The sequence below is a fragment of the Crassostrea angulata genome, chromosome 2 (assembly GCF_025612915.1).
Source record: "Crassostrea angulata isolate pt1a10 chromosome 2, ASM2561291v2, whole genome shotgun sequence".
Classification (NCBI taxonomy): Eukaryota; Metazoa; Mollusca; class Bivalvia; order Ostreida; family Ostreidae; genus Magallana; species Magallana angulata.
Window position 1 is genome coordinate 63,598,279 of NC_069112.1, and position 60,948 is coordinate 63,659,226.

The following is a 60,948-nucleotide window of genomic DNA, read 5'->3' on the forward strand; positions in this document are numbered from 1 at the left end:
ATAATGAGCATATGATGTGGGCTAACACAACATATATTGTACTTGTGTATATACGTATTGTATACCGATTTAAAGTACTTGTGTCATATTTTATTTTCTTAACAAACTACTTGTAAGTAGGAATTTTTAATATACAGCAGAAATACAATGACTGATTTTGTTTCATAACTACATTTATAATACATATATCTAATGTTTCTGTGTAAAATTATTCAGTAAGGCTGACATCATCAACCGAGTTAATTATTTGGTCACGTGTATAAAAGCGGTGTTTAATAATTGAGCATGCGTCACACCACAAGTGCATACACCCTGACCTATATCGACCAGGAAATAGTTCAGGTCGGGTCCTTTGCGCAGGTATTGGACAACCGGGCGGTATTTTCAAACGTGACTAAAAAGGGGTGCAGATGATGAATCTGATCAATGTGGACACTTCTCGGTCATTACTCAGTCCATCAATTAGTGTTACGAAACTCTAAACACCCAATCATCACCAACAACGTCCACCCGAAAGTATGTATAAATGGGGTGTTTGCAAACAGAAATTATCATTGACAAGAAATCTGATCATGGCAGAAAAATTCCTTGACTTTCTGTAAGTTAAAATATTCCTTTTTTTTATAATTACTTAATTTTTTCTTAACTTGTTTCATTTTTACAAGTACATTAATTGTTAAGCTTAAGAGTTTAAGAATACAATTTTTTTCACAATTTTAAAACTCCTAAATTGGTTGTGATTAGTGACCGAAACATAATAAAGTAAAGGGTATTTCACAAGTTATAAACTGAGTAGGCAAGGATTCGTTAATTTTATTATTAAAAATATAAAGGCTATTTTATGCATTATTATTTAAATGCCTAACATTTTGTACGAAAGTAATATAAAACATGGTTAGATGTAATTCCTTTGTTCATTTTCTCTATTTCTGAATTTTCATACTGACAGTGACGCCACAAACTCGGCAAACTCGTTCGAAGAAGTTTGAAGAAATGTCGTTGAAGATGGGGGAGAAGTTGGAAATGGAAGGCTTGCCAAAGATGTGAGTTTAACAGATTTTGTAAGCGTTATCGTTCTTTGGCTTGATTTAATATTATTTTAGTCCTAATAAATAACGAAGTATGATGACATCTGTTCTTAAAATTAATAACATGATAATAATAATAATAATAAAAAATTAAAAAAACATGAAAGAAAAAAAACGTAAGTGCTTTATGTATTTTTTTAAACATTTTCTCTCACTCTTTTATTGAAGTTATATTCCACCCCTTCCCTCTCCAAACTACCATTCGACATTAAGTACAATTGGCAAAGAAAATGAGTCATTAAAAAGGTAGATTGGATTCTTGTGTAACGTAATGTACCAGAATGTGTTATATGTATATTTAATAACTTTAAAAAAAATAATCTTTAGTCATTACATTTTCATAAGAGCCAGAGTACCTTTACGCCAGTTGCCAGTTACTCGCCGGCACTCGATTCGAACTGGCCAACAGTAAAATCACCAAGTTCTGACGAAGGCAGATTTAGTCACGTGGAAGACTCCATTCTGACTAATCTGAGGTGATGAATAATTGCAAAACTTTTTAAGTAATAATAACAATCTATGTTCATTATTTAACATTTAATGTATAATCACTTTATTTGCTCATATGCTTATGTTCTTTTTTACAAAAGGGTAAACATAAGTTCTTAAAACAAAACTGCTAATCATCAGTTTGTAAGATGTAGATTAAATTCTAATGTGGTATCTGACACCCTGTATGGTTTTCATAAACAGGAGAAAAACCCTGAGAAGACTGAACAACTTAAAAAGAGAATGCGTACGCCAGAAAAAGCGCTCCCAGACTTTAAAGAACAGTTCAAAACTGTAAGGAGCTTGATGACGAGGATTGAAGAAGATTGCACACAAATAAAGATTATTGTTAACTTTCCAGAGGACAACTGTCAACTTCATTTTCGATAATAATTAAGTATAGCTTTCTTAAGTTTTGAATTAATTATAAACTCCAATCTTTTGTCTCTCTTACAAACTTTCTCTGTTTCGGCATGAAATCATTTTAAAAAAATTCCCAGATCTCCTTCTACCGTCTCATCGCAATCTAACATTTCCCCCTAAGAAATATTTTAATCTTATAATATTTCCCGCTTTTATTTAAACAATCGTTGTTTTTTTTTACCGCATATTTTGATTTTATGAACTTCTTTTTTCCAGTCATTCTTTTACGCAGAGGAACGATGATGAATTTTGTAATGTAGATCTCGGACCTACCAATATCATTTTATATCATATGAAAAACGAAATAAAGCGACTGACCACATAGCTTCTATCAAACCAAGATGCCAATGAAACCTTAGAAAAACAAATAAGGGACCTAAAAAACAAATGGATGCTCTGAATAAGGAAATATATATATTGTCGAACTATTTACAAGTCTTGAAAGGAGACATCTTTGTTAAATGTTTAGAACTGTATGTTCAATCTTGTTAGATAACAAAATGAAATGCGACTTACTTTTCAATCGTTTATCCAATGAATCTTGCCTGCTAGATCTGGTCTTTTTTTTCGTTTATACAGTGAAGGATAATTTATGTAACTAATTACTGACAAATACATTCATTTTCTCGACTCATCACACAAGCTGAATTTATCTTTATTTGATTTATTTTTCTTAGCACGGTGAAACTTTTATACGTAATATATTAAAATTAGGTCAAGATTTCAATTTACTGAAAGTTGATTGAATTTCGGATCAAGTGTTATACGTAATATAGTCAACCAGCTCAAAGCAGGATTTTTTTTCCTTCAAGATTATGCTATAGAATTAGCGTATAAAGCTTGTTTTATACCAGACTTTCATGGAAAAGGAATTCCTAATTGATACTCTGAATGATTGTGCAGTTAAAAGTTTTATTGGTTAAGCTGCATTTATTTTAATTGTTTTATTTTTTAGCACGGCACTATAGTACAAAAGAATATTGAAAACTGAATTATGCAACCTACTTCCACGAATTGGTGTCATGTCGTCTTCAAAGCTATCGTTTGAGAATTTTTTTTCTAAAGCAGATAAGGATGTGCTACAGTTTGTATTGAAAGATAATGGGAGTTACCAGGATAGGCAGTTTTCAGTGCAACTGTCATATTTTAGAGAAAAGGTTTACTGCCACCTTTAAAATTAGTAAAATGGCGTAATCATGTATTTTGATGAAAGTCAGTATTTCCAAATTTTGGTTAAATGCATCATAAAGCTTATTATTAACATTAATTAACATCTACAGGGAGTGTCATTTTAAAGCTGCAAGGTTTCTTCTTTATAGTACATGACATATCAAAAACACTGAAGAAAGAAATATATAATATATATATGGCAATATAGAATGTAATGATAATATTGAAATCAAAGACACGGACAAAAATAAATATATACCAAATATATATCAACCAATACATCGTCGAGTATTACCTAAACGCGCATTGCAAATAACTAACATTTATTTTTCTATTTTTTACAAAGAAACCATCATAAGGGAAGTTTTCCTACCAATTGAAGTCTTTGATGCATTTTGGATCATTAGAGAAAACATAAAGCACCTGAAAGGTTAGGCATCTCCACATTGGTAGGTAAATAATAACTTCCTTACTTCAGAGAATTTGAAGATGACGATCGGCAAGTAATGATACCAGTTAACCATCAATATGGTTCGCTGAAAACGCAACAAAAACAAGAAGGGGGAGCGAAATTAATTATATGCAATTTTTAGGAGACGAATTTATCTTCAAGTACATTTACCATTTCGATTCATTGGTATTCAATGATAAGGGGCGACAGGTTTCTTTGTCAATTTACGTCTTTGATTCCTTTAAGATCATTAGAGAAGGTATAGAGGTCGGCTTGGACCACCTGAATAGTTTAGCACCTCGAGCAAGGCTGCTTCTGGTAAGTAATTACTTACTTTATAACTTCCTTTTTTATTTTTTTTCAGGGTTTTTACAATATGGGGGATTTTTTAGTTGTTGCAAATTCATCTGTGTAATTTCAGATACATTTCAAAAGGCAAAAACTTCTTGGACGAACAGACTGATTTTAATAATATGTTTACAAAGCTGGCCCTAATAAAAAAAGAATTATGTACCTAAGTAATTTTGTTTGATTTAGAATACACATATAACGACAACCTTTCATTATGTGCACGACACACCGATGTTTAAAACCAGTAAAGCAACGGACCCGTTTTCGATGTCATCAAATTGTCCCTGTGGAAAAATTTGAACACGAATTCATTTTAGTTATCGTCCACAGTGACACAATGAATGATAACGACCGCAGCACATATTTATCTTGGTATCATCATGAAGTAAGGTAATAAAATAATTGAATCGGTAAAAACTAAACGTTGATATGATGAAATATTCTGCAATATTCATGTAAGGGGTTGGTAAATGATCAGATCTTAAAAATGATTGACTTTGTTATCAATCTGGAGTTTGTAGTTAGCCCTATTGCTCAGGACTCGTCCAATGGCTATCACAGTGATCAGGGGATCTATTCACAAAAAATCGTATGTTTAATCTTAGACGTAAGTTTGACGTACGATTTTTTCGTAGGATTTTGGCTATTCACAAAATGTCGTACGTGTGACGTTACGTCAAAAAAAACAGTCGTAAGTTTACGTCTACTATTGGGTTGACGTAAGTCTATAATTGATATGTTTATAGTTGAGTTATGGCAGTTCTACCTTCTTTTTGTCATAAGCAAAATTAAGAGAAGAAACTCCTCTTTGATAACGCGCTGTGGTTTGCCATGAAAAAACAATGCCGGAGATCCTTTTGTATCCCGTATTGCAAAATATGTTAATGGTGGTTGAAGTTTATATTTCTTAATCTTATTTGAAGCTCAATTATAATCATTTAAGTATATAATCCAAAATCACCATTAAAAACCTTACACATTGGAAAAGATATATGTTACGCGACAGCAATGCCGGTGTAACGACGAAAAGTGACCCCCATAGAATATTGACCGGGGGTCATATTTCTACGTAGAAAAATGACCCACTTCGTTGTAGAATACTTTGATTACATCATAGGAATTATGGCCTGTGGGTCATTATTCTCCGTAAGAGTTGTAGAAAAATGATCGTGTAGAATATCGACTTTATATTTATATTGTCATTAGGGTGGATGCAGGGGTGGTGCTGGTGCTGGGCCGGGGGGGGGGGGGGGTTGCCTGTTTGATACTAAATTGTTCGAAAAACCAGCTTGAGTACGCTTTTCCGATCACCTGTTATTGCTTATCTGCATCGTTATCTTAGTCTGTTATTTAATTTTTCAAATAAAAAATGAAAGATATAGTCACGTTTAGTTAATTAAAGTACATTGATTAAAAAATGTTTCCCTCATATTAAATCAAGGCAACAGAAGAAAAAGACGTACATTAGAGAAATAGATAGTTAAAACAGGCGCAAATCTAGGAGAAAAAAATTAAAAGGTTAGGGAAGTTGGGGGGGGGGGGGGAGGAATGACATATGTTTACATTGTCAAACCATGACTGAAAAGGTTTAATATCAATCTGAATGAATAAAAAAGACGCCCTTATTGTATGCAGAAAAAAAAGACAGAAAGGAAAAATTGGTTGAGGAGGCTGGATCCGAGGGATAATTATATTTGCCAAAGGGGGGGGGGGGGGGGGGGGGGGGGGGCTCTAGGCCTATTATCGGTCAATTTGATGAGTAAATTTAAAAAGTTTGAATTCTTCCACTCCTTTAATCCACGATTGCATGCATCATCCCATTTTGATTTTTCTAAGAACAATTATTTTTTTTGTTACAACAGGTTTGCTAAGAAGAATATATGTTAGACAAATACAATTTTTGATTTAATATAATAATCAGTCAATATAAACGTCACCAATCCCAAAACTTCGAATTTAGAATTGAACAAAAGAAACAAAATACTTTACAGATGATTCTGTGTGAGTTTGAAATCGATCACTATCGTAATCAAAATTAAAATGTACTTGCAAACTTCGGTATATAACAGTGATAGCAAATCGCAAAGTAACAATGACACTAAAAAGGGCTTTACATGTAGCATTGACATTGACTCCTAATGAATACAATCACGGTACTTACATGTATAAACGACATCTGAATCTAGCAATTAATATCGGCATATTCTGACTTAACATTAAACTCTCCTTTGATTTAGCACAAACATGTAAGTGTTCCAGGCATTTATACTCAATCTAGAATATCTAGAAGAAAAGAAACAGCGGTTATTTTATTAATATTCTTGAAAAAGTGAACTCTTAACTGAGTGTTAATAAAGTATATCATCTATTGAGATACGTTTGCCGATAAGTAAAAAATCAAGTCATCGTCAACATGTTGCATACAGGAAGTCCGGAAGGGAAGTCCTTTACAGTTTATTTGAGGCAAAATGTATGATCTGTCAGGTAAAAAAGCATTCGGTCTAATACATACATGTATAATGTTTAATAATTTAAACAATATTTTATTATGTGAAATATTACATGTAAATACTGTAAACGTATTACATTTGGCTGTGTATTCTATTTAGCGTTTTTGGCGGAATGCGGCTTCCGCTAAATCAAGTACATCGCTAAATCTCATAAATATATGTAAAATAATAGCCACATTCAGGAATACGCTAATTCAAAATCTACACCGACTTGTTCATAAACTAATTTCCGCCAAATATCGTACACGCCAAATATAATACGTTTACAGTAGCATAATATAATGTCATTTGTGAATCACTGCAAAATTGCATCCTCCAATAACTTGTTTCAGCTATGCGTTAATCGTTACCTTATGACTAGAATTAAGTTTCTTGCACGTGTTGTTTGTATATTAAGGAAACAAGTTTTCTCCTATCGGGGAAAATTTGATATAAGAATTTGAACAAAGCAAACCAGTTTGCGACCTTTCGTGTTTGTTGGAATACACTAACTGGTCTCTACAATTATGTTTTTCTCAAGTAGAAACTTTTTGATGTTGTTTTTAAGCGAGGTCAGAATTTGATAGGGACAGTTTTCAACATGCGGGGGTTGTAGATCTACAGGTCTGGAATGGTTTTCTACTGTAGAAAAAGGACGCTACTTGTCATAGAATACTGACCCTGGATCAGTTTTCTCCGTAGAAATTTGACCCCCGTGTCAGTATTCTACAGGGTCACTTTTCGTCGTTGCACCGGGTATATCGAATCAGTATTACTTAAAACTACGATTATGATTTGATACTATAGGCTTATTTTTATTCCTACAAATGCATTAAATCAATTAAACAGTAGTCATATGCATACACACTAATTAGATATCAGTATGTAATGTAATCAGCGTACTACATATCATGCATGGATCGGGGGGGGGGGGGGGGTCCCTCTGGTCCCCCTAAAAAAATTAATTATTTAAGGTAGACCCAGCCTTTAAGAAATTTGTGTCAAACCTTTTTTTTTTAAACAACTTTTAAACTTATTAAAAAGACCGAAATATTTATACCTTTGCAAGTTGGTTTTCCTATTGTGAGCTTCAGCTCACGACAAGATCCAAATATTCAACCGCCAAATATTAATACAATGAAGCGTGATCTCAAGAGTTATTAAATTATGCACAAAAATGCATCATGTTAGGTCATGTTTTTAATCAAAATCTAATGATAGTCATGAACTAAATAACTTCTTATTCACTTTTCTACAGAAAAAATATGAAAGAAATATTACATTTATTCTTCAGACGACCTTTAAAAAATTCACAATAGCGAAAGGAAAATTATCAATGGACACGCCGACCTGGGTAATAACACTCAATAACTTTATTATCGCCGAAACAGACAAAATAAACCGGCATATTTAAAATGTACATGTAGCGATAAACTCAAAGTGTTTTTGACAGTATTTTAAAAATGCCACGTTTTATTACAAATTCTGCAGTAGATTTTTGGAAAGTTAAAACATGACTTAAATTTCATACAGAACTAAGATTTTCTCACATGCGTCTGACGTTAAAAATTTTTCCTTTCAAAACAAAATTATTCCCAGGAATATAATAACATAATTATAAAACAGGGAAATATTTTATTATAATAAAATAAACAAGAAATATTTTTAACGTCAGGCACATGTAGATTTTCTTTCTGTCGATAATTGTAAACATACATACATTTAAATAGGCGTATGGGAAGAAAAGAAGTGACTTCGTTATATACGTCTGTGCTCAAAGGCGCTATAAAAGTTCCGCGAATGTAAATGAGCGAAAATACAGCCTGACGTCATTTTTCCACAATGCCCACTGCGCATGAGCATTGTCGGTAACTAAGAACTTTGACGCACTTACGACTGTAACAGACGTACGACAACGTTGTTATCTTACGACAGCTTTTGTGAATAGCACCATAAACGTAAACGTACGTTTGTTGTAAGTTTAAGGTGTAATCGTAGACGTATGATTTTTTGTGAATAGATCCCCAGTATTGTAAAGCGTCATTCGCGGGGTGTAAATGGTAAATGGAAAAAAAAGTGATGAAACACGCTCTAAATCAGGAAGAGTATCGAGTCCAGACTCCAATTCCAATTAGATGGACAGTGTACAGAAACAAACATTGCATGAGGATTTACGGAAGTCTGGCCATATTGTTACTCTGATTAACGTAGACTCCTCGTTCCTAGCACAAAAAAGACCTTAGATAATTAGTATACTTAAACAAGTTTAGAAAAAAAAAACCCAAATACTAGTATACAAAAAAAACTCTCGGCATAAGATAAAATCTTAAATAATTGAAAATAATATAAAGGAGTTATTCATCAAATAACGCAAAAAAAAAACAAAAAAATAAATAGTCCAAACTTCATTACACTCCTTTTTTGGTATTGTTTCCATAAAACATGTTTCTTTTAAAATAAGTTTATCAGCTGAAAATACAACCACTTTGTCATTTAATCTAATAATTAATATTTAAATAACTATCTACAGCTTGTTTTACATAAAAAAGGAATGGTAAAATCCAAAACGGCTGAGGCTGAGAAGTGTTGTGAAAAAGGAATAATGCCATAATAATAAGATAATTTTTGTGAAACAAGTTAATAGGTATGAGATGATTAAATTTTTTTAACATAGTAATGACTCATAGTTTGAAAATTATATTTCAAGAGAGAAAACATCATTTTTACCAAAAGAACAAGTGAAAAGCTGTCATTGTGTCAGCAAACCGGGTTTTCTTTTATGTGAACTGCATCTTTAATCCATGTCAACCCGTATCCAGTGAAATGGAGTACCCTATATGCAACATTTTGCCAAAAATGACTAAGTTTAAAGGCTAGTATTTTTTCATAAATTATCAGAAATCAAAATCCTAACAATATGCACACCTCTGATATATATACAATTGATCTGCGAAACAACAACTTCCTATCTTGAAAACTGTAGGAGGAGTTATCCGTACAAGGAGGGTACCCTATATGCAATATTTTGCCAAAAAATGATTAAGTTCAAAAGCTGGTTTCTTTTCATAAATAATCAGAAATTAAAATCCTAGCAATATGCACACCTCTGATATATGTACAATAGATCTGCAAAAGAACAACTTCCTATCTTGAAAACTGTAGGAGGAGTTATCCGTACAATGAGGGTACCCTTTTGGCAGCCGCCCGCCCGCCATTTTCACCATTTTAATAACCGGATTTTTCCGTTGGAAATCCCCTGAGCATTGACACACAGTTAGGAATGCAGCGTTTCGTTGTTATGAATATTCAAAAGTAAAGGGTTTGTAAAATTCGAAAAATTGGTTTACAAGAAGATGTGTTCTCCATTTGTTTTTGTACTTGACACAATACCTTACATATTCGTTCAGGTAAACACAATACTATTACTCCTCAGCAGGTGTACTTACTATCGATAAATGTTATTGGTATATTAAAGTACATGTTAAAAACACATTAACCTTTGTATTTATTTATCTATTCTTGTGTTTAAAACATTCATTTACACACTAGATCAAACATATTCGTTCAGGTTCAATACTGTTACTCTTCAACAGTTGTATTTAATATCTATAAATGTTATTGTCTAAAGGTCAATGTTGAAAAACAAATTAACCTATGTATTTATTTTTTCAATCTTGTTTTTTAAACATTAATTTATACACTAGGTAAAAATAAAATGAGATATAACTTGTTGAAGACATGTAATGGTTGGAAACAGCTCTCTCTCACTGTTAGTCTGTCATTCCCTGTCGACGTGGCTTAAAATAGTGAACAAACAACAGGTAATCTCATTAACATAGGACAGTCATTGACATTGGTAATTATTCATCAACGGAGGCTCACTAAAGGTGAAATACATTCAATTGCACGCATTGATAGTTATATATATGCTTTCAAAAATTAATAGATTATTCATATTATTTTTATTATTATTATTTTTTTAATATTAGATTATTGATATATTAATAAAATTCTAATTAAGGTCCGACATCTTATCGGAAATTACAAAGTTTACCGCTAAAACTCCTTTTTTAGTTTTTATAAAAGCACTAAATCATTTCTTACATAATTCATTCGATGGAAAAACATGACCCTATGCACGGGTTAACAAATCTGCGAAGCCCTCTTGTGCTAAAAGTTAAACAAGTAATAGCTTTCCAAAAAGCTTGCCTGACTAAACAAAATCATTCAATCGAAGCATGCATGTTTCAGTTAGGCTATCTTATTAGAAATGAATTTTAATTTTCGCTGCTGATCATAAATCTATGATCGGAACTTGCAAATTGACGAAATGTCAGTCTTCTGCGATCTAGAACATGTGCATATATATCACTTGAAATTCATTTATTTTATTTATTCAATTAAGTGCATGTAAGCTTGAAAGCTGAAGAGTAAATAGTCTTTTTTTTTAAATTGTAATTGTTATAATAAGATGCAAAATCAACTAGAAGGCATTTTTTAAAAATTTCAACCATATGAAATATGAAAGGGTATACTAACACGTGTTGTTTTGAATTTGTGTGGGCAGCTTCATCAAAATCATATTGACAAGCAAGTGTTAATAGGCGAAAGTCTATAATTTTCTATTATAAATTCTGTGGAAAATAGATTCATCAAGTTATTGACAAACGACAGACCATGCAGTTTAAAAGGAAAACAACATAACTGCAGATGTGTTTTATTGACACAAAAGAAAACCGACCAGAATAAAACTTAACACATACTGTTCAAAGTTAATTACTAAATGTTTAATCAAATATCAAATATAATAGTTTATCAAACGCTCTACATGTGTTTATCAACTGCTTGCAGTTTAATAAATAAAAACTCTTAAAGCAATCATTAAATAGATAGTTTTGTCACAAAACTGAACATTAAGCTATTGAAAACTCAACATACACATACTGTACAGTCATTATTTTATGAGAGTACTTAATTCCACGATCCCGTCATTTGGGATCAAATCGCGGGAATATAAAATCGCGAATATTGAATTTTTATCCTAATTCTTATAGTACTCAACTCCCATAAAATTAAAGCAATATTTTAAAATCTGCAAGGGGAGTTTCTCGTGATTTTACGCCGATATAAATCGTCATGATTAATTAGGAATCTACAGTATTTATTTGGTCGGAAAAAGAATCATTAAATAAAAGATATCGGCAATAATAATTAGACAGAGTATCCAAGCACTTCAACTTCACAAAGAGTGAGATACTCTGTGATTATCAAGATCTTTACAAATCTCCCCTGTGGTAATGTCGGACAGTCGATTACGACCAGCTGTGACAAAGTACCGGGACCAGCAAAGAAACCACAGGGAGTGTTGACATCTGATTCTGTCAGCCCTACAGTGATGGTGACATTCCGCAGACGGTTTGACACATCTAAGTAAAAAAAAACAACATATATTAATGTGAAACTATTAACTAATAATTCGAAAACATGCATAGATTTCATTTTTTCTTATATATTTTGTATTTTTTTCTCCTTGCTAAAAATGAAAACGTAAAAGATAAAAGGGTTTTCCCCGTTTTATTTTCACGGATGTAATCAAAGCTGTACTCCACTATTTTACGTCGTTTTACAATGTCGTTACTTGAAGACTATAGCGGTAGTTCGTTTAACAATGTTTCTGTTTACCCTTACCTTGTCCCCACTCGTCCATTCCTCTATTGAATATTCTGACAGATCTGATGGAATACACAGCCTGCAGATCCACCAACCACCACGGATTCGTGTCTCCACCCTCTGTGCTGGCACACTTGTCTACGACAAAGTCTGTACCGTTGTTGCCATCAACTGCCAAATTGGCTGAGTAGGCCACTCCTGCCCATGCATGCGTTGATGATTGATTTGCATGCTTATGCAACGCAAGGTTGGAAACAGCTGTCAACAATATTACAAAAGTGCAGATATAAATTGATTATTTAAATGAAATACAATACATTGACCGTTATTTAAAAAAATCTACGGCTTTAATAAGTGTTTCTCAAAAGTACTAAACAATGAAGACCTTATTCTTTTGAAGTGTATTTTTGAAAATCATGTGGAGCAGACTTACAAATCATATCGCTTTCCCTTCCCCTTCCATTTTCTCTCTATCTCTATTTCGTTCTTCCAAAATCTACCATCCCCTCTAACTCCTTCTCTCTCTCTCTCTCTCTCTCTCTCTGTGGGTGTGTAGATGTGTAGATATTATAAGCATGCAACTTAACATGCAGTTATATAATATAAATAGTGCCTGTTTGGAACGGTAACTGTTGAAATTGACACCCCAAGAAAACCACTGTCAACCGACGCGAAGCGGAGTTGACAATGGTTTTTGAGGGTTGTCAATTTCAACAGTTACCCTCTTAAACAGGCACTATTTATTTTATTATACTGAATGTTTTAATTTTAAAGAAACTGTTACTGCTTTTATGCAGAAATAAAGTGAATTCTACGGCGAACCGTACGCGCATAGTTTACGCGCATGTAACAATGCGTTGTGTTACCCGTTGCCAAGTGTGTTGCTAACGCTGAGGGTAATAGAACAGATTACCAACTGTGTCTAAACCAATCAGATTTCATTATTTTATATAAAAGTATAATAATATAAATTGGAACCCCCTAGAGTTTGTAAAATGCAACGAATTTTTTTTTTGATCATTTATAAAGTGTGTTAATTAGAAAGAATAATTTCAGGTACATGTATACATGGCTTATTACCGAGCACTAAGATTATATGACAAAAGAACATATTATCTTGTTATTTTAGAGTTCAATGTTGAAAGCATTAAACAAAAGGCAAACATTCCGGTTTTTTAATACCATTTTTTATAGCATACCGCAAAATTTCAACTGTAAATGTATTGGAATTTTAAGTACGATGCAAATAGAACAAAAACCCATTTTTTTCGTTAGATAACTATAACTATAAACATATCATTGAGTTGTCTTCATTTGCTTGTTCATATTTAGTTTTCAATCACCGAATAAGGAAGTTTTACGATCAAAATTCAGCAATTTATTGTAATTTCTAAATAAACAAATAGAAGTGTTAATTGGCTAACCACAATCAGTAATAAGAAAACATTTAAAATGATTTTGGTATAAATGCCAGATGGGGAATCTTACAATGAAGGTTAAATTTTCAAAAGCTGAAACAGGAGAAGTGAGTAACACATGGTAGCATTTAGAGCTTATTCTTTAGTTTAAATGCCCACAGGGAGAGTGTCCCCCCAGGGGATTGGAGATGGCAGGTTGTATATTAGCCATCTTGTTTTAGTTTAACTATAAAAACATATACACATAAAAATTTATTGAAAGTTCACAAATATGGGGATATAATTTTCACCAGTCTTGCATCTTCTCAATATCAGGTCATACACTTCATTACGGACTTTAAGTTTTTCGCTAAATTTTTAGGCCTTATAGTCCCTGTTGAAATATTTGTTGCAGGGAGGTGGTAGTCATTATAATATTATGATTTTTCTACTCCATGATGAAACCTAATTTAATGCATATATGATACTCCTCGACAAGTTTTGTATAAGCTATGACACATACGTGACTATTGACTTTTTGTTTTGATAAGCAAGACTTATGCATGTTTCCTTTAAACTTAGTAGAGATTTATTTTCATTGATCTTGAAATAAAATATATGCATGCGCCGATTTTTTGTAATGCAGCAAAAGACATATCAATGAAACAAATATATTGATCAGCATAAGAAATCGGGATCACTGTTTTATCATTCAATTACTTATAGACATATGTAGTCTTTTTCATTATATATTATGTGAACAGATTTGCATTGTCTGTAAAAAAAATAATCGACATTTAACCCACCTCGAACACAGTGGACTTCCTTACTGGACAGTGTCGCACACTGATCGTCTGAGGAGCACGCCAGACATTCCTGGTTCATTTCTGGTACATTTACAGTCTACAAAACGGTCACGGTTGATTATATAAACATGTTATTTACTTTGGTTAACATAGACATGCACATAATATGTGGCTATCTGTTGGGTTTGTTTTTGTTCTTCTAATTACAAATTTTGCGATTTTCAATCGCTTATATTTTATTTGAAGATGTTCCTGCAATGTATCTTATGTTGCTGTTGATAAATCACAACAAGTTAATATAAGTAAGAAAGAATTTTCATTTATTTATTCATCGTTTTACTGGCTTCAATTTGCGAGCGATGAACTATACAGTACATGTAGGTCTCAAATTGGTATTGTAACTAGGCGTACCTGGGATTTTAGTTAATCAGTGCAGTTGAATCCAGAGAAATCCTTTTTCATTTTAATTTTCAAAATCGCGTTTCTTAACTTTATTTATATCTATGATATTTATATCTCTCATTCAATATATATATCATGGAGTGCAATTTCAATGAACTATAATTCAAGACATTTTGTATAAAACTTCAAATTTGCGTTCCTTTATTTGTTATCAAATATATATATATATATATATATATATATATATATATATATATATATATATATATATATATATATATATATATATCGCATTTTGTCTTTCAAACATTAATTAAAAAACATTTTTTACGAAAGGCGTAATTGATGAATCGTTTTAAATTAAATCTTAACTTTGTGGACTTGATATAGTTGACTCACTCAATTTGAAGTTTTACTCTGTGTCATCTGTCTCTCATGCTTATATTGCTTATTACTAGTGTTTACTATTCTTATTTATTGACCAGTCAAAAACAGAAGAGATAAAACAATACCTGATTGAGTTCAATTCTAACATAGTCGGGATTGGTTTCCGTTTTGTCGATGGCCGACACGAGTTCACACAACAGTTCCTGTTTGCGGTAGTTGACTCCCCGACATAGCTTGGGTCTGTGTCTACATTCTCGGACACACTGCTGTTGTCCAATGATCTCCAACACCCGAACAACGGGACCACGATACCTCTCACCGAGAACAACCGCAGATGTCACTCCCTCGTACAATGATACAACACACAGCAGTACTGTTGTAAATGTTACTTCATTCAAATATTTACCAATCAGAAGGTGAACCATTCTGTGCTTGTTTCAGATTTAAGTATAAAATTAAATGATGGTTTTTAGGTTTTGTTTATTGCTTTGCTTAAACAATTACACTTTGTATTATATACCACCAGCCCAATACGTGTATCTTTTTCGCAGAAAAAATATAAATTAAAATTGAATGAATTTCTATCAAAGAACTCTCCTTGAAAAGCTTTTAACGAAATTAATAATATATATTAAAATATTCTGTAGAAAAGCTGTCTTTGAACAATGGAATCGACAAAAAACCAAGTCCAATGAACGATTATATCGTAAACAGAATGGGATATTTTTGCAAGTTACTTTGTTCTTTATGATATTTCTACATCATTTACAATCAATTTCCCTTATAGCTGTTCTTTTAACTCCTGAATTCAAAATCTGTTGGTATTTCCGATAATTATAAGACATCGTTGCCATTTCTGTATAATCATTGTTCCCTTCTGTTAATTGACTGTACATCTACTGTACAGAGGCAATGTACTCTACTGACCAACACTGTACCCCACTATACGAGATTCTAACAAACATTGCATTGTTCTGTCACCTACTGCAACATTTATTTTTTTATAATTTGTAAAAAAAAAAAAGTAACTGAAATTTAGTTTCTTCCAAAGTCCATATTTGATACCAAATCCTGGATTTTTATATTTTGTTTTTTGCATTCCCCATTATTACTTAAAAGAGAGAACAGGCTTCTAATTTTATTTTTAATTTTTTGGCGAAAAAATTATTACATACGCATATTTAGAATTATTTCCGAGTGCAACATATGTATGTAAATTGCAGAAAGTTAAAGTTGTTTGTACCATTAAGTCAATACAGTGATATTAATATTACTTTTTTACCAATGAAAAAATATTATTACATGATTGCAGAAAGTTGAATTTGTTTGTACCATTAAGTCAATACAGAATTATTAATGTTACTTTTTTTAACAATGAAAAAATATTATTATATGATTTTTAAAATTTTAGATAACCGTTCACTCCTGACTTCGAGCTTAGTTAGTGAAATTTATATCATATTTTCGTGTTTAGTCTTTTTTGGTTCAAAATCAACTAACTATCAACTAGTTGACAATATTTGATCTACACATTATCGGCCAATAGTCAAGTAACTTTTTAGTAACGACTGGTGGTAGCTTAACAAATGCAGTACACATTAGAGTGTACGGGCAACTGCCATACAGATTGCAATTTATTTTAATTTTCCAACGGTGTCTTATATTTCACCAAGTGTTCCTGTAAAAACGTTACCAAGCAGTCAAGGACAATGTCTGGGAAAATAGAAAAAAATCTTATATCAAATGTTGTAACATTATACAAAGTGTAAACATTTGAAACATACATTTTTTTTTTCTAAGCGTGTTTATTGAAACCGCACATGCCATAACCGACTTTATGTGTATACTACCCGTGTGATACACCCTCGTGCAGGTATGTTAAGGCTTCCTACAGCGATGTATAGAAAAACATTTGTCTGTACTTTATACAATATGGCGGTACACTTAACTTTGACATCACAATCTGCATATCATTCGATAGTACTCAGGGAATGTATCGTAACGTTGATATTGAAACATTTATTAAAACTACGTGTTTCCTTTACATAGATATTGCTGTTAATCGTAATGTAGACTATATACCTCATTTATTGGAAGTTCTTACTTCACACAAATCTTGGTTATGATCAAAGGGTGTGTCATGACCTTGACCCAAGGTTAATTGAGGAAGTTCAAGGTCATTATTCTAAAAATGCTAAATTCTGTCTGTGTCATGTGTTGTATTAATGTAAAAGTAAGAAGCTAAAATTTGACACAAAGCTTGCTTGTCTCAAGCCACAAAAAAGTATTTTTAGATTCTCATCCCCGTCTCTCTGAAAATGGACTGCCCCGATGAATTTTTTTTTGTTGGGGAAAAAAATGTGTGGAAAAAAAATTCGGAAGAAATCGGGCTCAGAATACCAATAAAATGTTTAAATATTATATGGCTGGCTGACATGTGGATTTCATTTGATTCAAGTCATGGTTGTTAACGGAAGTATGCAAACGTTCTCATGCATTAACAGTTAACTTAAAATAAAGTGGAATTAACGGATAGAAGTGGGTTTGTTTACTCCTATTAGCTTTAACAGTTTTGAAAAATAGAGCAGTTGTTATTTATAGAAAATGGACAGTGAAATAGATTAATCCAATATTTTCTATAATAGCAAAAATACACTCGTTATGGTTTTTTTTCTTAGCGGGGGATATCAATTGTGAGCTTGCTCACAGTACCTCTAGTGTTGAAGTTAAGTATCAAATAGTCGACAGATTATATAATTTAAGTTTATGAATATAAGTATGTTCACAAGGTATTGATTAAAACAAAACAGCTTTCTTACTGATCAAATAAAGTATCTAGCATTGCTGGGAATATATCATCAGTGTGAGGATTGTAGCTTCTACAGTTATTCCTACCTGTAAAAAAGGTTGTTGTTTTTTTATTGACGGTTATAAAACGGAATCAAACCCAACACGTTCTGATTAGGTAAAAGCACTCCAGTGTAATAGTTATTTTTAATAAGAGAAATTCAATATAAAAGTTCATAAAAAGCATGCATGCAGTGTTATAGATATATCACATTTAGTTTAATGTTAAACTCCAAGAATAAGTATCCCTATGATTTCTCACATCTATAAGGAGTGAACCTGAAAGGGTGGAAACGCGCAAACATTTAACATAAAACGGTATCGTATCTTTGATATTAATTAGAAGGAGAATCCAAACACGTCAATTTCACATAGAGTGAGAGCCTCAGTTGTCTTGGAGATCTTAACGAATCTTCCCCGTCGTAATGTCGTACAATCGATGTCGACCAGCTGTGACACGGTACAGGGACCAGCAAAGAAACCACAAGGAGTTTCAGATTGTCAACCCTACAGTGACGGTAACGTCCCGACGTCGGTCTGACGCATCTTTAAAAAATTAAAACGCAGATGTAAAAGTTAACAAAAACATTTAAAGAACAATGTTTTCCAAGTTAAAGTTGTTTCTTCATTCTATTACTCATATGCATGTTATATTTCTTAGAAATTTAATTACTTCTCAACAAAAACATTTGCAACCAAGTAATAATTTAGCAATGTAGTTTCTCTGTCAGCATACCTGATAACGTCACTTTGAACACTTACCTCCTCCTGCGTCAATCCCTCTGTTGAGTATTTTGCCAGATAAAGTGGTATACAGAGTCAGTAGGTCCACCCTCCACCATTTGTGTCGTTTCCTCTTGTGTATGTACACTCTTCTTGGAGAATGTTTGTACCTCTGTTACCATATACTGCCAACTGTGCTCCATAAAGTTGAAACGTTGAAGACTGTTCGGTAGGTTTACCCAATGCAAGTGCTAAGAGAACTATCAACAATATTTGGTGATTGTGTTAATAAAATACAATGTAATACAGTGACTGTTTATGACCAAAAATTAAAAAAAAAGTAAAATTTACTTTAAATAATTTCCCATTTTAGATGAACTTTCATTCAATGTCTACAATGCCAAATTATGTTTCTGTTAGAAATGTCAAAAAAATTAATTTCATAATAAAACGCTGTCTTTGTTCTTTATGTTGAAACTAATTTGACTTTTATTACTTGAAAATTTAGCTACTTTCCATTATAAATAGCTTATACTGAAATATGATGCGATTAAACTACTTCCGACTTTTGCAGCAAACATTAAGGAAGTCGTTTCCTCATGGTTTAGTTGTCAAATTAAAAACATTATAAATTTTATTGTCATAGGTAAAATTTGTTCTGCACAAAATATTATTTAAATGATATTAATATAATTTTGCATTTTATGGTTTAAGCTGATACAAAAAAAAATCTAAAGCAAAACAGATTACATTCGATCTAATTTCCTGAATTGTTTTCTTCAAGACTTTTTTTGCAGTACTAAAAAAAAGTTAAAATGTATTTGTGAGTCAAAAAAATTTGCATGATTTCTGTTCATTCTTTTCTTTCTGATGATTTTTTTGTACGACAATTATATGGCACGCAATTTAAACATGTTAAAAAAAAGCTGTAATATCACCGCAAAATAACATTAGTATAAAATCAGTATAAAAAGTTAAAGATAATTAATATTTAAGTATCATCATTCCTTGTTACTTTTAGCTCAAAACCTTATGCTTTTTGTTTGTTGAGCTTCACCGCCCTTCGTGGGTAAGCATTAAATGGTAAAAGGATTATTCGATAAATAAACCGTAAAATGTGTCGTTTCTATTAAAGTTCAGTCATTATACATTGTCTGTGGATGAACAAAGGCGTTTAAAAGTACATGCTTTTAAATATCATACATAATACATAGAAATAAGTGATGTTGAAAATCAATTTGTTTTAGAAATCAATACAGCTGTGTTAACATTATTTTTGTAAATACTTCAAGCGTGGAAATATTCATTTTACAAATGAATATTTTTAAATGCTGTTTTTTTTTTATTTTTGTATATTCTGTGTCCAACATTTTTATTCATTGCTTTCTTAACACATTCCTGAAAATTGAAATACAAAAAAAAAAAAAAATACATTGCTAGATATTTAAAAGAGCAGACAGGGATGAAAAAATCTAAACTAAAATAAATGATCTATAATTGTACATTTGTGGTCTTAATTTCTTTTAGTTTGAGTTTCTTATTGTTGTGGTTATCCCATATGTATTATTGGTGTTTTGAATTTTAAAACAATTATAGTAAAAAGTACCTTGAATCGAATGCGATTTAACAGATTTGTGTAATTTGTTTACAAATTAAACCACTATCACATCGATGTAAAAAGCTAATCCACCTTGGAATGTGTGCTGAATAAAGCCTGTAAAGGTCTTAATTCATTTGGAAAACTACTGCTAGAAAAAAAGAATGAAACAAATGTATTTAGATGTAGGTGTATCTCATTACATGTGTTTTTCTGATTCCTGAATAAAATTCAGATCACTAGATAACCCACCTCGAATACAATGAACTTTCTTACTGGAGAAGGTCACACACTGATCGTCAGAAGAACACGTCAGGCATTCATCTGGTACATTGGCAGTCTACAAAACGGTCACGATGGGTAATGAGAACATTTGTAAGTTGTAATTGACTTGAATCAACAATATCATGCACATGATGTCGTTGATTAACCTTCACGAATCATTTGCAAAGTTTATTTTAACCATTGTAATAAAATCTCTTAAATTTGGTTCACAAATATTTCTGAATACCATATTTTAAAAAGTGAGTATCTAAACGGTTGATAACGGAAAATAATAAATATCAAAAACATAAGTCATAAACAACATCTCTGGAGAATGTAGTTAAAAAGATCCTACATAGAAAGTCTATAAAAGGATGTGAAATTTTTCTCCAATTATTCTCAAAATCAACATAAAAGGTGTATGGTCACGATTTTAGCCAAATTTGATTTTCCTATTTTTATTGTTTACAAAGCTTTAGAAATGCACTTCTACGATTAAGGAAAATTCGAGTATCGGTAAAACAGTTATAGCAAGATACAGAGCTCTCTATTCTTTTAATGAAAACAAGGCTTGTGCCTTGTGTTTGTTTACGTCAATTCATTAACACGGTAACAATTCTTTTTCAAGCTGATTTCTGTCTCTTCTCATTCATTTTAAGCATGAATAAATAGTTTCTAGCATTTATCAGATTTATTTAAGGTCTTTAACTGGAATTTTTACTTTAATTTTCAAAACGTAAACAAAGACAAAGAATCGCGAGATGTGTATATCGCATATAACATGACCCTCAAATTTCTTTTGAATATTACCAGTCGAATATTAGAAATGCCACACAGAAGCATCGTTAATAACAAACCGTTGGCCTTGGGTTAAACATCATACTGAGTTGTTCCCTTGACCTTGGGAAAATATTCTGGTCTATTGACTACTCAAGCAATAAATAATTGCATACTTTTATATAGTCCTATAGAAATTCCACCCTATCCATTCTGACCTCACTCTACCACCAGGAATCATGATTTGAATTAACTAGAATATTTACCATTAAGATGCTTTCGTACAACTTACACTATTTCTGGCGAAATCGTTTTCGAAAAGAACATCTTAACTTATTCTTTTAAAGTACAGCAATTATTATTTCCTCTTTTAAGATATAACCACCTTATTTTACATTAACAAACTTGAATTACTCAGGATGCTCTGGTTCGGTTCTTCTTGAGAAGAAATGGTAAATTAGCAAACAATTTACGGACAGACACGCGCTGGACAAAAAGTGTTTATAACTAATTATATATGAGCTTTATATTAGAGCTTAATAAGTTTTAATAATGTTCCTTTTAACGCGTGTAAATTATCAAGCTGCATTACATGTTATATTTAAAGAAACTGTTAGATTATCATGATAATTCTAACAAATTTTAAACTAGATTTTCATGTTTATTAACGTGACATTTATTGCAGGATGACAGTTGACAACATAGAATAAATATATATAAACAAAAACCAGGAAACATTACAAAATATGATGCATTCAACACAATGTTGTTAACAATTCGTTTTATAATTACTTCTGGCTATAAATTACCAGTAAAAACAGAAGGAACAATTGAAATAAACTGGATAAAACGACACCTTATCTACTTTAATCCTCACATAGTTTGGATTGGGTTACGTTTCGTCGATGGCCGTCACGAGTTCACACAGCAGTTCCTGTTTCCGGTAGTTGACTCCCCGACATAGCTTGGGTCTGTGTCTACATTTCCGGACACACTGCTGTTGTCCAATGATCTCCAACACCCGGACAACGGGACAACGATACCTCTCACCGGGAACAACCGAAGATGTCACTCCATTGTATAATGTTACAATGCAAAACATAACTGTTGTGAATGCAACCTCTTTCAAAGATATATCAGTCATTCTGTTCTTGCTCTAAAACCTGATATACAGTTAAGTTAGATTATGGTTGTCTTTGCTTAGGTGAATAGTTATATTTTGTGGTGAATCCCAGCAGCCTTTTTGTGGATCAGTGCTGTTGCAAAGAGTAAAAACAAAGTTAAAAGCATCGAGTCGAGTTTTAACGTAAGAATTATTATAATTACCAATATTTCATATTACATTAGACGAAAGGTTTTTTTTTCTTATAAATAAGTAATTAGCTTTTAGTTGCAAAAACATTTCAAATATTAGTTATTTGCAAAGCTATGCCCTTTTTCACATATTTCTACGGCATAAATAATATATCTTATGAATTTCTCTAGGATAACCGTCTTCGAACGGTTCGGATTCTTACATCAATAAGAATAACAAATGAAAATCCTCTTCAAAGAATGAATAACGTCGTTAACAAACTGTAATCTTTTATTCATGTAGCTGTGTTTAACAGTTCTGTGAAGATATCCCCCATATTATTGTGAACCATATTATACGTTAAACTTTAGTTTATGTTAATACCATATAATCTGTAGTGGAATTCATTTGTTACATTAATTGCGCTCCATACATGCGAGCTAGTATTATCTCCCTTTTTTGTTATGCACCACGTGTTGAATAAGAAGCTTTCCATTTTGAAGCTTGTGGACCACTACAATGTATGTTTTTGTTGTTTTATATGTGCTACTAAGTTGTTTAAGCTTATGAATACCTTACATGATAGTTTTTTCTTTGTTAACTTTACTTATCAAGAAATTAACGGTCAGCAATGATGTCAATATATTATTTGGATATAGTCTTTCCTTGTGCAGTTTTGAGTATTGTTCTCATATATTTCACTATATTACACTGTCAGAATGTTAAGAATTACATATATTTTAAAGTAAATGTAGGATTTATCAGTTTCCCTAGTCCAAGTATTTTCCAAAATTTTTATGTATGGAACGCCATTCTTGTCGTCAACCGTACATGTGTGAATTTATAAGACAATTGTTTAAATGTGATTTTTGTTCTTTTGTAGCTTTTTACCTGCTTTATTCAATAAACCATGAAATGAATAAACTGGTTGAAACTTTCTGTAACGGTGACAGAACATAATCCGCTAAATAAAAGATCGTTAGTAAATTAACTACATACAATGACTACATTTTTAATTTATTGGAATATTAAGATCTCGGTATTTTTATTAAATCATGTATAATCATTTACTCACTTACTTACCATTTTGATAAAAGAAATTAAGCAGTGGAATACCTTTGTGTTAAAAGAAATAAATTAAGCATATCATTGGAATACATGTGATGTTGCAAAGAGTAAAAACAAAGTTAAAAGAATCAAGTAGAGTTTTAACGTAAGAACTATTATCATTACCAATATTTCAATACCAATATTTCAATTATATTAGTTGTGTTTTCCATATAAATAAGTAATAACCTTTTAGTTGCAAAAGATTTTGAAAAATATCTTCATCGCAAAACTATGCCCTTTTTCACATGTTTTTACGACATGAATAATATATCTTATGAATTTTTCTAGGATAACTGTCTTTGAACGGTTCGGATTCTTACATCAATAAAAACAAAAATGAAGATTCTCTTAACAGATTGAATAACGTCGTCAACAAACTGTAATCATCTTTTCATGCAACTGTGTTTCACAGTTCTGTGAGAATATCACCCATAATATTGTGAACCATATTATGCGTTATTTTAATATCAGATAATCCGCTGAATAAAAGACCGTTAGAAAATTAAGTACATACAATGACTAAATTTTTAATTTAAATTTATTGGAATGTTTAAATATTTCAGTATTTGTATTAAATCATGTATAATCATTTACTCACTTACTTACTTTTTTTTTATAAAGAAATTGAGCATTGAATTACATACAGTATTAAACAGTAAGCTCTGAAAACAATTACAATGTTCAGTTAGTTCAAGCATATCTTTTACAACATATACAATAACAAAAGCTGATACAGCTTTGAAAACTCATAGTATAACATTGTTATTTCAGACTATAGCATTGAAATATTATACGATAGCTCATAGACTCTCACCATACCATAGCATAGCATGCAACATGATTTTAACTCGCTTTTAAATGTGTTTTTTAAATGTTCACATTGCAGATAAATTTTACTTCTCATCATGTCATCTTATCACCATTATGAACTGGTTGGAACTCCTCTGTGAATAAAGGCGTTTCTGTTCAAAGTTCATGTCATACCAAAGCATAGCACTTTATATCATTTCGCCCTTAATTTCAATTTCTCAAAGCATAGCATACAAATCCCATAGCATTTGAAGACCATATTTTAAGCCACCTCCCCTAAAACATACCTGTACCAAGATCAAATAATTGCTGCTAGTCAATCAAATTAAAAACAATATTAATGAGAAAAAATCAGACTTCAATCTCCATATGATCGATACAAAAATCAAGCGTGATACGCGAATACAATGTATACATGTAGCTAACCCCCTGTTTAGTTTTCTGAATATAGTTATATAAATGTTACAGGTGGCGCACACAACTCAAATAACACAAAACGTTTAAAATCAGTCAAATGAAATATAACAAATTCCAGAAAGTGATGTTTTACATGTCGATATATTATTGCACTTGTTGCAATCAAATTTAAATACTGCATCACTGATTTCTATGCACAATGTATGGTGTGTACACATTTCTTCTTCAAATGCCTTTTATTATTCACACAAAGAGTAAGTTAACTAAAAAGTTCTGGAAACCACTTTGGTTTTTTTTTTTGAAGTTCTTTAATTATCAAATATGTTTATCAATGATAACGGTTACTGATTACCAACTTGTCAATAATGCAGAATGCTACTTACGAAATCCATTACAAATGCAAACTGTTAAAGGTCCTAATTATTCTTTTGAAGTGCGTTATTCAAGCTGTTCATGGTAGAGAAAGGAACTTTATTTCTCATGAAACTTCCTCCTACAGTACAATGATGTTGTTACAAATTGGTAGATGGTGGTGGATTTTATACAGTTTCCTTGTGCCGTGTTATGGCAGCCTAAAGCCGGGTTTCCCTCAACTTCAGCGAGGACACAGACTGGACGGGAAAGTAATTCAGTCATTCACAGAACTCAGTTTCTTGGACTGTGTGATAGAATGTCTAGTTACACCAAGGTGTAAATCTGCCAACTATTTCAAAGGGGCTAATTTCTGTGAAAGCAATTACGAAAATCAGACGACAGCAGAGACTAAGTACGTGGAGATTGCTGGTTGGGTGTACAGTGACAAGGAACATTGGCCAAAGGTAAATGTGCTAGAATCCTTACGTATATTGTCTCTGACTCTAAAATCAAATCGCATATTTTTAATCATTTGTATTGCAACTCCCTTACATCTATACACCATTCAGTTGTTACACATATTTGAAAGTCTTGGTTGTAGTGATGTGAGTGGAACTCTATATTGAAAATATTACACTTTTATACGTTAAAAAACTTAAAATGTTTGATAACAAAGTCGATATATATCTTTCAAATAAAATGAATTTGTTCAATCAACATTTGTTCAATGGAATCAGCAAAAACAAAGAAACGTTTGTTTTATAGGTCCAACAGTTGTCACATGATCATCATGTGACAACTTTTGGACCCATCAAAACACCGTTTCTATAAAAAAAGAAAAAAGAAAAAAGAAGATGGATTTAATAATTCTTTAAAATCACCTATTACTTTGAAAGATTAAAAATAGGAGTTGATCAATTTCATAATTAACTTAATGCTGAAAAGGGTGCTAAGTTTGGTAAACCAAAAAATTGACAGAATTATACATATAGTTTGGTATGTTAAACCTTAAGTTTTAAGTATATCAATGAACAAATGTTTTCTCTCTTAATCATATTGAAACATTTAGCAAGGGTATGGATATAGTTTACACTTTTTTAAAGTAAACTATTTATCCACATGAACGATTACCGATTCATGCGGATTATGGCAAATAAAAATACAACGTTATATTTGTTAACATTCATGCATTCAAGTAACACACGCTATAACTAGTAGCCAAAAAAAAGTTTGAACTACTATTTAGCTATGATTTTATTACAGTATGAAGCTGAACACGTTGTGACTATAATGTAAAACATAAGTCAAAGTTTAAAAATTCTTGCTTTACTGGTGGCTTTAAAGGCCAGTACATAATGAGCACAACAACGCATGTTACAAAACTTTTGGAGTAATCAAACTATAACGCTAATAACAATGATCATAATAATGTCGTCTTTTCAAAACTTTGCATAGACATACTCTTAATGTCTCATTTAACAGTAAAACAAGTAGTGGTCACACCTAAAATATTTGAGATATAGCATGAAATAAGCTAATTTTAGGCCAAAATTGGAGTTAACTATTTTCTTAACTTCTATGAAATATAAGCTAAATATGACAAAATATATCGAAAGAAATATCAAAATATTTAAATAAGCTTTTTAGAACATTATGAATATATCGTACAGGTCATGATACTTATATCACCATTTAGATAGCAGGTTTTTTTTAAAATCGGTTTCACACTTGTTCATGGATATTTCTTCCAGGCTTTTTTCATTTCTTTTAGGGTAGCATGTTCCTACATTGATAAGGCGTCGTATTAAATCAACAGTACTACCGTTTTCAATCAAATCAACTACATTAACTGAATTAAACCCAAATAAAACTACAGAAAAGAGATACAGTTCTAAAATATTCTTATTTAACACAGAGCATGTCTTTATAATTTGATAAAACGGACAAAACAAATGAAGGGATGGACATTTTTGCTAAAACTTAACCGTTTGTGTCGTGTTATGTACAGTGAAAATTCAAAAATAAGGCGATATATTCACATCGGCGATCCTACAGAAAATGACAGGTGTTAAACTATTTTCATGTAGTCCTAGCACTCTTTAACCTACAAAACGATCTTACATACATATTTTACAAAAAATCAAACAGGGAATTTAGCTCCTTTAGATAAGAAACCAGGTTTGAATACATTTGGGTATTTTATTATTAGTAAACTAACTGTGTATCACGAGCATGAATATCATGTTTAATAGGATCTGGCTGGAGCTTGTTCAAACTCGAATTGTCAACTCAACGAGACATGTTAACACAAGAGATATACTGAGGATACTGTCTTTGAATGTGTTTTGTCAGGTAATATCGATCATCAATTTTTTTGATTTAACATACAAACAAATATTTATATGACTTCTATAAAACTTCATACATGCCAATATTGAGAAGGTACCTTTAGTTTTATTCTGTACTTAAATAAGATGCAGATATTGAATTTGTTTACTATAATTGATTATAATATATTTAAATTCAAAGTCAAAGATTATTCATTACATTAGACTAACTGAAGACATTGTTATTCTTTTTACTCCCTAGCGCAACTTGTTGCCCATCAGCATCGCTGCTGTGCGCGTGTGTGTGTGTGTATGTACGTCTGTCTTCGTCAGCTTGAAATCAACTACAGTACCGATCAGACCCAACCTAACAGAAAGTAAATCCCAACTAAACTCTGGGTTTACTAGAGTGGACCCAGAGTAAACCCCAAGTAAACCCAGAGTGGACACAGAGAGTAAACCCCGATCAGAAGTATACCCTAAAAACAGACGCTACATGTGTATTCGGAATATATAAGGGGCAGGAATTGCAGGCAGTATGATGATAGGATAAAATACAGGTCTGCTTAACACTGCAGTGCGTATAGTTGTCTCCAAAAGCAATTATCGAGTAAACCCAAAGTAAACCCCGAGTGGACCCAAATTTTCAAAAAGTAAACCTTAAGTAAACCCAGAAAGTAAACCTAATGTTTTCCCTGGACTTTACTCTAATGTTAGGTTGGGTATGATCGGTACTGGTTTTTAATAAAAGAAAACCCTTGCACGGATATACATCAAACTTCGTACACTTATTTGGCATGGTAAAAGGATAAACCCTCTTTTCTAGGCAGTTAGAAGTATATCGTTAAAATAACACACTTTTAAACATACATTTTATGTACGACTTGACGATGACTACTTCCGCTTCACTACTGTGAAAGTAATTTGAAAGTAGGCAGTTCAAATTAACTACTTGATTTTTTCTAATTTAGTACAGTTAAAAAAAAAACTTTTTGTAGTAATAGAGGATTAGTACAATTACCAGTCATGTCGCGAGGGGATGCTCCATTTAGCGGTGCCCTTGTTATAACGCAGCTACAATAAACAGTATGTTGACTTAATTCTTAAAATTTAAATTTTACCAATGATTGTTTCAAATGTACCTTTACTCATGAGATTGTGGAATACCCGATCTAAAAGGAATAGACCTGAATACAACACAACGTGAGGACGCCATTGGTATACACAGGAGGATACACGCCTCGTGTGCTGACGGATACCCCCAGTCTGGTTCAGGACGGCTGAATTGTCAGTCAAACGGAGAGTGGAAATACAACATTGTCTGTAAAGAGGGTAAATGGTTAATGCTTACTTTTTAAATAACACATCTAAAAAAAAAAGAAAGATATATTTTGTTTTGTTGCAATAACACAGGTATTAAACCATGTTCACAGCGCCAGTATTGACAACTGAAATTCTTAATCTAACTTAAGGTTATCAAATACAACAAAGCATTCACCAAGATACCCTAACACAAACGATAAATTGTTCATTCATTCATAAGTTAAATTCAAAATGACACTGTTTTCATCAATATGTATGTCTCCATATGGTCTTCCTCATAAATTAATTCACATATATCTCACGCCCGTTTAAAAACTAAAGTTAGTCAGACTCGGTCTTCAAGCCTAGTCTGAAAAGAAACTGACCTTGGACTTTCTACAAAAAATAGGTTTTTTTTAGTATTCTCAATATTTGAAGGAAAAGGGGATACTCCTCCTATGTATCCTTATGATTAACAATATTGGTGCCTATAGTAATTCCTTTTTGGACACAGTATTTATTATCAAAACAAACTGGAAAATGCTGTATTTTGTTTTCGTCATGCTCTGAAAATGGGGTTATTCTTAAAAACAAAAATACATCACCGAGGTGATGTCAACAATGTCGACATTTAATAACAAGAAATGCAGTTTGCTTAAATATATATTATTCATCTACGTGAATCCAATTAGTTGTAAAAAAATTAAGAATGTTAATGCCCAAATAAACTTTATACACTCTTCAGTGTTTTGTGATTACTTTTTTTTTTAATCTTGAGCTTATTACTACATTGTGAACAGTTTTTTTAAAACCTTTTTTTTCAATAATTGCAATCCGTGATGATAAACATCTGTATCAGAGAAATGTACGCCGAATAAACTGCACACTTTGAAACATGATTCTTACTGCTTTTAGCGAAGGAATCCGTTATCAGAATAATACTTTTTTCATATATAGATTTTGAAACCATAGATATTAAAATCAACTGGATTGGATCCTACACAATTTCTATCGTATATCATTAGTGCATATAGGGTAAATGTACGATACTTTGAAAGATTCGACCTTGTAAAATAATGTACTTATTCATGATCTGACTTGATTCGTCTACTAATTGAGATAAGTTTAGTTTTTAAAAAAGAGCTACTTAATCAATGAAGTTTTCTCACGATGATTATTGCATTTTCATTTGCATTATCACTACAACTTTGCATGTTTACAATTTTAAATATCGTTGACAGCTAAAGACATTTGGTCTCTGTGCTATATTGCATTACTAAACAGTTCGGTAATATCATTGACAGTTCTGTTTGAACTAGCATTGGATAAACCGGCAAATCAGTCGTCAACGTTTTATATGTACCATGCCCAGTATGCAGTAGATGGCAAAAGAGGTACAGACTTCATTTACGACAATTGTGCACACACAGGAGAACAAGACGAAAATCCGTGGTGGATGGTGGATCTACAGACTGTGTATTCCATCACATCTGTCAGAATACTCAACAGAGGAATAGACAAGTGGAAAATAGGTAAGGGTACAAAATAACGACACTGAAAAGTCAAAATACGAGGGTCAATCAAAAAATACGAAGACAATGTTACTGTGTATCATATATTTTTCATGAAAGTCATACTTAACAGATTAATCTGTGCACCAACACTTATGTTATTGATATGCGAAGTTTTAGTCCATTTGATGAATCGGTATTTTTGTTACCCCTTCTTTAAAAAAACATGTTTTGTTACCACGGCGCACGGTAACGTTCAAAACATGACGTCAAGATTAAACACGCACAGTTTATAGATATACCTCATCTTTATATCACGCTTAGTCTCTCGTGCCTTTCTCCTTACAATTCAAAATGGCACTGAACCACTTAACATCTTATTTGCACACATTTGTTCGAGAATCGTAATTTAGTTCTTCAAAGTTTTCATTTTCTAACCATGTATCTTTTAATTTACAGTAAGGATAACCCTGAACGTCGGTTGACGTTACTTATTTTTAGACCAACTATTTACAGATATTCTACTCTCTTTCAGACTGTTTTATATTCAAAATACAATTACCACCATCCCCACAAAATTTATTAAAGTTACGCATTCATATTATATAAATGTATACACTAAAAACACTTTTTACAGCGTTTATGAAGATGAGAGTACCAGGGCAATTGGCTCCCGGTCGGTTGATGAAGGGGCGAATGAAAAGTAGTTAAGTTTTTGTTTACTTAAAAGAACTTTTAAAATACATGTAATATTTAAAATCAAAACTATTTATTTAACTCTGATCTAAAAAGCACAAAACTCTTTTTTATAGTGTGAAGGAACCAGAACATGAGGCAAAGTGATTATTCATGCGTGGAAGTGAAGTAACTTAATTTTAAAAAATGGCGTGGGTAATAAATAAATATAAAAGAATAAGTTAGTTTCCACTTTGATTTAAAAATAAAAAAAAACTTTGGAAGACGGATCGTGTGCTTATGACAGAATGAATCGTTAACAAAAGATTACCTGAACAATGTAGGACGATTGAATCTGTATCCAGCATCAAAATCCCGAATGTTATTCTCACAACAAAAATATACATAATTTCAATTGAAGCACATGAACCCAGAATTAAAAGCTGTCCGATGGGTTCTGTGGAAATTTTTTTTTGCACATAACACTGTACAGTTGCAAATCCAGTCGGTGTCGGACTAACAATTTACCCACTCTAAAGCAAACCTAAGACACTAGAGTGACAAAATTCACATGTCGCTAATATATTTCCGATAAGAAGAGCACAAATTAAATAAACAGAACATTTTGAAAGAAAATAAAAAAAACTATTGGTTTAAGTTGTTATCTAAATGGATTGAATGTAAATGATTCGTATTTGTATGATTTTTCTAAAATATTATCTTTGTTAGAGTTGACACCAATTATGAAAAAACTGGGCGTTAGCCAGCCGGGGGTCCATTAGGAGACAAGAACATTAGGTAATTAAGGCTACGCCTTAATTACAGTAGACTTTGTAAGTACATTTTTTTTTAAAATGAGAAATGCAATAGATGGAAATATTTAAAAAAAAAAAAGAAAAGTAAAAATGTGCTATTGATTATACAGAAATAAATTATTAAAATATTTCTTTTCTTTTCAGCACCGACCAGGGTAAACAACAACCGACCCAAGTCTCCGATGTTTCTTGTTCTTCTAAACGAAATAAAAACATGTTAAAACGAAATGAAAAGTTTTGTTGTAAATAATACATCAAAGGGAAAAGAGTGGTTTATTTTTACGTAAAAAGTACACAAAACGAAGATTAGATTAAATAAAATATTAAATTGTGGATTAGCAATTATAAACCTGAATATAATTATGATTTGATTTGATTTAATATTTTTTTTTATCTAATCTTTGTTGGAGGTACTTATGATTGAATAGAATGTTATAAGAGCTCCATGAAAACGTACGCGTCAAATTGTTAAATTGCCATATAGTTAAATCCAAAGAACACTTAGGTATTCCGTCGGAACGAGTAGGCCTGCCTTTTCCTTTTTTGCGTCTGTCTAGAGTTTTTTTTATAAGTTGTTTTTCTCTCTTTTTCTGGACACGTCTTTTCCCTTTGGGGGTTCGAAGAATGACTGAGGCGTTTCTGTTGAAATTTCTTGTTTATAGGTTTTTGGAGAGGCATGTGAGGTTCGTCGTTACGCATGGTTTCTTTTAAATTTGATTGTGCTCTTTCTCGCTCGGCGGCAACGGAGGTAACTTGTTGAAGGGTCTCCGAGGTCGTTGATGCGTAATGGAATTCTATAGGGTCGCTCAAAAACCACATTGTTGTTGTTTTTCAATACAATTCTTCTCAAAAGTGGTTTTTGACTTCCTCCCACAATGCTGTCGTCGCACACAGAACAATAGACAAAGATCTCCTGATCAGTTGTCTTTATCAGTTTCGAATTTCTAAATTCAGTCAGTGCCACTGTCCAGTCCCCTTTCATAGGTAGGGGTCGGGATAAGCGTACACGAAAGTCTTGTGGTTTATTATCGGAATGAACAGTACTACTGTCCGTGAACTTTGCGTTTGCGTAAAATCTTACAATTCTTCAGACTGTCTTTTCGTCTTTTAAGACTTTCTGCAGTTCGGTGGCATAAAATGTACTTCAATCTGCTAGGTCTTTTAATTTATAAAAAGGAATGCCTTGAGACACAAATCGAATCACAAACACTTCTTCAGTGTTCGTTTGGTCATAATCCCGCTGAAAGAGATGTCATAATTGCGTAATTCGCACTTGGTCACCCAGTTTAAAGATATATGGTGAGCGCTTTTTCATCTTGGAAGATTTCTTCAGGGGAAGATGTCGTTTTTCTTTTTTCTGTCGAACCAGATAAGCATCTAACCTCACCTCATCTTCGTTCTCTCTGTATAAAAAAGGTAGAGTAAGAGAACGACACTATTGTAAGACACTGTGTAGAATGAATACCTGAGTGTAGTTAGAATCATTTTAAAATGAAGAGGGCTAAACGTCGCGAAAAAAATCATTGTGGTGTTTCTTAAGTTTTCCCTGCTGTATAAATTACTGTTTTAAAATTCAAATGTTAAAATGAACACGATTGATATAATTTTTAAAGTGTTTTTTTTTGTTAAAACAGAAATAGTTGATTAGTGTAATAGCCAAGTAAAGATGGAGGAAGCCGCGCCTAAAGTCCCTGAAGAACCAAAAGACTGGGATGCAGAGATTGTCGCAGACCCACAACCCTCAGGTCGGTTCCACCTGATCAATTGGGAACTGGTTTCGTGATTAATGCCGTATATTAGCTTGAGAAGAGATAGAGAAAGGAGAGAAGGGGGTTAAGAAGAAAGAAAAAAAATAGACTATGTCTATATTTTAAAAGCCAACAAACGTTTTAACAGCTACCAAATTTTTCGAAAAGTTGCCTTCTTTTACATTGATGGTGTTCTCAAACGTTGATTAGTATTATATCTTACCAAAGGTATGGTTTCATTTTATTATCCCTGAAATCTCATATTTTTTTTTTAAAAATTGTATCTAAGGATTCTTACCCGAATCACAAATTTTTTTAAAAAAACACGCTGTGCCCGTGAGTATCATACTTTTATTATGGATTTTTGGAAATTACACGCATTTAGTTAGTTGCATTTGATTTTTGAATTATTTTATTTTTGTTTTTAGTGTTGAACAATTAGAAAATGAGAGGCGAACGAGGTATTTAATCATTATTTTAAACGTAGTTTGGTTATCTCGATGAGATTTGTTGTTATACAATAATCTCCTCCTAAAAATAATATTGATTTTTTTTTTACATTACCTTACAGTACATCTTTGAAGTAAGTTAATATTGCTTTGTAGTTAATTCAAATTAGCAAAAGAAGAATCTTTAAAATCAAACAAATTTTTTATCTTTAATATACACACCGATAGACGTACATGTATTTATATAAATTTATTTATAGCACACCAAAGAGACCAAGGGAAATGGGGTCAGTAACTCAAACATGATTTAATCTGATCTTACAACAGAGTTATATCAAGCAAGTTTTGTTGTTATATTTTGTATTGATTTTTTTTCCAGAGAGCCGCCTAACACCCCTGTGCGAAACCCGTTAGTATCGTACACATCTACGTTTTATTGCATTTTTTTAAAAAAATAATTACTGCCGTAATATTTGAATTTGTTTGTACTGATATTTTTTGTTTGTTTTATTTCAAAAGAGAAATTACCTCAATAAGTGACGATTAAGTAAAAATATCTTTATTTTTATCATAAGAAAACAAAAAGTTCGGATCTCCATTCTGAAAAAAAGTTCAATGACTTATAAATCAAAGCTATCGTATCATTCTGTTACTTATTATTATATTTCTTTATTTTTTAGTTCCACTTTTGAGGAGTTTGTGAAGTTTAAGAACTGGAGCAGGTTTGTTATTTTATTTAATCTTGGTATATTTTTTTTGCGACGTAAAATTTACGCATTCATATTATATATATACTCTAAAAAACCTTTTTTACAGCATGTATGAAGATGAGAGTAAAAGTGGTCCCGGACCGGTTCATGAAGGGGCCAATGAAATGTAAGTTCAGTTTTTATTAACTTAAAAGAACTTTTAAAATGAAATTTAAAATCAAAACTATTTTTTTAACTCTGATCTAAAAAACACAAAAATCCTTTTTTTTTTTAGTGTGGAGGAAAATAACCAGGAGAGTAAGCATGTTTCTTCATGCATGGAAGTGACGTAAGTAAATTTAAAAAAAAAATCATCTTGGTGTGGGTAATAATAATAATTTAAATGTAAAAGAACAAGTTAGTTTCCACTTCTTTTGATATTTTTCAATTACATGATTTTATTATTTTTTTTTACAGTTCCACCCAGCCAAAAGAAAATTAAATGTACTTTTATAAAGCTGAATAAATGTTAAAATATACTTGAAGGGTTTTGTTGTGACTTCGACACCAAAATGAGAAGAGAACTTGATTTTTTTTTTCAAATGCAGGTTAAAATCCTTTGTTAACAATAAAGAAAAAGTGTTAATTCAGTTTCCGTTTAAACAATGATCATAAATATCAAATGTTAATAAGGAGAACTCTTTGAAATAGATCTAACTCTTCTACATTGTTTTACGCCAAATTGAATTTTTTTTATTTATCATGATGGAAAATTTTATTGGATAAGTTATTATTTAAATTATAAGAAAAATGAAAAATCGACTATTTAATAATGATCATCTGCAATCTTCTTTTTTGCACGAATTTCAATTTTGACCTTTTTTTTAGTTCTGGGCGTCTGCAATGTGTGTATACATATCACTTTTCAGCGAAATATTTATGAAAACAAGATTTATTTTTCATGATGAATAAATAATAATTATTTTTCACATAATTTTTTTTTAATTTTAATTGTTTTGTCGACGAAACAATTTTTTTGACCATATACAATAGTCTAAATATTCACAATGACAACAAAACATAACAACACGATAATAAAAACATTAACATTCACTAGTCTTTTTCAAATATATTTTTAAACACAATAAGGAGAGAACAATTAAAATCTCCACTACGACATAACGTTTCTTACGCATTAATACACATATCCAGTAATATTTCTACGTATACCTTTCTGTTAACATAGTTATGAAATACAAATCAATAATTTTGCAATGAGTTTTTGAACAGCGAGGACTCTCAATTTGAGGGAAAGTTTAAAGATGTTTCAGTGTGGATATTGTCATTTAATTTAAGATTTTAATAGTATGGAAAATCACGAAAATACACACGCGTTCGAAAATAAATTAATCCACGATAAGTAAGATTTCATTTTTTTAAATATTTGAGTGAAAAAAAAAATACAAAAAAATTAATAATTCTATCGTTAATTTTTCTTAAAAATCTTAATTTATTTTATGAATTCCCAAGTAATATTAAAAAGTTCTTCATGTTAATTATTATGAAAAAAAAAAACAAATTTACATATATATTATCGTGATCTTTATATATTTTTTTAACGACGTGATTGGGCAAAGGGAGGTAATACAAATCAGTAAATGGTTATAATATTGCCAATCATTACAGAGTTTTACTCTTGTTTTTTTTTAATCGCGTAAAACAAACAACGTAGTTATCGTAGAACAAACAGCACTTGTTTAAATTTTTGAGTGTCTGTAAGGGTTATGCGATTATTCTTTTAGAACTCGGAAAACAAAGAAAACATATTTATATAAATTTTGAAACGTGCATTATAGAATTTACATTTCATAAATCCATCGTCGGTGAAACCCCCCCCCCCCCCCAAAAAAAAAAAAAAAAACAACAACAACAACAACAACCAAAAAACCAAATGCCTTCCTGGTTGTCAATGAATTACGATCTATATTACTGTTGAGAAATGATGATTGGAATGAAAAGATCTATCATATATCCCTATTTGGTCCGTTCCTGTCGATAATTTGAAACATAAGGCGCGCTGTTTGTGTTTAAATTAAAAAAAATAGAGCATTGTCATTGTATGGTGACCCGTTTCAATTAAAAATACATTATTTGATCCTTTTTTTTTTAAATGGTAACATGCCTTCTACAATTGAAAAAACTCTTTTAGAAAGAATGGTATGGTGACTCGTTCGGGATAAAATAAAGAAAAATCCTGAAATTAATTGCGATTTTAAATGTTTTATTCATATTTAAATGTTTCATTATTAAAACATAGGGTAATGCACGATGGCATTTGTAGGGAAATGAGTATACATGGCGTGCAATGTTATGATTATTTGGGACAGGTGCCGACCGAGAATCAGGGGCCCCGAACACAACGGGGTATTGTAGTGAGGGGACAAAAGAAAGTATGCGCCAGAGACCATTTGACCGAGTAAGGGGAAGGACACCTGAGCGTAGTTACTCTATTACAAAGATTATTTTTGGTAGAGTAAGGACACGGTGCTGTGAATGAAAATGGAGTAGATAGAATATACGAGTGACGTAAAAAATAGTGAATGAAAAGTGTCCTTTTAAATAGAAAATGAATTAAGGGGAAGGAGACTTGTTTGAACACCTGTTAAAAAAAGGGTAGAGTAAGAGAACGACCCTATCGTTAGACACTGTGTAGAATGAATACCTGAGTGTAGCAAGAATCATTTTAAAATAAAGATAGCTAAACGTCGCGAAAAAAATCCATTGTGGTGTTTCTTAAGTTTTCCCGGCTGTATAAATTACTGTTTTAAGAATACAAATGTTAAAATGAACACGATTGAGATACTTTTTTAAACTATTTTTTTGTGGTTAAAACAGAAATAGTTGATTAGAGTAATAGCCAAATTATGATGAAGGAAGCCGCGCCTAAAGTCCCTGAAGAACCAGAAGACTGGGATGCAAAGATTGTCGCAGACCCACAACCCTCAGGTCAGTTCCACTTGATCAATGGGGAACTGGTTTACGCGATTAATGCCGTATATTAGCCTGAGAAGAGATAGAGAGAGCAGAGAAGGGGGTTAAGAAGAAAGAAAAAAACAGACCTATGTCTATATTCTTAAAAGCCAACAAACGTTTTAACAGCCACCAAATTTTTCGAAAAGTTGCCCTCTTTTGCATTAATGGTGTTCGCAAATGTTGATTAATATTTTTTTTCTTACCAAAGGTATCGTTTCATTTTTTTTATCCCTTATATCATATTTAAAAAAAAAAATAAAAAAAATTGTATCTATGGAATAACTGAAAGGATTTGAATACGACACAATGGGTAAGAAATACTTTTTATGCAATAAATGATCCAATTTTTTTTTACAAGAAAAATCGAGTGTTCTGTATTTGTTTTTAAAACTATGAACAATCAATACTTCACAATCATCAAAGCGGTGGATGAAATCAGGAAGTCCAATCAAGGACCACCTAGCCAGGAACTGGTAAGTTAGTTAATTCAGTATCACAGACATTACATTCAATTAATTTTCCTATTAGGATATATAAGGGTACAATAGGAAGTTTTTTTAATCAATAGCTTGTGATGACATTAAGCAAAAAGAAGCGAGTGTTGGATTTAGACGTAAAAGATGAGTTCTAAAGAGATAAAGAAAAATATCTGAGGGCATATATATTTATATACACGTTTTTCATGAAATCGATAAAATGAATCTGTTTCTATGGGAATGTTTTCAATAACAAGTCGCATACGTTAATAGTTTTTTTTTTTATTTTAGTGTATAAAGAGCATAAAAGATATTTAAATCGTATGAAATAACAGATATTGTTTTTCTAAAGTTTAAATACTCTATATAAAAAAAATTCTATATAGAGTATTTATACTTTGTACAAGTTGCTGTCCTTTAAAAAAGGACTACAATACGTGGACCATTGGCATGTTTTTAATATAAGAAGCTAATTAAGAATTTTTTGTGAAACACTTATGCCCCCTGCCTTACAATATCTGCGAAGAAAGTGAAAAGCTGTCAATGTGACAGCAAACCGGGTTTTCTATCCATAAACCATGTCAACTCTCAATTAATAAACACTAATCTACCTACCGTATCCAATGAAATGGAGTACGATAAATGCAATATTTTGCCAAAAGAAGACTAAGTTAAGAAGCTGGTATTTTTTCATAAATTATCAGAAATCAAAATCCTAGCAATAAGCAAACCTCTGATATATATATATATATATATATATATATATATATATATATATATATATATATATATATATATATATATATATGTACAATTGATCTGCAAAAGAACAACTCCTTATTTTGAAAACTGTAAGAGTAGTTGTTGCATTGTACAATGAGGCTACCCTATATGCAATATTTTGCCAAAAAATGAATAAGTTGACTGTTCAAAAGGCGGTATTTTTCATAAATAATCAGAAATTAAATCATAGCAATATGCACACCTCTGATATATGTGCAATTAATCTGCAAAGAACAACAATATTCTTTTGGCAGCCGCCCGCCCGCCATTTTCATAATTTCAATAACCCGATTTTATGTTGGAAAATCCGACTAAAAATGAACAGAAACTGCAAATCATTTGAATTTGTCCAAGTCCAAGGCACATTACTCTGTCAAAAATTGTTAGATTGTACCCAAAATAAAACTTGACCTATATACTATTACATGCAAGATAAATCTGTCTACCAAATTATATTTCAATACGTGCAACGTCTGTGAAGATGAACGGATACTGCAAACCAATTGGAATGTTTCTTTGTCCAAGGGGTATATAACTCTGTCGAAAAACATATAACTTAATTAAGGTGGAATAACACATCGTCACAAAATGGCTGACCGCTGATCGAAACGACATTTCGGTTTATGAAAACGATTTTATGGACTAAAACATGTTGCTTACTCTATAGCCCAGTGGATAAAGTGTTGGACTTGTGATCCGTACATCCGGAGTTCGAATCCCGCAGGGCCTTTTGTTGTTGCTTACTGGAATAATTATTTTAGATATTCATTTTTTACACCTTAACTGCAAATTGCTCACTTATTTGACATTTGTACAGCTTACATATCATTATATCTTTCATTATCAAAATATTTCCTGTTAATTTGAGGGAATTTTTCCAGGTGCGTTATTCCACCTTAATCAAATCCATAATCGAATTTGACGTAGATATTATTATGGTAAATCTGTATACCAAATTTTATTTCAATATGCGCAACCCCTGTAAAGAAAAGGAACGGAAATTGTTGGGTGACCAACCGACCGAGAAACAGGTAGACAGCAGCAAAGCAATACATGTATGCCATTCTTTCTTCAAAGGAGGGGGGGGGGATAATGATAATCCCCCTCCCAGTTGTTGTGCAATATATTAATTTGAAAATTGCACAAATTTCTTGTTTATTTTAATAATTTTCTAATTTTTCATACACAATATTATAAACCATAATAATGAACATCAAAGGAATAGCAATGTTCATTCTCATTTTTGTGAATTGAGTGACATTTCTGTTAATTTTCAATTAACTTGCTGATGTTCCGATATGAACCGGAAGAACAGACTTCTTTCATGTTGCTATTCATTTCAATATCTCCTGATAATGATATTATACTGCATAATAGAGGAAAAAAATTAAATAAAACTAATTGTAATTTATTAAGTAAACTTAAAAACTTGATTGTGAACTACACACAATAAGAAAAAAAACATTTGTTATAGTTTGCATATCAATCATATTAGATAATAAACAGCGATTACTACACTGAAAAAAAAAAGTACACTCAGTACATGTATATCAATTATAATCGAGTTGAATGTTGATACAACTCTTTTGCGTGTTTGTGAACAATAAACAAAACAATAATGATATTTTTCCAAAGTTCATAGTGGTATAATATCAACTGAATATAAAAAAAGAACTGTGCAAGTCACTGAACAAATTTGATACTTGTTACAGCAGTTGCAGTGCAGTTGAATGTTTATGCAACTCTTTCGCAAGTTTGTCAACAATAAACAAAACAATAATGATACTCTTCCAAGTGCATACTCGCCATACTGGTATAAAATCGATCAAATAAAAAAAGAACTGTGCAAGTCACTGAACAAGTTTGATACTTGTTACAGCAGTTGCAGTGCAGTTGAATGTTTATGCAACTCTTTTGCAGGTTAATTGTTTGATAGTGTTATTAATCATGTGAAACTTGATGTCAACTGAAATTATTTCAAAGAATTTGAGGAGAAGCTCAGTTTGGTCATTGCTGGAAGGAAGTGTGAAACCCCTTGAAGTGAACAGCTTTTCAATCTGAGGCTTAAATATTGCTACTTTCTGGGGAGGTTTGTTAGAATCTTCTACTTCAATCATAACAGTAGCACGTATGTAGTTATTGCAAGCGCTCTCCCCATAGTTTCTCCCGCAGTTTTTGCATTTCATGCATTGGATGGATTCAGCTGGGGCAAGTTTCGTGTTATTGCATGATGTAGTGGGACACGCTAGGTATGGATCGACATCGAACACTGCGGTGATGGTTCCACTCTTGAAATCAGAAATGGGGGTGTTACCCCAATTTCCATTATTGTCCACTTCATCATCTTCATCGTCAGACACCAGCAGAAGAGTTTCATCATATGCAAGTTTCTATAATTTAATAAAAGTAGTGAGAAATATTAAATTTCCTGATGATTACTGTTACTTATATTTACTGGTATGTTATATTTCCTTTTCTTTCTATGCATCCTCATAAGATTACATTTCGAAGTTTCAGATTAAACAATGAGCCTAGGGGCCACATTGCTCACTTCAGCACACATGACCCACTAACATGAGTGATTGAAGTAGGTTAATGATGTCAAACACAAAAAATTCAAGTAGGTAAATAATGTCTTATACTAAAGTATTAGAACAATATTGCAGAATACACTGTTTTGGCAATTTTCTAAACCAATTTTTGGGCTTTAGTGATGTTACAGTGATCATTATTTTAATAACTGAAAATAAAATTTTATGAGGAATCTTTTATTAGAATATCACTTCATGACAGAGAATTTTTTCCAAGATTTCATTTTACAAAACATGGTAAATTTGTAATTGTAATTAAAAAACTATACTATTGACTATATGTGTACAACAATATAATTTCATTTTACAAAACATGGTACATTTGTAATTGCATGTAATTAAAAACTATACCATTGACTATATATGTGCAACAACGAACCTCACATTGGGATGATCTTGTAGTGGTAAGGCGTTTCTGCTCATTAAACAAACGGACCCTGCACTTTGTAATGGTCACACATTCTCCCTTTTGTAGTGTATTCACCATCTTGTCCCACACTGCAACTGTTGCGTGACTGTCTGTATCTTTCAACATGACCTCTTGGAAATCTACCTCGTTTTGTTCTACCCTTTTCTTGCTTGCTGGTGACAGCTGTATGAAAATTAGAATACATAATTATAGAAAATGAAAGAATTTTTAACAAGTATTTTTTATTTTATGCTTTAATGATTCATATTTATGTGATGATTAAAAAAGATCAATTTAAATTCTAAATAATATATTTCACTCTTTAAATATGAGAGTACCTTAACAACTTTTCCCTTTACGGTAAGCAGCGTTTTTACAGGTGAAGCAAGTGCATTCTTTAAGGTCATTGTTTGTCCAGCAAGGGTTGGAGCATGAAGCCTGATATCATCAGGAACAGTAAATGGTCTGCAAATGCCTACATCTGTTTTGCTTGTAACAGCTATAAAATTTTGCTTCGTAAGAATGTTCATCAGAACTACAGCCATTCCCTTAATAAATTTGTTTTGTTTCTGTACATCATAGATTGTTACTGATATCGCTGCGGTTTCATCAGCAATAATTGCATAGAATTTATCTTTGTATTGTGAATTTTCTGCTTTTTCAATGTCACTGACTTCAAGCACTACCCCTCGCACTGAAGGGGATGGTGGCAGAATGAGATCTTTCACTTCTTTGTCTTAAATGTCTTTTATTTTCAGCATCTGCAATTTTCACAATATTGCATCATAATTACATATCATACATTTTGCAACTATTTCTTTGTGAATATAAATGAAATGTGAAGCTTACTTGCAGTAAGAGGACAACTGATCTTACATGTAACAGTCACCAAGCATTTTGGCCTCGCCCTAGAGTCAAACCCCAGGAGACATGACATTTACAATTTTGGTAAAGGGCTTTTGTACAGAAGAATATTTTCATTACCATTATTGCCCTGCCCCTAGGACCGTTATGGGACAATAGTTATGAAATTTACATTTTTTGTTCCTCTAACACCTAAGATGCATTTAACAAACTTTAAAAAGAATTAAGCAGTTAGTTTTAAAGAAGAAGTTAAAAATGTTCAATTGTTAACACACGACAGACATATTATATCAATTGCAATTGGTCATCTGAGAGACTCAGGTGATTTAAATATTAGACAATCATTTGTACATGTATTCATATTTTGAAAAAATAATTTGTCAAATCATCATCTGATTTATGATATAAAATAGTCATTTCAATTTCCAAGTAAATTCAAACTGTTGTGTTGAATTATCAATACTGTTGCAGTGTTCATTTAGTGCTGCTTGTAGCCATTTTTGCTTTTAATATAGGCTAAGAATATATACCAAACAATACCCTAATATTGTCACGTTATGAAATAATGTAAATTTCTATGTTACTTATTTGAAAAGAAATTCAGCACGCTCACACGAGTTATAAAGAGTTAAAATTCTGGTATTGGTGATTAAAGATAGGTCTAGTAACATCTTTAAATTCTATATAATTATGCATGTTTAAAAATTGAACTGGGATAAATTAATTAAATGTCTGTTTTTTATTGAGAAGTTTTCAGCACGCAGGGAGACAACTTGCCAATAGACACACGTGAAAATACAGGCTAACAGCATTTAACTTAAAGATTAATTATTCTGTTAAAGAACGAAGTCTTGTATACTCTTCCAAAGCTTTGACAGGGGGTGTAACTTTCTGATAATTAAATGCCAGCAAATATAAACCTGACAATTTTTTGATTCTGCTTAAGGCAACATAAGCCATTCCATTTTCAAACACATTGTTACCAATTGAAATGACTGCTTGTGATAAAGATGCACCCTGGACTTTATGGATTGTAGTTGCCCATGCTTGAATGAGAGGAAATTGCTCCCTAACAAGTATTCTTCCATTGTAATAAAATTCTTGACACAAGGGCTCAATAGCTATTGCATTATTATGCTCAACCCTTTTAAGAATACCTCCAATATGTGGGTCATCAAATTTAACATATATTAAGTTAACTTCACCTGTCATTTCTTGGTGCATTTCTATTGACTCTACAAACCCAAAAGCTCCATTTACTAGTCCTTTGATGTATATATATTTTTTATTAACATAACCCTTGTCCCAATTGATATTTGTAACTGGCATGGTAACCCACCTGCATTTCTATCATCTACAGGGATATCATCATTAGAAAGAAGTCCCTTTTTTTCTATGTCATCTTGAGAAAAATAATGTTTAGCTTTGACCTCAATGCATTCTTGGCTTAACAACACTTGCATCTTGTTGTTATGTTGTTGAACTTCTTTAAGTGTGGGAAATAAATGAAGAAGGGAAGAAATATCTCTTTGTGGGGGCTTAATTAACCTCGACTGTAGAATTTTGAGATCATCTTCATTCAGTAAGCCAACTCTAGCTCTATTTAATATTGCAGCATATGTAACATTTTCAGATTGCCGTACATTTTCTTTGAGAATAAAAGGCTTAAAATTTGACCATAGAATTGCATTTTCAAAGGCATATTTGCCTTTAACAGGTTTCAATTGAAGGAAATCCCCTATGACAATAACATTTACATTTCCGAATGGTTTATCATTATCTTTAATTGAAGTTAGCCTTCTATGAATGTATTCAAGAGTTTGTGCACTAACCATTGAAATTTCATCAATGATCAGTGTATGAACATATGAATAAGTGGATCTTAATTTCTTCAAACTTTTCCCAGATAATTCATGAAATTTGGGTTCATTTCCATGTTGCACTGGTAAATATAGTGCACTATGGATTGTAATTCCCAAGATATTTCTAGCTGCTGTTCCAGTTGAAGCACATACCATTACTGGAGATTTTCCACAAACAATTGAGCAACAGCAGTTTAACCAGTCAATAATCAGTCTTGTGAGGTAACTTTTTCCAACTCCTGCCCCACCACTAATAAACATGCAAAGTTGCTGAGAATTATCTTTGTTTTTATAATGATTAAAAATGTAATGCATAACAGTTTTTTGACACCTTGTTAACCTTGCTATTCTGCTTTTTATCTCGTCAAAAGATATAGATGATGTACTAATTTCATTGATGTGCAGCTCATCACTATTTTCACAACTAAGTTCATTTCCTACTTCTCTACTCAAATGAACATCAACATCATCCAAGTTATGAGGGTGTGATATTGATAATGAGGGATCTTCCAAAAGACAGTTATCATCAACATATACATGTTCAGAAGTAGATGGGGCAATAAAAGCCTCCATCTCTTTTACAGAACACCGAATAAATCGAACTGCATTTTCAATTTCATCTACTAGTGTTGCTGATTCTAAAAAGTCTAATTGCATGTTCTGTCTTTTAGCAATAAATGCATCTCTTGCTGTGCTATATTTTGAGGTTTGATTTTTTTGTATAAGTTCTTCTTCATTTTGATGGGGTAAAAAGCACATCAAGAGACTGTAAAAGTAATCATCAGATGACAATGGCAACTTTGGGAGGCGAATTATCAAAAATTTTAATCTCTTTCGCATTATGACATGTTAAAACGGAGGCCTTAATCTTATACGTGGTTGCCTACTTGAAGAAGCGACAGATATATCAACATCTTTGTCTGCACACTTAACATACCATTGAGAAAATTCAAATAAGCATAGACTGAATAGTTCAATTGGACGTGCATGATAATAATCTATCATATTGTTGTAAAATATATCTGTACTTGTATTATCTAGTTCCTCTCGTTCTTGTTTTGATTTAAGTACGCGGAACCTCTTTTCTGGTGGTTTTGTATTTAGTGTCAGAACTGACCTTGAGGAAATTATTAAATTCAAATCTGGGAGAAGCCTATAAGCTGCTTCTTGTGCACTTAATTTTCTTGACTTTAAAACACAATATCCAATTTTTAGCATTCTAGAAGACTGAGATAAAACAGGCATTTGATTCAAGTTGTTAATGACTTTTGACAATTCAAATTTTAAATTTTCAGGCTCTGCTTTACATAAGTAAGCACATACATAATAAGCAGCAGATTCACAATTACCTATCACTTGTATGTCCATGTTTGCTTGCCAATGATTCAAAATAACTGGGTTAAAAGCATTTATATAACAATCATCTGTAGTGCGTTCAGTTTCATAAAACTTGCCTTTGATAATGTTTGACTGTAAATCTACATTACTCAAAATGCATGTTTCCTTCATTTCTCTAAATGGAAAACCAAAGCGACAGCGGCCAGTTTTTCTCAAACAGTAGTCAGAATGACGATGAGTTTGAAATTTTGAAGCAAACTGACTTGTGCTGTGTTTTGTGCTTATAACATCATTGATATACTTTACAAGTTTTTTGTGGTCACTAAATATTTCTGAAAAATTTTCAATCCAAAAGAAGATATGAAAATGTGGGCTTCCGCGATTTTGGAATTCTACACGCACGAAGTAATCAACTACTTTTCCTAAAGGCATTAAGGGTCCGAGAATAACATCTTTCAGTAGGATCCTAAACCGCCGTTGAAAATGAAGTGCTGTCAAAACTGGGTCATTTTTCACCAACTGTAAACAGTTTGTCATGTTACATGCTTTTTCGTAGCTACAACAGTCCAGGGACATTATTAGATCGGGCCAATGCATGTCATTAGCTGATAACGTCACAAATAAGCTAGGAGGTCCCAGACATTTAAACATTGCCAATAAATTTAATAAATTGTTTTTCCAGTAGGCAGCTGTACCTTTAATGAATTTCATAAACATGTAAGAGTTCTGCAACAAGTCAGGATTACTTGAAATGTTATTTACATCTGATGCTGTTAGCAATCCAGTGCTTTTTCTCATTCTCATGTGAATACTGACAGCATTTAATAATCTCTCTTTTTCGTAATAGTTAACTGCATGCAGTAAATAGGAAATATCTTTTCTAAATCTACCATCTTTATAATACATTCTACACTTAAAATATTTGGAAGGAGTTAATCTTGCAGGTCTCTGATGACCAAATCCATTAACAGCTTGTGGAAACAAATGAGGGAATGCCATTTCCTCACCTTTTGGAGTGTCATATGCATTTGCATCTTTTCAATGACAAATGAGGGATATCACTATTCAACAAAGTTTGAATATCAATGTGTGGCATTACATAATCTGATGGAATAACAGCATACTCTTCATAAGTACTATCAATGACAGCTAGTTCATTTTCTATGTTTATACCCTCTGGGATATGGTCAAAATTTAAAGAAATGTTGTCATATATTTGATTATGTGCCTTTAACCACAACAAGGCTTTTAAGAGTTTTTCCTTTCTGACTAGGTGAGTTGGTTTTAAAATGTTGTTATTCTCATATGACACTGTGATGACATTTGAATTTTTAAAGGTTTGAGGGAGTACTGAGACTTGATTTTGTAATTCTATTGGAAAATCAATAGCTAGTCCCTTTTCTGCTAATTGTCCACCTGGTAAAATCACCACTGTCATGAACACTTGAATTTTGCAAAGAAGTCTTTTTTCCATGTAAGTTAGGTTTTTGAGATAAAAAGGGATATTTCCTGGATCTAAAGCATTTAGTATACTATTGAATGGAGGCATTTCATTTTTTTTAAGATGACTATGACAAAATGAACAAACAATGCTGCTAGCATTTATTTTATAAGCTTGTGTAAGTTGAAAATCATCTTTAAGTCTGTGGACCTGGTCATGATATAAAATTCTATCACAACTTGAACAAACAAAGGAAGGAGTCTGTTTAATTTCTCTGAAAAAATTTTCCGAAATTGAATTTTTTGACAGATTTGACATTTGTTCAGAACTAATTTCTTTTTCTATTGTGTTAACCTCCACACTCTCAGAAACTAGTGTGTGGTTTTCATCAAAGTTTGCATTTAGTACAACAAATCTTGGTGAATTTGCAAGCAAACTGGAATTAACAGATGCAAAATTATTGCAAATTCTTTTATTTTTCGTGCATCTCCCCTTCTGCTTCCTACGTTTACATTCAGCAGAACAACAATAACTATGTTCCAATAAAGATCTATTCAAATGATTTTTTAATTGTTTTTCTTCATCAATCCTTTCTTGCTCTAAAGTTACAGCTGTTGTTAAATTCACATTTTGTATGAAATGTTGCAATATTTTTTCACTTTTAAAATAACTTTCAACAAAAAATTCTTCACTGGTATATTTTTGCTTTACACTAGAACAATTCAATGTACTTTCACTTTGTGAATAATTTTTGTAGGAATTTAATGAAATGGTATCTTCTGTACTGACATTACTTGTACTATAAGTATGTATTGGTGTCTGGTCCATGGTTTCCCCATGACTTCCCACGATTTCTGACTGGTTGTGCTCTAATAATGATGGTCTTTGATGGTTGAACAAAACAGGAGAAATGTTATAAACAGATCATGTGTATTCACTTGTTATATATGCCAGTAAAGTATGTATATCAGTAAACTCTAATAAAACAGCAGTTCCAAACGGATTGTGTTGACCAACGATATTTCTGCTATGAGAATCAAACACAAAATAATGCTCAGTTGTTCTGTTAAAATTAATTGCAATACTCAGCTGTTGGAATGTTGCCAGTAAATGATCTGAAACGTAAAACCCTGTCTCTAAAGCATCCATTAAGTTAGTTGCACCTACATCATGTGCCAGATTATTTTCACCTACAACACCAAATAGTATGTCAGGATGTGTTATAGCATCCAATGCGACCCCATCTACTACAACAGTGTTTGGCATTTCATAGTGTGCAAGATAAGCATTATCCCTCTGTCCCAAATCTCTAATTATACTGCCGTAAAGGGCGTCTCCTCGAAATAAAATATTGTCGATATCCGCAGAAGAGAAATTGCATGTGAAATCGTAAGAGAAAAACAATGCTAATGCAAAGAATGCTATTGCAGTGCATTGCGAGCCACCATTAACAAATACAGAACTACCTTGATGCAATGATCCCTGTATTGTTCTTATGAGAGACATTCTAAATAATTTTTTTTAAATATTGCTTAGTCTTTTGACAAAAATAAGACTTTTTTTTTTTTAAAATGCACTCCCCTAAAATTGAATTTCTACAAGTTCCTACTTACCGTTGACATCTTGATCTTCACTTCGTCGCAGTTCGCGCCTTTCAGCTCTAGCATGTGCTTCTACTAAGTTCTAGAAATTGTAACGGGTGGTTTCGCTCCCATCACGTGTTCGCACTGAGAGGTTTCGGGCCGAGTGGTTTCGCCCCGTTTTTAAACATAATCATATAATTAAATGTACAGCTATATATGATCTTACAAATAAACGATCAAAGATTAAGCCGTTGTTTGACCAGTTGTAGTTTATACTACGCATTGGGACGAAATTGCTTGTGACAAAACATGTACACGGGGCGAAGCTAGCCGTGACCTCAAATTGAATCCCAATCCCGATCAACATTATACGGAGCCAATCGCAACTTCTCGGGTCTTTTCCGCAGGTTTTTCCGAGTCTGCCGAAAAGGGCCGAGAAGTTGCGCGTGCCTTCTGGTTGCATCACATCGTAGCTGGTTGCATCATAGCCACCGGGCATGCGCAAACTAAATTTTCCCCAGTGCATCCGCTTTAACCTCGCTTATATATTTTCTGCGTGGACCTCAGGGTCCACGCAATAATATTGAACTGTACTACTACTAGTAAGATTTCTTTAACTATTCAGATTCAAACAACACAGAACATTTATCATCTTGTTTTACAGAGGAGTACTTGCCATTTATATTGAATGGTCCCAGGAGCTAATTGACGCATGTCGTCACAGCCATGGTTTCATGATTTTAAATGATAAATTGACAGATGGGTGGGACTATTATAAACATTTTGTATAAATAAATATAATATCCTTCTGAGTGCGTGCAGCCTTCCAAAAGGGCAGAGTCTCCTATAAGCCTTTGGTATAAATATATAGAGAAAGCCTTCCGAGTGTGTGGAAACTATTGTGAGCCTTTGGTATAAATATATAGAAAAAGCCTTTCATCTTATTAGCATAATTAGTAAGAATATATAGTAAATTGGGCGGGTCTTCCTATTTAACTATAAAGTGTGTTGTAGAGCACCTTATATACCACTACTGGCATTGAACACGGAATCCTCTAGCTTCAGCCATTGGAAACAACCTGGACATAATCCATAATCCTCAATTTTTTTTTGCTCTTGCTGTGTTCCCTCAAAATTGGCTGTCTTAGCCGTCTGCAATTACTTTTTCATTGTGGCTGTTGTCACAACGGTTTCGTAACACATTCCGAAGAATCTTTGCTAAGTAAACAGTTTCTGTTGATATTAAATGGCTATTTTGATACAGTTAATCAACGGACCAAGAGAAAACATGTTCTGCTAAACGCGCCCTAACAATAAATTTCAATTGTTTAAAAAAATCATGCGGTAAACAATCAGAAGTATTGTATAGAGAGTTTCGGTTCCATATTAAAGCTATGTACTGTATAACGATAGCCAGTAATTTTACCTGTTTTAAAAAAAAGTGTCGAAATTCCATTGGCACTCCTCTCTCAAGACGAACTATTTATTTTTTGGAGAGTGCGTATTATATTTGGCAAACAACGGCACGCTAGCAACAATACTAATGGGAGCGTACTTTGAACTACAACTCCGTCTCATTTGTTGTTCTTTTCGTTTATTTCTATCTAAATTAATCGTATCGAGATTTTGAAGCTCAGAATAAAAATACCGCCAACACCAAGGACTATAATTTCTTTTAATTATTGATTACCTAAACCATTTCTTCAAATTGAAAACGTAGACTCATGTACAACGGGAGACGCCATCCTTGGTCGACCACCGACCGGTTTGTGTGATGAATTCTTTGGTCATTGTTCTCATTTAAAAAACCAAAAAAATAAAGAAAGCAATCTGGGTTCAGGTAATATGATATATTTACTTAAGAGAGGTGCTTTAAGGATCTTAAAAGAAATTTAATATACATTTTCCCTATACGTCAGTATCATTTAACAGATGTAACCTTAAATGATGTTTGACATATTCAACTGAATACAATATTATTAAGAAACAAAAACTTTAATATCAAAAGATTTAGCATAAATCGGAAATAAAAGGTTTTCTATAAATATTCTAAAACTAGTGACAACAAAATTTTAAATAATTCGTACTAATAATGTCTCTGTCTTATAACACTAGAACTGTATTAAGAAAATCAGAACAAACCGAAAACAAACCAGTGATTCATAACACGTATGTAACATGAAACGAAATTAAGGGATAACATTAAGACTACAACCTTTTTTTCATTTTTGAAGTTTATAATATTTATGATTATCGGTACAACTTACTAGGAAGCGCAAATGTACAAAATAGTAAGTCGTACTTAGATGTTTTCTTTAACCAACATAATAATCACCAAATTCTTCCTTCAAAATCGGCAATGACGGAAATTGCATTCATCGTATATAAGGACCTTTCAAAATCGCTGCTACTCGGACCATCCAGAAGAGATCGGACACACATATCGGATGCATTATAAAGGCGTTAAGTACACCCTCTCCTCTTAAGCAGGATTGCCTTAGGAAATTCCGGTCATTAAAATGGCTTACTATATGACTGCTTTTATACGAACAATTCTCTTTTTTGTGGCTTACGGTCATCTAGTTGCCGGATAATCTTTACGGCAAAGTGTTCAGTTATCTGAACACGCGCGACAAAAATAGTTCTATTCGAATGTTGCAAAGTTAACTGTTTGTTGTTCATAATAAATATGTTTAAGCAAGATTATATTTTCCATATGTTATTATCACTTATGTTATTGTAACCAATATGAATTGACTTTATTTAAATAAACTCGAAATCTAACGCGAATGAATTTTAACTGCAATGTTTTCCCTAGACCGATTTTTAGCATAGAGGTATAGGCCCCCGCCATGCATCACACAGTGCCGCCATGCTTTCCGCTATGCATATTTACATGTATTATAAGCAAAAAATCTTTTCCCAATTATTTCAGATCCTAACAGTGATAAGTAAATGTAAAGTTGTCGTTATTTCGTTCAATCTTCATAAAACGTTTGCACCCGCAGAGAGCGTCGCTAACTTCGACATTGATCTTAGCAAAGGGGGGAAGTGTTTAACGGTTAAAGAACTGAACTTATGATTGAGATATATTGAAACTGGGATTATAAATCGGGAATAAATGCATAAATAGAGGGGCAATTACTACTTGTTTTAATATAATGTGCCTTCTTCGACACCTCCGCCATTATCGAATGTTGGGGATTTTCCAAGATCTAAAAAAAAGATCTAAAAAAAGCACAATGTTCCCTCGATGGAGTTACCTTGGTTGTGCTATGATTGAACTGTTTATTTGTCGTAAAAATATTGGAAACTTGAGACCAAATGTACTCAAATAAGAAAGTCATTTTCAGAGGCATACTATACGATGTCTCTATGTTATAGTAAAGTGACATCGCTTCCGTATATGACTTGTAATTAAGCTTAACTGTATATTGTTTTCTTATTTGAGTATATTTGGTCTCAAGTTTCCAGTATTTATATACTACTACACGGATGCAAGATGTTTAGGGACTAAGACTTTTCGTGACCTAATGTTAAAGACGTTTCGAGACCCGGACGCTAGATGAGATATCCTCATCAAATTGTCAGTGATCTATAAAGTGTGGTTGATTTTAATGAAAACATTAATTTAATGATTAAACATGTAGCATGCAAATGAAAACCAGGAAAAACTTTTCGTTTTTTTGTTTTTTGCTAACTTGCGTTGAGTCATATTACTGAGTGAATCTATTTTTTCCCAAAAGGGCATTTTGTCGACGACAAAAATAAAGGGTACAGGAGCCTGTACCTAAAAGGGTGAAGTTAATAAGCCCCGACAGTAATACTAACAGTTGATCTATTATACGGTTACCTCAGCCGTAATTTGATACATTTACTAGAAATATCCAAGGAGGGATCGGGGCTACCGATAATTGTTATAAAAACAATCAAATCACACCTTTTAGCCTGACCTGTGTATAGGTGTACCCAGGTGTTTATTATGAGGAGACTAATGAAGAGACCCCCGAGCTGTAAACACACACGCGATATTATCTACCTAATATATTTCCTATTACTCATTCATCATTGTTCAAATTAGTTATACTAGTTATCATGGTTATAACAAAGGTCATCGTCGAAAATTCACTTACGCTAACTGACCTTTAGGCTTGCATACATGTAAATGCACAATAAAAATAAATTTTCTTTTTAAATCAGGGCTTTTCTTTGTCATGCTGCATTATTTGTATTCTCTTTATCAAAAAATTAAAATGAAAGGTTGATATAAACATGTGTTTTATCAATCACTATCATGATTAAGTACTTTAAACATGCACGCACAGTACAATTAACCATATCCTTTTTTTTATAGTTTTATATATAAGATTTATTTACACACAAAAAAACCCATCAAATTGAACATGGACTTAAATGAATTTAGCATTAATTTTATACAAATCCCAAAAAATCTTATTAAGTCCCAAAAGATCCAGGACCCGAAAAGTCTTAGTCCCGAAACATCTTGGTCACGAAACGTCTAGAATTCGTGTACACATGTCATGTGAAGAGAAACTGACTGCAAAGTTATAGTGCAGTAATTAATTTTAATTAAATTTGGTGTCAAAACAAGTTTGCTGAAATTCCATAGTTCTGCCTTTTTCTTGCCCCCCCCCCCCCCCCCCCCAAAGAGTTTATCTCTGTACAAAGGGAAAAAAATAAGAACTGCCTCGTGATTCTATATTTCTTATAAAAGCTTGTGAAGGCCAGCCTCTTAAAAAGAAGAAAAAAACCAGAAAAATATGAATGAATATACATTTATGAAATACAAATAAAATGGAATACTTGTTGGTGTAGATTTCATGAGAATTCATTAATTATAGTACATAACATGCAGTACATTTCATCATTTGGTTATATTATTTTTTCGCGCAGTGATTTCGCGCTGGCTGTGGCGTTGTTACGTCGCGCCACGCACCAACTCTCGCGCAAGTTCATAGTGCGTAGGAATACAAGGTATACTGATATTTGAGAGCATGTTGGTTTTAAGTGTTTTTGTGTCTAAATTATATCGTTAAATGAATTTACAGTTAATGTACTTAAGTCGTTGGATTAAAGAAAGAAACAAATTGTCTCATATTGGAGTTTGAGTCTGACATCATCATTATTATTTTATGCAGTCTATGATTTTCCTAAAAGCAATGGTGGTTTCAACCAATTGATAAAAGAGGCATCTAGATTTCATTCCTGTCTATTTCGGTCACTAAGGTTCGATCAATCCCGTGTGTAGAAATTCCAAGTCAGACTTGGAATTTCCGAATAATTATTTGGAAATCATAATTTGGAATTTCTGAATAACAATTTGGAGTATTGGAACACTATTTCGAATGCTTCCGAATAAATTCCAAATATCAAACAGCTCAATACATTCTCCGTGTAATATCCAAGTAACTTCCGAATTACTTCCAAGTCGCCTCCGAATGGTTTCCAAGTTAACCTCCAAGTGGTTTCCGAATCACTTCCAAATGAAAATAAAACACTAACAAGGTCTCACAGTAATCAAGATATGGAAAATTATTATTAAATACATGAAGATAATATTATCTGAAATATATACATACAAAAAAAATTAACATGCAAAATTCATATCCTGAGTTTGTGTAAATAATAATTAAAAAAACACATTAAAATTCTTAGCGTCCGAACCTAATTCCATTTTCTCAGATCAAAATGATCTAATGATAAGATATAATGTCAAACCATCCATTAATGGGGTAGTTTAAATCAAGTGCTGCCAATAGACCTTTAAAGAGTTGATGACATCCCAGCTGCAGACGGTTTGACCACATCAGCAAGCACTAAATTAATGTCTGTAATCATTCGGCCAGGATACTTTTCCTTTATGATGTCTGTAATTAACAAAAAAAAACGAAATGAAAGAGAAAATTATTTCATTACAGACAAAATGATATAAAAATCTAATATGCTAAGGAGGGCATCATGCAGTGTTTAATTTATACAACTCTGATTTAATCAGAAAATTTAGCAGCGCTCACTAAAAGATTGAGATTGAAGTTTCAGTCATATTTTCAGTCTTCAATAGGGCATACTAAGAAATTGTAAACCTCAGCTACTGATTCAACATATTTAAAATGTCATTTGAATCTGAGCACATTATCATTATCTGACTATACATTAGAAAGTCAGAAACTCAGTTAATGTTGCTTAAAGTAGTATTTTAATTACATATATTATTATTCATAGCTAGTTACCATAAAGGACTCGAAGTTTGTCTCGGTTTTCTAACGGGGGCCGAGCTGCTCCAGTCTTTTTGCTGCCATGATGGCCAGTTATAGAATGGCCTTTCAGTTCTGCTAATGAAAACATTATCCTTAGCAGCCACTTAGCATCAGACTTCCATCCTCTGCTAGGAAGGTCATGTTCCAGCTGTGCCTAATTTTTCATTAAAAAAAGGTGCGAAATGTTAAAACCTATCTTTATCTATATGTAGAGATAACTTAATCATATCAAGAAAAAAGCAAACCAACACCAATACATGTATATGAGATTAGTAGATGATTTAAAAATTCAAAGTCAAAGTTTAATTACTTCATGTAAATCATGTAAGGAAAAACACTTAATGTACATTACTAAAATAGTAAATAAATCTGGAATTCACCTATCAATTACTTATTATTGACAAAAGACTATTCATTTCGTATAATTTTACACTTACCTTTGTAAATCCATTATATAGAATTTCTGAAACTACTTCAACTGTTGGTTGTTGATCCTATTTAAAGATTGATACAAACTGAGTTAACATTTAATTAAATACATTTAGTATATGATGTACCACCCATATAGTCTATGTAGTACAATTAATAAGATGATGTAATCATATAATACATTGTCAAATCACTTCTGATGGTGGGGAAAGAGGTAGTTACATAATATGAATTTCATGATTTAAATACCTGTAGTCCACTGATGCCTGCCACAGTTCCTTGAATATTCGACTTCATTTGTGTCACCTGCTGTTCAAGCTGTGAATAATTAAACCATTTCACTTCTTATATGGTTATCAAATAAAATTATTTAAAAAATAACTCACTTACAGATCTACACTAAAAAGTCATAATTCATATTTGTTTAACAATCCATGAATGATCACACAAGTGTCACCAATTTACCTGATATAATCTGGTGTTGTAGACAGAGTGTGTCTGCTGCAATTCATATAACTGACGCTGCAGAGTCTCTATGTTAAATTTCAATTGGTCACAGCTTCTACAAGAGGATTGATACGTCTGGCTTGTCTGAAGTCTGTCAATATCCATTGACACTACAACAGCCTCTCCTGATAAGGAACTTGAGGACTGATAACCACCCTCCTGGGAATGAAGCGATGTACCTGACGACTGAGGTGATGTCCAAGATGAAGATGGATGTTGTTGGGGCTGTGGTGTCCAGAGTGAAAAATGTGACTGGGATTGTTGTTGTGTCCATGATGATTCACAATGGTGTGTCCATGAGGATGATACTGGTTGGGATTGTGGTGTCCATGTTGATGATGAATAAGGTGTCCATGTTGATGATGAATGTGGCGTCCATGATGAGGACAAATGTGGTGTCCATGACGACGATGACTGTGGTGTCCTTGATGAGGTTGTCGCTGTTTCTGGCTGTGCAGAAAATAAAGGTGTTGGAGACGATGATCTTGATGATGTCAAAGAAAGCTGGCTTGCTAGTTTTGGGTCTCCAGTAGATTGTGATCCACTTTTCAGGGATGAAGAATTGTTGGAATCTTCCTCCTCCATTAGCGAGGACATTAATATGTCAGCAACATGAGATATATCTTTCTTCTATAATTTCAAAAACCTGGTGTTAAAATGGCATTAAATGTCACACATTGACCATGATTAAACTTTAAAAGTACATATTTCAACTTACATTTTTTTCTGTTGCCTTTTTAATGGAAGCGTCCTTACTTTTCTTCTTCTTTGATTTATCCTAAAATGTGTTTGTAAAAAGGTTTATGCATAAAAATAAGCATGGTTAGGTATAAAATCCAATTGGTCATCCTATAATGCATTAAAGAAAAAAGGAAAAAATGTTGAAGATGATGGGTAAAATAAATGTACATACTGGTAATGTCTCAACACTTTCAAGACATGAAGCTGATGGCAATTCTTTTTTACTTGATTTTTTTCTCTAAAAATATATAGAAAGGATTTTAAGGATAAACATAAGATGATTCACTGTTAGTTAGATATACTCAAATTGCTATGTGAAAGGAAAACACTGATCAATTTTTTTTTATACAGTGGTCAACATAAAAGTTAATGAATAAACTAGTATTTTTTGTACCTTTCCGTTTGTCTGCAGATTGCCTTTTTTCGCAGGCTTTACTGCGGACCTTGTGACATCCTGTCAAAAATGATATTTAAAAAAAAAATGATCAGAAAATTGTATATTCTTCAAAGCAAAAACATTTTTATGCAGGATATTTACAATTAAAATTGTTCATGATGATGTTAAAATGGTTTTATTTTTGTCATTTTTAGAAAGTAGAATTAATCAGGTAAGACTGTTGATAGATTAAATCACATCTCAATATCATAAAACTATAATACAGGTATATGTCATCATGAGAGCAGTAAAATTTTTGTCTGTCTATCTTAATTCTCATACCTTTGTACTCTCTTCCATCTTTGAGGTCATTTTTCTCTCTCTTTTCCCATCTTTTTCTGACACTACAGCAACATCTTTGGGTGCTTCGGTCCTTTCTGCAAGTTCTTGCTTTGCAGAAGTTTTGGTATCTGAAAAATTATTAGAGCATGTTATCACATCTGTGAGGAAAAAATGGAAATTGCAAATAATTGGAATTTTTCTACGTGCAAGGGGCATAACTGTTGAAAATTGCTTGATTGTACTCAATGTCTAACTTGACTTAGATATTATCATGATTAACCTGTACACCAAATATTTTAATCCTCTGCGATGAAAATGAACAGAAACTGTTGGTGGACCTACATACAGACATACCTACCGACAAACAGACAGCAGCAAAGCAATATCCCTTCTTCGAGGGAGGGCATAATACATGATAATAATAAACAATTCTGTTTTGTTTGAGGAAGGGGCTGACCAAAAAATCTAAGGGGAAAGTCATAATCAATGGAACTCTTTTTTAAACAATAAGCATGCACATCTAATATAGTTACATGTTGTTCTGCAAATACAGTGGGTTACTTTATAAATGATCAGTATCAAAATTAATTCAAATAATTTTTAGGGTTTAACTGCATGGGAACTTTGAGTTTTCATATTATCTCAATACTAAAATTAAATTTTAAATTCATGAAAAAAGATGCAGATCTGCATACATTAATGAGAATTTTTTGAGCAATAAAATGATATCAAAGAAGCTAGTAATGAATGCTTGGAACAAGAATCATCCACTAGCTATCTGTCTGTTTAATCAGATCAATGCATGCTAATTAAAAACATGCATATCAATAGTACAACTGGTAACTGGATAATAAACATAAAAGAAGTGACTGATTTATTAATCACCTAAATACTGCATGTAAATCTGTAACATTAATGTTACATTCAGTTCCTGTAAGCCATGTGCATGGTTTTCAGTTTGGAAAAAATGATGTTTCTTGCAGGTGTAAAGACCCCCTACCCTGCATAATTACATACATGTATCTATAACCAAATATTATTAATTTATCATTTAATCATTTAATAGTTTACATCCTCTCCTTTGTAGATTTGTGAAGTATTATGTATTACAAATGTACTATTACTGGGTGGGGGTGGGATGGGAATGCAACATATCAGATTATCGTGTGAAGATTTTTTGATAAAATGAATTATTAATAAAATTTGATAGTACATGTACCCATTGAGTGGTGGGGTGTGTTGCAAGCATAACAACTGTTTGCATTAAGTGCAATATATCAGATTACTGAGTGAACATTTCTTGATTCAATAAGTCAATTCTAGGGGGTGGCATGTTACCAAATGTAACAGGATGGGAGAAATAATGACAGCTAGACCACACTGGATTTCAAACCTGGGCCCCCTAATCTCTAGTCAGTGCTCTACCAACTGAACTATCCGTCGCTGGTATTTAAAACTGGTCTGACAGTCACACAAGAAAAAATAACATATTTTGTTTTTCCATTGAAAAATGGAAAATTTGGTGCATTATTTCATAGCTGAAAATTATCATGACTTTATGCTGTAAAAAGCTGTACCTAGTCTCAACAAGCTCAATGCTTAAGATGACCACAGAATTTTTTTAATGAATAATAAAATCTCAGCAATTCGGTGTTTGGGGATTGTAAAATCTCCAAAGACCATACTTTTTAGCCTATTGTAATACAAACATACAATAAGTATGCAAACCTGAAGCGATAGAATTGTACTTCAAAACCGAATTATATTTTGTTTAGGGATGAATGTGCAATCTGACTTAGTGCATGATTATTGATTATATCATTAATAATATATGCCAATTTTTTAATTAAGATCACAAAATTAACTGGTGTTTTTATTCACATTTTTTAAGTAAAAAAAATTGTAAACGGGGGTTAAAATTTTGATTAGATTTTAGGCTAGTTTAAAACAGTGAAATCCGGGGGGGGGGGGGGGGGGGGGTTTCTACATTTTTATATATTTCTACATATACCCCCCCCCCCCAAAAAAAAATGAGAGAAAAAAATGATATCATTATTATCATTATGACTAATAACGCCTAACTGTCATCACGTATACTCATATGTTCATTCCCATTAATATGATTATATCATCAAGAACACTACTTACTGTGGAATGATGAAATTTTCCCTTCAAACACTTTCTTCCCAAACTGCTTGAGAACTGCATTTAGTAAGATGTTCCGTCTTCCCAATCAACGATTATAAACTTCGACATGATTAATTGTTTTTAAGCTCGATTTTGGTTACCTTTATCATGTTTATACTGCATCAAACTTTTATCAATCAAAATTTGGCGCACAACGATTTTGATTGGTTATCGCAAACGAGATAAAATCGTCCTCGGCTGCTGGACGCTTGCTGATCATGGTCATCATAGGAGATTGATACAGGTCTCTAAATAACCGAGATGAAAGCCATCATAAAGTCAACATGTGCAACACGGAGCTGGCATTTTTCACACCAATTACGATAAGCCCATTAACAGGTACACTTTTATGACATTGTAATTTGTACATTCAATTACGGTGTTATTGTTTAAAACAGTTGAACACATATTCCAAGTATCGTAAACTTCCAATCAGTTGAGGCTGATACGCCACCATGCTGACTTTCATGAGGCCGCGGCAGGCAGATGGTACTTAATACAAAAAACCGTCAAGAATATGGTCAGAATAAAATGAATAAAAATGACGTACTTGATTCGGTTTATATCAGTATTTTATTACATTGTAGTTATCTTGTCAATTAAGTACTTCGAAAAGTAATGAACTACGCGGCGGCGGGGGGGGGGGTTTCAAACAGCTGAGAAAACACATGTATTACCATAGACATATATAACAGACTAGATTGGCAACTCTGCCATTTAAGCGTGTTTTATTGTTAAAAATGGTATGGGACCAACCTTACTTTGAGAACTACATTTTAGAATGTAACGACTTAGTATGAAATCTTTACCTTGCACCATTAACATCATAATCATTCTGTTGTTATTGATAATTTCTCGACAATAGGAATTAGATTA

At 32.3% G+C, this 60,948-nt stretch overlaps 2 protein-coding genes and 1 pseudogene across 2 annotated transcripts; all 3 read right to left on the bottom strand.

Annotated features, from left to right (window-relative positions):
* Window positions 1-11,292: 11,292 nt before the first annotated feature.
* LOC128174672 (uncharacterized) lies at window positions 11,293-23,033 on the bottom strand (annotated as a pseudogene).
* Window positions 23,034-40,537: 17,504 nt separating this feature from the next.
* On the bottom strand, window positions 40,538-43,075 carry LOC128172689 (uncharacterized). The gene is made up of 3 exons (XM_052838460.1): window positions 42,463-43,075; window positions 42,095-42,307; window positions 40,538-41,514 (listed from the first exon to the last, which is right to left on the bottom strand). The coding sequence occupies exons 1-3, from the start codon at window positions 42,667-42,669 to the stop codon at window positions 41,026-41,028; spliced, it is 909 nt and encodes a 302-aa protein (XP_052694420.1). The 5' UTR covers window positions 42,670-43,075; the 3' UTR covers window positions 40,538-41,025.
* A 10,817-nt stretch (window positions 43,076-53,892) lies between these two features.
* Window positions 53,893-59,840, bottom strand: LOC128172650 (uncharacterized). The gene is made up of 9 exons (XM_052838425.1): window positions 57,886-59,840; window positions 57,562-57,621; window positions 57,340-57,405; window positions 57,145-57,204; window positions 56,385-57,056; window positions 56,169-56,237; window positions 55,928-55,984; window positions 55,464-55,644; window positions 53,893-55,100 (listed from the first exon to the last, which is right to left on the bottom strand). Exons 1-9 carry the CDS (start codon window positions 58,099-58,101, stop codon window positions 54,997-54,999), a joined length of 1,485 nt encoding a protein of 494 aa, XP_052694385.1. The 5' UTR covers window positions 58,102-59,840; the 3' UTR covers window positions 53,893-54,996.
* Between the last annotated feature and the right edge of the window lie 1,108 nt (window positions 59,841-60,948).

What these genes read in the sequence shown, in the direction of transcription:
- LOC128172650 (XM_052838425.1), bottom strand. Translation starts at nt 58,101, where the DNA reads ATGCCCCTTGCACGTAGAAAAATTCCAATTATTTGCAATTTCCATTTT. An exon ending in AAAGTGTTGAGACATTACCA is followed by an intron (nt 57,205 to 57,339) that starts GTATGTACATTT and finishes AACACATTTTAG; the next exon opens with GATAAATCAAAGAAGAAGAA. An exon ending in CAAACTTCGAGTCCTTTATG is followed by an intron (nt 55,101 to 55,463) that starts GTAACTAGCTAT and finishes TGTTAATTACAG; the next exon opens with ACATCATAAAGGAAAAGTAT.
- LOC128172689 (XM_052838460.1), bottom strand. Translation starts at nt 42,669, where the DNA reads ATGGCTGTAGTTCTGATGAACATTCTTACGAAGCAAAATTTTATAGCT. An exon ending in TAAAGGGAAAAGTTGTTAAG is followed by an intron (nt 42,308 to 42,462) that starts GTACTCTCATAT and finishes ATTTTCATACAG; the next exon opens with CTGTCACCAGCAAGCAAGAA. An exon ending in CAAGATCATCCCAATGTGAG is followed by an intron (nt 41,515 to 42,094) that starts GTTCGTTGTTGC and finishes ATTAAATTATAG; the next exon opens with AAACTTGCATATGATGAAAC.